Here is a 63144-nt window from a genome sequence, read left to right as displayed (position 1 = left end):
GGGAGAGGAGGAGGAGGAGGCGGTATCGTGTTCGGTGTCAGTCACATCCTGACACGGCCCAGCGACTCCAGCAGGTGTCGGAGGCGCCATCAGGGTGTCGGGTCCGTTGCCCATCGCCCCGCGCATCAGGAGCGGCTGACGTCACGTGCCGCCAAGCCGGAAGATGGCAGACGGTGCCCAAGGGCGGGTAATCTTACCGCCGAGGGTCAAAAAAGAGTTTGGAAGCTGGACCAGGGGAGGGGAGAGGATGGAGGGGAGGGGAGTGGAAGGAGAGAATGATGGAGATGGGTCGCGAAGGGGAAAGAAGCTTCGCACTTGGTTAAGCTCACTGTCACGTAAAGTTTATCGACAGCAAAGGGTCCTTTCTCTTTTTATTTTTTAATTTTATATATTTTTTCCCCACAAAAATATAGATCTTGCAAGTTGCAGCATAAAAAGATCAAGTTCGGAGGGCTGTCAGGACTCGAATTCGGAATAGTTAAGGGAGATCTGCGCATCTGTCGTGGGGCTAACAACTCGCAACGAGAACCAGTCATTAACGATCGATACGTCAACGACTTGTGTGACGCCCTGCGGGAGACGGCGGTGTCCCCCCTGCTTCCCTGCCCCTCCCATCACACCATCACACACACACCCTGGCTGCTGAACACGGCTCCTCCTCTACTACTGGCAGCTTCCTTTTTTATGTCTGTCCCCATTCCATCCCTCCCAACACTTCCATCATCGTTCTTCCGTCACGATCTACATTTTCCTTCCCTACTTCATCCATATTCGAGGTAATCAAGGGTCAACAGACATACCGCTGATGAAAAAATAAATGAAAACAAGAAAGAAAGAAAAAAATTAGTGATTGTTACATCTGGGGCTCGATATACTGCAGCTGCAAACGTGACCCCTTCCCCTTTAAAACCAAACAACAAACAAAAATCAGCAACACCCTATCCCCCTCAAAACAACAACAAAAGCTCAGAGAGATGTCTACACATGCTACACAGTCCTAACTGCAATGCAGGGGAGATAAAAGCGAGATTGTCTTTCCCTGGGAGCGGACACGACAAACATTTTCTACTTTCTGTCACTCGCAAATGTGAGAGTACACCACACAGCCTGCCCGAGCTGTTGAATTCTGTCAAACCTGAATTTTACAGATGATAATAATTATACATACATATGTTCTGTATTTACACATGTAAACAAGTACCCGGTATACCTAGTATGTGTCATTATATGTTTTATTTTTACGAGGCGATAACAGTCTATTAAATCTTTATTCTTTTTTTTTTTCAACAAGACCAGCCTGCAGTTTCCCGTAATCTTTAGATCACAGATACAATAACCTTTATTTCAGAAAAATGTCATTTCCTTAATGTTTCTAACCATCAGCAGCATAATCATCATTAAACTCAAAATATCTCCAAAGATACTACTGTCGAAGATTTCAACAGATATTCCTCACGCGAAGAAAATCAGCTTTAAAAATAATTTTTTGGTTCTCGGGACGCAGGTGAGGATGGTAGAATTGTAGCTGCTGAGGAAGATTTTTTTCCCCAAAAACAAAAAAACAAAACACAAACCCAATCCCAGATTCTCTTGAAATCGAAAGACGAGGCTGACATCAGTTGCTCGGTAAGAATCACAAGACTAATGTTTACAGAAACTGAGGCACAGGAAAGTAAGGGCCAGGGAAATCTAGGGCGTAGAAACAACAGCACTTAAGGAGGATTTCTTTTCGTTCTTTCTTTTTCTATGTCCTTTTAACAACAAGAAATAATACATTTTATTTTACCATATCTGTTTTCCTTGTACACCATTGCCACAAAGTACAAAATTCACAAAACCCACTTGACACAAGTTTGAAAAAAGTGATTAGCTTGCAGGACGAGTATGTAGTCATCAAGCCATTATTTTTATTTGAATTTTTGTCTTTTAAAACCAAAAGACTGATCATCACACCTAAATGAAATTACTTTTTCTTTTGAGACATTCCACCTTCATTCATACTGTCCTCCTGAGCAGTTTTACAGGAAAGCAATACAAGAAACACTTTAATGTTTAACACGCGTCTGAACATCATCTAGACTGATCGGTGGTAAAAGCCACGCTGCACAAAAAAGTTGTATTTCAGTTGCTTCATAATGCACCCGCCGACATCTTGACCTACATCAATAGCTACATGTCACCCCTGAGAACTGAGATCGAGGCTGTACTGGACACGTGACCAAGCTAAGTGTCATCAGTGACCTGGTGACACTGATTGCAGAGAAACACAATGCACAGCATCCTGTCGATCGAGAGAAAGTTCTGTCTGTGGGATGCTCGTGGTCAGCTGACTAACCGTGGTCCAGGCACAGATGTCAGAAAGTCAGTCATGCAGTTCGAGGACCAACGGTTGTACCATCAGAACCATAACTGCTCCACCACACACAGTGTCCGGAGCCTGTTGCCCACAAAGAGGTTGAGGTTGAGGTTGAGGTTGAGGGTGAGGCTGAGGTCGCTCGCGGCCCCGATGCTATCCACACAGCGATCGATCCCCAGCGAGTTTGTTTACTTTAGCTTGAGGACAGAAGAGGCGACAAATCACTGACAACAAAACATGGAGAAGAGAGGTTGGTGAAGAGTGGGATCAATAGCAGCTTGTTAAAGAACCCTCTAGTAAAGGACCCTTGTTACAACGGCGAAAGTCAAGGTGAAGAAAGAGGGTAAGGAACAGGGAGGGGAAGGGAAAAAATGATATTTTTGCAAACGGCAACGTTCAAAGGGAAGAGGGCGAAGGTCAATGTTGGCCGAGGACTGGGATGACAGAAAAACCTTCAGCCGTGAATACGATGAATGAATATGGGGGACCTTTGGTCTATTAAAACTATCTTCATCTCCTTCAAGACTCTCTTTCTCACACACACTGAACAGATTTTTGTACGTTTTGTTGTATATTATCTCTGCTACTAAATGCACCAAATACTGCTTGCTGAAAATCTCAGACACTCGACTCTCAAAGAGTGAATAGGATCTGCTATCTTTATTTGCTAGATACTCTAGGATATGTTGGGTTTGTTTTTTTTGTGAGGGTTCGGGGTACACCTGGTCGTCTCACTAACCTGACAACGAGAAACTGTTTCTTAAAAATTTTAGAGATAGACTGAGTAGATGATATCCTTTGTCAAGAATGGTGTGCAGGCCATCAGGATAGGTGTAGTATAATTTCAAGAGTTGTAAAGAAAGAGAAAAATATTGATATTTAAAAACATTAAGAATTAGAGATGCATGTTTAGAGTTGAGATATCGAAAATAAACAGTGTCACGGACCGTCTTCAGTAGTTCACCACTGTCCCTTTAGCTCTGATACAGTAGTGGGTATTATATATATGTGTGTGTGTCCTGTGCATACAGATTTCAGAGACAAATACTAAACAGTATTAAAGAAGGGACAGCATGTTCTTCATCAAATGAATGATAGCACTCACAGGCAACTTGGACATTTTAATTTCTTGATGCTGGAAAAGCTTCGTTTGACAATCAGTTGTTAGTTTTTGCCGACACTGGCCAAGAGAAAATGGTTTGGCCCATCGGGTGGGCGCGCATGTGAGAGAGAGAGAACAAACGAACGAACAAACATTTTTATTGATTTAGCCGTCGGCCCATGTCAACAGGATAAAATCACATGATTTGTGTGTCTGTGTGTGAGAGAGAGAGGGTGGGAAAGGGAAGAGCATTTGAACACGCAGGTATGAGTTATGTGCATGTACGTAAATATAGATGTTGACTAATATTTTGCAATGTGTTGTCCATGTGCTTCATGCTATAGGATATTGTGTCTACCCACTCGCTGGTAGACATGTAAACAAGCAAACAAAAGAGAATATGTCTTTCACACACACACGTGGATACCAAACATCAAAGCCTCATGATTAGATGAGTCGGATGGCTGAGTGAGGGATTGGTCCCTCCATCACTCATCTTCTGAAAGGTTTGTCCTCCTCCTCCCTGTGAGTGTCACGACTCCCTGCTGTGCACGTGTCTCAAATCCTGTGGCATCTATCAGAACTGCTTGATATATCGCCATAGTTGAGCGTGCTGCACTGAAGCTAAGTGCAAAAAAATGTGACATGGGGAGCCAGGGGGGGGAATGTTCCCCACTGACTGCCACCTCCAATCCTATGTCACCACTGGAGAGATTTGTAAGCTTCGTGTGGGTTGATGGGTAGCTGCAGCACCGGAGGGACTTGCTGCCGTCCACGTAAGTAAGATGGGCGACAGGGAGGGAAGTGGACCGCTGCGTCTTTTGTAATTTGCAAGCGTTTGTTAATTTACAGCTGGCTACATCCGGGCTCTGCGTCTTGCAGCGGTGGCCTTTAGGAAGCCGAGAGAATTGAAATAAATGCGATTGAAAAGTCTAAATTGTCCACACACATATATTAAAAGTTAAATCGTGGGTGATTGGAAAAAAACCCACCCAAAACTTAATGATGACAAGACTGATTCATAACAAGTCAGTCACGCTGCCTGACTCCATCAGAGTGAAGTCGAGAGATGCTCCATTTTCTTCTTCACACAGAAACCTTGGTAGTACTGTGATGTCCAATAGGTTTCTACACAAGTTTGTTTCTAAAATACACAGAACTTCGTATTTTGCGCTAAACAATACCAGTATGATCTTCAGACTTTCAGTTCCAGCCGCCAACATCCTCCGTGCCTTTGTTGTATCAAGACTTGACTCGTGTAATTCTCCCTTGTCCCGCCGTCTTCTGTATCTTCTCAACTAGCTCCAGCAGCTCCCAGCCTCCACAGCACGGCTCGTATTCCAGGCACGCAAACGAGATCATGCAAAACCACTTCATCGTTGCATCGACAACTGTTTCATTCACGAACATTTGTAATTATTTTACCTGACACCTGTCAGGTCTCATCTTGTCTGACTGATGTCCTCGTAAGCTCGGTGTACTGAGACACACTTCAGTTTTACTAAATGTTGCAACAGACAACTCTCAGTGTTGATGCTGACATCTGTGTGTGTGTGTGTGTGTTAGTGATACATTTGAGAGTTATTTTATGGTAGAAGGGAGTATTTTGAACAAGAGGAAGCCTTTTGTAGTGAATATAGTGAATGTAGGGAGAGAGAGCTGATATTACAAGAAAAGCAAGTTTATTTCTTCTCTCGTTCAGTAATACTTTCACTTTTTTCTACAAGATTCCATTTTGAGTACCTTAAGTAATGAGTATAAAAAAATTAAAAAATAAATTATTTTCATGGTAAATATTTACCAGCCAATTAATTCTTCTTGCGTTAAAAAGAAATAATGATCTGCTCTCCTCTCCACCCCCTGCATGATGCTGCATCTCAAAGGACAAACGCACAAAGTACATGAAAAGTAACAGAACTGTAATGTCAACAATTTTTTTTAAATCGACACCAGATTTCTTTGAATTGATAGGATGAACGGGAAATATGTGTAGTACAGAATATAAAAGAATAAGAAAAGTCGTCTTTGATTTGCACACTTCCTGGGAGGTTGTGACCCGAGGAAACCCTACCTGAAAGTACCTTTATTATTTGCAAGCAAGCAGTTGAAGCCCTCGGTGGTGAGTTTATAATTCATTTGTTATCGGCATTTAGATAACGCTAACAGATGTTTACTGATTTGCAACAGGTGTCGTGTATTGCACGAGCTACACACAGACTGTTGCTAGCCACCCAAAGGCTGTTAACACTGGAATTACTTGTGGTTAAAACATTATGTTGACAGGGACTTATTGTGTATCTTACATGTTGCACCCGTTATGCAGTATCGCAATACAGAGAGACCAACCCTCACACTCGAGAATATTCAAGATGCTCCAAAAAAGTTGAAATTTTATACAGGAATCGCAAACACAGGATGCTCTACGACACCGTTTGATAAACTTTAAAAAGATGAATTGCATTTTTTTCTCTCTCCATTCTCTAGTTCACTCTTTCTTGCCTTCTTTCTTTCCTCGCTTTTTCCATTCCCATTTCACCCTTTTTTCTCTTGCTTCTTTCTCAGTGTTGTCCATAGGAATGGGAATCCCATGGGAATCCCATGGGAAACGTCCCATGGGATGGGATGGGATGGGACAGCACACATTTGTATTTCCCATGGTAGTCGATACTTGATATTGCAAAATAAATTTACTGTTATTTCATTCATCAAGGATTTAAATCTTTCCTCTGAATCATCTATTGTATGTGAAGTAGCAGGAATTATAGAACAAAAGCCGAAAAGTGGTTTTCAGTGTTGTCCATAGGATTGTTAATACCATGGGAATCCCATGGGAAACGTCCCGTGGGATGGGACGGGATGGGACAGGCATAAATTGCCATGGGACGGGACGGGATGGGATAGAAAATATGTCCCATGGACAACCCTGTTCTTTCTTACTTCTCTCTCACTTTACTCTTGTGTGTGTCTCCCAAATTCTCTCTTTTCCCATTGTCTTTCCCACTCACACAGTTTCACTCTTACCCCCCTCTTTCTTCTTAAGTTTTCTCTCTCTTTCTCTCCCCTACTACTTACCATTCATTTCTACATTTCTGTCGCTCGTTTTTCTCTCCCCCTACATAAATACTATAACACAATTACAACGTTCAAGGGAAGCTACCGAAAAACGCGTAAAAATGACAGGACATACAGATTTGTTTCCCCTGTCTCCATGTCTTTTTGTAACACTAACTTATCTCTCAGAAAACAATTAGACTTACTGTTAGACATGATTTCAGACCACAGAGTTGTAAGAATTTTCCTTCTCTCTTTCTACCTTTTAAATCATTCATGTAAATGTGGCGACACAGGTTATATGCCTGACAAACCATTAACACATTGTTTTATTTGACGAATTTTTTTCCAGCCATTTAAAGAAATTCCACCAGAACAATAAGAACTCGAAAAAGACCCTCGAAACCCTTATAGCAAGTGCAAAAATATAGTTACTTCTAGAGTTTTAATGCCATTACTTTTATTTGACTATTATTGTAAAACTATCATAATCTTTAACAACTACTGCAAAATCTGCCATGTGCATGTGTAGATTAGGAACACCTATACCTTGTGTTCATATACTCCTACTAGAGTCATGTCTAAGTACTTCAACAGATATCACTATGATTCAACTATCTGTGACAAGCATGCTTATCTGATAAACTTTGATAATACATGCCAGAATATATTAAATGCAAGAAACATATTTTACAACTTTAAACATGAAAGTAATTGTAAAAATTAGTTACAAATTGAAGTGTGTTGGATCTTATACTCATTAAAACAAATGAAAGAAAAGACTGGGACACATAAACCTGCATTTATTAATCATTAGAACACATCTTGAACAATCTAAACTTTAAATTGAATATTTGCAGAGTTGAGCTACTATACTTGTGTGTATTGTCTTTTAGTCATACTTGTTTACAGAGCAAATCGTCGTAGAGAAGCGAGGATCGACAAGACCACACAGCAAATGTCTGTAGTTGTCGATCAAACAGTAAACCTGGGAACAAGAATGAGTTGGAGAAAGGTACAATGAAACCAGAATTTACAATAAAATCAGTCATAAAAGATGTCATTGCCCCCTCAGGATCTTTTTTGAATGGAAGGGGGTTGGCTGGTATAAAAAGACATTGCTGATTTACATGTGGCATGCGGTAAATTCCATCTTTTAAGACATTAATCAGAACACTTACTTAAGAGAGAGAAAAAAACCTATATAACTGTTTTTGGAAAACCAGTAGCAAATTAAAAAACAGAGTTAATTATACAGTTAAGGCATTATTTTTATTTGACTATTACAGTGACACCATCATGGATCTCTTAACAATGATGGCAAAATTCACCACATGCAAATGGAGGTTAGGAGAATCTGTTACTGTATTTGTGTATTCCTACTGGAGCTATGTAGAGAAACATAAAAATATTACGATTAACCACCATTTAACCAGTGGCAATCAGGCTTATCTGGTAACATTTTATAATAATGTCAGTATTATAATTTTAAAAGATATTAAATACCTTTGAACATGCAAATGAATGCGAAGATAACTTGGAGTTGAGTGTATTTGTGTGAACATTGATGCTATACAGTAAGACAAACTAGGTCATGGTCTTCTGCAATATCTCCACCAATCCTCAGGACAAGGTTTGATGCCCTAGGTCGTCATGGCAAACAAAATTCTGGATACACTGTAGTCTATAGTTAGATGATTTAAAGACAACAGCTGCAAGTATTTTCCTTTTCTACCATGACTTCATCTTCAAGCATCATCTGCATAAATAACTGAGGGGACAGTACCTCAGGGGTTATTTAGTTTATGCATGTGGTGACACGTCTGCATGAATAAGTCATGTTGTTAATAAAATTTGAACCAGAAGTCTGCACTTTGAGGTAAAATGTATTCATAAATGATGAAGCAAATGTTTCTCAAGGCAGTTTTCAGAAAGAAACATGAAGCCTGACAGATGCAACTTGTATAATTGCTGTTTATGCTTTCCAAACCTACCATCACATGAAAATAAATGTTAACAGTCTAATAAATATGTAGGCCTTCATTACCATGTCCCATAAATAACATGCATTTAATAAATAATTGTTTACCTTATCTGAATTCTCGCATAGCTGGTCAACTTTATTCGCATGTATTTTTATTCATTAAATTTAGGCTTACTGAACAAACCAGGCTTGCCATACACTCAATACATCTATTGAAAGCGTACGTGTGTCTTTGTCAACCCGACTTTTTAAGTTCAATGATTTTAAAGTTTTGTAATCACTTTCAAACAAAAGAAAGGAAAACCATATCATTATTTGTACAGAACGGCACACATCAGAGCCTGTGCAACTTGACCTTCTTTGTGAAGCTCTCAGGCATTCTTCTTCGTAACCATGATGCCCATGAGGCCTCGCTTTGGACGACCGGAAGAGCCGTGCGTGAATAATGGTCCACGTGATAGGTGCCAGGGGAGGTCGGCGCTATCTGCCCATGTTAGTGTCTCGCAGAATGACCATCTCAGCAGACTGTCCTGGAATTGGCTCACCAGTCTGTGACTAAGGTGGCCTAGATGCTAAACTGAGGATGGTTGCACTTGTAGACAGACGAGAAAAACACTGTCCAGAGACAACTTCTGGAAGTATTTTGGTCACATCGGTGTGCGATCGACACATTCAGCTCAGTTCATATCCAAACTGGTGTCCAGGTAATTATTTGTGCACCTGTCGTAGATGGACACCGGCTGCTCTATGACCGTTATGAGTGCTTTGGGTCCCGTTATTTTCACCTTCAGGTCACTTCTGGTGCATGTGTGAAACTCCTTTTGTGCTGGTATTTATTGAGAAAAGAACTCGATTTCTTTCGTATGTTTGGTTCGTTTGTCAATTTATTGAACAGAAAAGATGATTGATATGTTTGGTAGTATGTAAAAGTGAAACATTTGTATGGTCTTCAGTTGCTGGTTACACACTCACAAGTGCTATGTATCTGCAAATAACGAATTAATGACCACTTTAGGCTTAGCTATCTTTTCTGAAGTGAGATTAATTCAATTTAAACTTGATAGTGATTATTTTAAATCAAGTATTATGTAGGCTTACATAATAAAAGTGAGGGTTATAGCGGCTTAACTCGCAAACACAGTAGTGGGAGGACTCCCAAACCTAAAAACAATTGGCAAGGAGTTGTAATCTTCAATGTTCAATATAAATTATTACATACTGTATCACCGGCTACAGCGTCACTCAGACACTTCGGCCCTGTGCACAACAAACAGAAGATTACTTAAGGAAAAACCAGAAGAACGAAATACTTTTTTGATAGCTCAGTGAGTCCCAGGAAGATATTCATCATATTCCATACAATTGCTTTCACCACCCCCCATGTTTCACTACCTCCTGATGCTCAGGTTGTGCAGTGTTCCAGGCCCTGAGTCACCTCCCTGGGGCTCCATTCTACTGCTATGGTAACGACCTGTGCCGGGGGGTAGCTGTCAAGGGGTAGGGGATGCTGTCAGATCCTGGGGCATCTCTAACCCCGGGGTTACTGCATCGCTGGAGGAAGGGGCTGCGGTCTGCGTGTCAGGAGGGAGGGAAGAGGTAGCTGAGGAGGTCTTGTAGCCCGACACAAGTTGGTGATATACAGTTGGCTGCATCCGGGTGACTGACGATAAAACAGCATGGCGCTGTCTCTCTCACACCTACAGCTGCTAAGCTACTCGATCGCGCGATTGTTTATTCAATCGCAAAATCTCTCCTGCAAAATACAGGCGACTTTTACAACAAAGGGTGACAGTCAAGAATCCTTCACAAATAAATAACTATAGTCAAGGAAAGGTAACTGTTTGCAGGCGACAACTGCCTCACTCCCCAGTAAGCTCGATGAGGAGAAGGTGAAAAGTGATAACCGTCTCAAATCAAGAATGAGACTATTTCTGGATGTGACTATTTGCACGGCTGAGTACTGGGGGCTTTCTCTATGCTTATAGGACTACACAGTTTAATATACAACGAAGCACATAATTAAAAGCGTATGCAACAGGGTACAGGTCACAGTAGTGATAAACAACGATGGGAGGGAACCGGGGAGTGACACCATGTTGTTTCGTCAGGAAGAGCAATATTCAACGTCGATTGTGTCCCCTAGACACATTTAAGATAATCAACAAGAAAAAACAGCAGGCTAAACAAGAAGATCGATGTCTATTCTCTCCATAAACTACCCGCCATGCCATCAAACTCTCTGACCTAGATCAACGACTTCACGTCGCCATCGAGAAACGAGAGCGAGGTTCAAAAAATTAGTCCCGTGACAATAGTGTCTGTTGGGAAAAAGGTTTCAATGGTTAGTTGACAAAAGCTCCCAGCTAACCACAAAATATAAAAAGTTGTTTTCATAGAGAAGATGCTGTCGAGCCATAACCAGCTACACATTCTGTTCTCACAACTGTACAACAAACGGATTCCGTGTCATCACGTGTGTTCTGTAGGTAATTCTGTAACAGGTAATAATTATACTTTCACGCACTTTCACGGAAAAGAATGGTAAGACATAAAACACATGGTTACAGAATACATTCAATGTTTATTTGTTTCTTTCTGCTTAGTCTCGAAATTAGGTTCATAAAAAAAGGATCAGCAGTTCAACGTTGGTTGAGAACCATTGGGAATGGCTCCACTCCAAACATCAAAGGGATCCGAAGAATAAACAGGCGCAGACCTATTGTCCTTGACAAAATTAGAAACACATCCCGTTAATTGATGGTTAATGTTGCTGTGCTAGGCTTTGAATAGTATGAGCGATTTGAAAACTGCTCAGTCCATTAAAATAAAGAGCAGTGGCATTTACAGGATGTAAAAAGGAAAATTATTGGAACAGTGGGTATTATAGTAATAAAAATGTGTGTGTTTGGGGGATGGGGAATCCTTTCGTTCTTCATTCCTTTCTCATCCATCTCCTGCGCAGCAAAACCTGTCTTTTAATTGTCAGCTTGGAGCTTGGAGGACTAAAAACTGCTTTATGTTGCTTGCTGGTAGCCCTGTTGCTCGCGTTATAAGTTAAAACAAACGGATATTACATATTTTAACACACGAGGAGCAGAAGATAAGAATTTACGTGTTGTTGACAAAGTGAGGCTATGCTGGATGGCTAATTTATAATTTTTTTTTTTACAATGATTGCTTTAGTGTCACCAGACCCTGTTGTCGATGATGGAGTGTTTTAAATCCTGCGACAGCCCTCGAACTCTTACTGAAGTCTCTGAAGTGTGTCAGTTTAAAAGTGCAATAAAATCTTGCTTTCAAAGCATCAAGCAATTAAAGAAGATAGGAAAGGAGCAGTTTGAGAAAAGTGTGTGTGTGTGTGAACTATATTCTTAATGCACATAGAAATGTTTATTTGTTTTATTTTAAACAGAACATTGCGCTGCACACTGGTCAATTTAGCCAAGGGAAACAACCGCAAAAATGTTGCGAATGTGCATTGTAGCTCTCACTCATTACTTCCCTTGATCCACACCTAACAAATCAATCTTAATTATACAAGGCAAACAAAAAAAAAGTTCAAACTTGTCTTTGGCTGGCACAAGAACACTTACAAATGAACACAGCTTTTCACACGTTGATTATACATGTAAACACGCACACAACAAAGTGTAGAAAATATTACATGGTTTTTAAAGACTCCGAAAACGGCTGTAGCAAGGCCCTTCAAAAATTAAATGAAAATGTTACATGCATGTTAAGTAAAGCAATCAGTATCATGACTACACACAACAAACATTCCTGGTTTGCTTCCTGTCTTCGTGTCTTCCTTCAGTGTAGGGCGTCAGACATGTCTGAACAGCCAACCGCCTCTCGTGTCTTGAAGATATTTCCTTTCAGAGACTCTTAATTGAAAACCCATGTTCTCAGCCCTAGTTTCATCGACATCAAGAGGCTTCTTTCATCAGTCTATCTAAGAGATCCATCTTCACTTTTTTTTGGTTGTTGTGTCACGGACGGGTGACATGTCATGCAAGGGGAGTGTATGAGTCAGCACGATGTGGACAGGTCGAGCCGGACATGTTGAACGAGTAACACACGGCATGAGTAATCAGCCCCTCTACAAACAGTTTAGAATGTTCTGGAAGGGTATATTTAGTGAGTAATCAGCCCCTCTACAAATAGTTTAGAATGTTCTGGAAGGGTATATTTAGTGAGTAATCAGCCCCTCTACAAATAGTTTAGAATGTTCTGGAAGGGTATATTTAGTGAGTAATCAGCCCCTCTACAAACAGTTTAGAATGTTCTGGAAGGGTATAGTTAGTATAACTACCCGACACCGGCCACCCTACACTTCCCATCAGGACTCGGCGATGCCAAGACACTACATGCGAGAAGACGAGGTTGTGTTGTCCAAGCAGGGAGCAGTAACCACCTTCGGTTATTTATCATTTTTATATAATCCCTTCCTAATTTCTTTTACAATCTGTTAAAAGGTATAGTAGCTGAACCTAGGAAGATATGTAAGCCGTAAAAGTTTTGTCAGACGAGCGATCTTCGATGGCTTGGATACTGCAGGCCCGGAGTCGCCATGTCTGACAAACGAGAGGGTGGACGTCCCTCCCCCCAGAGGCTGGCCAGTTTTCTGAGACATTTGCTGGATATAATTATAACCTGTTCATTTCAGAGAACATCAGTCGTCAGCGACTGCGACTAAGGGAGGAGTGAGAACAGCTCGTGTGTGAGGGCTGACTGCGCCATGGCGGGGGGACAACTGTTACTGGCGCTGTATTCAGAACTGTGGCAATTAACCATTGTTACTAACAGCAGTAATTATAAATGTAACTCTTTGATGTAATTGAGTGTGGGCTATTGTTTCTTGTTAGTTATTGTAATGGTTTTAAAGCAGCGAGTGCTGTGACATTCTTTTTATAATTAAAAATCAACGGTTCTGCAAGAGAGACAAGTTCAGTTTGCCAGGAACAAAAGAACGCAAAAAATTCTTGACGAGTGTTGGGTGTGCATGCGAGTGTCCTTTACAATCCAATGCAATATTTTATTTCACACTCTTGCTGCATCTTTTTGGTTATTTCATCCACAAAAGTTAAAAAAGCGTTTTGAAGCCTTTTGTTCTCTTAGCTAAAGGTCAAAGACCTCTATCGCTGTCTGCCAGTCTTGATGTCAGTCTGACTTCTCAGATTATCCTGTTCCCCTAGATATTTCCACACACACAGACATGGAAACACGGATATTTGCTTGCCTAGTCACAGACGAACGCAAAGAGAGATGGTCAGTGAACTCTCCCCACGCATGCACGCGCGCGCGCACACACACACACACGTGCACACATTTCTGGAGACAAGAACAAAGACAAAAACCTGACGCCGTATGTGCAGACCCGATGGTAATTTAATCTCCTTTCTCTTTTTCATTGATTCATCAGTTGCTCATGTTACTTTTTTTTAGCCGATGAAGGGATGCTAGAAGTGCGCTGGACAGCAGACAACCACATGATTGTATCCCTTATCCATTTTTTTTACAATAATCAACAATAATCAACAACGCATTGTTTGGGAAGAAGACGTCAAATAACATTTTTTTACTTATTGTTTATTAAAGTAATACTTGATTTTCCACCTAAACTATTTTATTTTCATCGTAACAGTCGCAAATTGATTAATTCAGTTGCTGCTGCATTTTTATTTTACTTGGAAACTTACTACAGGTAAAAACAGAACCAGGTGTGTGTGTGAAAGAGAAAGAGAAAGAGAGAGAAAGAAAGAACGAGAAAAATGGAAAGAAGTCGAGAGGCAAAGAATGATTTTACTGTTGTAGCTGTGATTCTAAATGCAGGATCTGGGTGCGTGGTAGACAGTCACACCGACCATGGGGGAGAACTTGTCTCCAGTAACAACTGCTTCATCAATTTTGTTTGTCCACGTGGTCAGTGGCTTTAGGTAGGGGGCGCTTTATTGATGTTTTGTAAGCAGTCAGCGGTCTCTTCACACATGCTCTTGGCACGGTGGGCCACTTTTTCCCAAACCAGAAGCTTGTTCGGGTCTGCTCGGGGTGAGTCAAAGGTCAGTCATACTGACGATTGGCCAACAGTCGTCGAATTAAGGTCAGTAACTGTCCCCGTGACGGGTCATCCTCGTCCTTTTCGTCTTCCTGGTTGCTGTTGCAGATGGAATTGTAGGAGCAGGCATCTGTAAGACATCACAAGTGTTGTTACATTACTGCTCATTATGACAAGGGGCAGATTACTGTCACAACATTACTGCTTATTATGAATTAAGTCCCTTTAAGGGTGAAATTATGGTTATCTTTACGAAAATATTTTACTGAATTGTCGCTGTTACGACTTTCTAACAGATAAGGTTAATAAGGTCAATCTTACTGAAAGACAACCTGACAAACCTTACAGGTAAGAAGGTAGAAGATATTCACAAGGCCACGATGTTCTTTCCTTTCGTTTCACTCGTCTGTCTCTTTCTCTCATGCACACGCACACACGCACGCACGCACGCACGCAGGCACGCACACAACAAAAAAGTTGAAAATGTCAATGTGCTTCTGTATCAAAATAATTTTTATGATTAGACTTCGGATTTTGTTGCTGTTGTTGGGATTAGAAGAGAAACTTCTTTCACCTGAAGCAGATTTCACTCCTCTGGTGGGAGGGGTTAGAGGGAAGGAAGGATGAATGGTGTGAGGAGTGGACAAGTGTAAGTTGAGAGTGGGATAAGGTCACTGGTCTGTGACATCGCGTGTGTTCTTCTGCAGGTGCCTTCTTCCAGTTGTGGTCTCTAGCTCTTGGTGTCCAGGCGGCCTGCTATGTCTGCAGGGGGGTACTGTCCCCCCATATGGCTCTATTCCTATATTCTAGACTTTTCGGTACTATATTTATTTCTGCTATTCATTACTCTAAATAATTTTTAGTTTGCTATAGTTTTTTTCTTTAATAATAATAATATAGGCTACACATCTGGAAAGAAGAATTGGTTCTTTGTTTATGTGCAGCTGTTCCATTCAGTTGACCTAATGAGGACTATGTTGATTAATTATGCAGCCAAGAAAGGGTTTTGAATTTTTTCAACACCTTTTTTTTTCTATACAAGTCTGCGTCTTAATATACTGCATGGAGTGTGTGTGTGTGTGGGAGGGTAATTGGTGTTTTACACCGACTCAGCAACTAAGGATATATCACGACAAGGCAGCCAGCCCTGTAAACAGATGCCATGCAGAGAAAGAACAGCGTGCCCGAGACGAGAGCTGAACCCAGGACACCCAACCTTCACTGTATGAAGAAGGAAGGGAGGAAGGTTGTTGCAACCTGACGTCACAAAAGACTGAATCACGTGACTCATCACATCTTGTAAAAGCAGTGGACAGTGACGTCAAATGGCATTCAGACGCCAGTGACGTAAGAGACATTACATTGTTGCTATGCGACGTACAGTGATGACGGTCTGCTAACGTCTAAAGGACCATCGATCTCTACGCTCTCATGACGTCACTGGGCTCGCATCATCGATTTCATCGCCAACACCACTTGTGTCACAAACGCATGGGTTACGGCCATTTGCGTTGCTATGTAACTGATGAAACAAGATGGCGAAACACACAACTCTGACTATAACATACACCACTATGACTCTCTTCTACGTGGTTAAGATATCTGGTCACGTGGTTAAACTGATGAAGGCACGAGACTGTTGCCACTCACCTTGCACACAGCAAATGCCGTTGGCCACGCAGATGCCCATGTTGTTGATGCCACACGGAGATCCATTCACAACGCAAGGGACTGTACTCTCATTCTCCTTCACACATTCCAGCGCCTGTGACGTGCCCATCAAGCAACCGATTTCCTGTCCGCAGCAAATGGAGGGGCCCACGCACTGCCCTTTGCCCCCTGGACCACAGGCCATGCACTAACACAAAAAACATAGGTAATAATAATAACAACAACATTAAGAAAGAAGAAGCACATGTGAATGACAGATTGAGGGAATGAGGGATGGAGCTCTAGAAAGAAGAATGTTTCAAAGTCCTCCTTGACGAAAACTATAAAGACGATTGCTACTTATAAAAAAATAAAGCTCAGATAGAAATCTTGTGTAGTATAGAAAGACAAGTGCAGATACAACATAAATAAAGAGAATGGAAAGAAACATGGGATGCCGCTTGGAACTTTACATTAAAAACTTCGCCCGAAGAACGCCGCCATTAACAGTCTGAATGAAAACGGAACACAAAGCAGACAAAAGAAAAGAGAATGAAAGAAAATCGGAGGTAACTTGAGAAAGGGTAATGTTAAAGTTCGTTTAATCTTTTTTGTAGTCATATGAGCGCATGAACTGAACAGCGATTTTTGTGTTTGTTTGCTAAATCAAAGGTTTGTAGATACTGAGCCAAAAAAGACAATATTTGTGTAAACCGATCTCACAAATCTTTGCAAGCAAACACACAGACTGACAATAGAATCACCTGTTTAACCGATGACGTCACCTAGCAACCACCGTTCCCCCATCAACAGGTGTGGTGGTGGTAGTATGAAACTTTGATGATTGCTCATTTGTTCTGAAGTTTACTTTTATGATATATATAGTCCAGCCCCGAATATTAAGTGTGGCTAAAATACAAAAAAGTGTTTTTGTGTCTGTTGTCTCGTTGTCAGGTTTATTTCGCTGAGCAGCAGCTTCTTCTTTTATTTGTTCATCTTCATTCCAGGAGTCAGCTTCAGATGACAGAATTAGTTGAGCTAAAAACTGCTTTTATTTTCTTCTGTCGCACAGCGATCGTGATGTTAATCTGCTCATCCCCAAGTCTTTTTTCTGGTTCACCCGGGGTCAGTGTCTGCGTCATTCTACCCGTGGGTGGATTAGTCTGTGCTGTACGGAGAAAGGAAGGATTTGCCGGCGGGTTGCGAGTAAACACCGGGAGTGACGAAATGGTGACTAACGATGGCGAGGTTGGTAGTGAAGACAGAGAGACAGAGGGTGGGCCACCGGCAACAGTCAAGACAAGCACCCGGCATTGACGGTAGTGTGAGTGGTTTGTTAGTGTGTTTGTGAGTGTGTTTGTATGCAGATGAGAAAGCGTTGAGTCTCGTGTGTGTGTGTGTGTAAGGGGTGGCTATACATTTATACGTTTCCTGCATATAAATATAAATGTAAATGTGTAAAAGTGGGTGAAGGTTACAGTGTGTAACAAAATGTAACAGTATGTTACATCCTGGCCTTATCGGCAGGTGTGTAACAGCCTGATCTTAACAACATTACAGTTCTTGTAACAGCGTGCTGTTAACAGCAAATCTGCGAAGGTGTGGAAGGAGACAGAAAGAAAGTTTTCTACGAGCAACAAAACAAAGAAATGTTTCTACGACCAACAAAAGAGAGATCGAACTAAAAACCTTTCTTTGAGGCCTGAGCCCATTTGAAAAAAGAAGTGAAAGAGAAAGAGAAAGAGAGAAAAAGCCACACTTGACAAAGGTGTCCCCAAGCACTCACACACACACATAGATACAACCACTCGATGTAAAGCCCACAACCAACAGTTTTAGTTTGCGCTTAGCGACCCCAACCTATGTCCGAATCCCAATTTAAAAGAGAAATCTTGCATAGCACTGACTGTATTGGAACTGGTGGGACACAGCACACAAGGACCAGCCTGCAGGTGTGCAGGTAAGGTGGCGGAGCATCAAAGGCTTTACCTGCGGCCAGCGCCGCCGTGTGATTGATGTGTTAATGAGCAAAGAGCGGAGAACTATTGAGAACTGCGAGTCTACCTGCAGAACCATCCTGGCAACCACAGGTAGCTCGTTGCTCCACACGTGAAATTGAAGCTGGGGGTGGGGTGTGGGGTGCACTTCCTGTCCTCCAGCCGTCTGCTGCTGCCATGGATCTCTGAGATCACGTGACCCTTATCCCTGATTTATCCCTGGCCTTTTCTTCCTCCCCTAAGCAGCTTTCCCCACCTTTAACCTGCTGTGTGACCAAATAGTCCGTGAGGGTAACAAGTATTAATGAGGTTGAAGCCAGTGGTGACAGTTGACATTTGAGGTATTGCTGCAGATCATCATCATCACTGTCGTCGTCATCATGACTTTTACGCAAAAAAGAAGGGAAGCATGCAATGAATAGATCCTGGAATATTTCTCAAAATAAAGTTCAAGCCTAATTATACTTCGATAATGCTTTGCGATGACTTACGATAAGTGTGTCTATTGTCTATGAAAAATCTCACTAATGGAGTGCGTCTATAGTCCATGACAAGTCTGACGATGAAGGTATCTAGTGTCTATGACATGTACATGAGAAGTCTCTTGAAGAAATATTTATTGTCTGCGGTAACATTGATGATGAAGTGTGTCCTGCGAGACGTCTTATAAATATATATATAATAATATATATATAATCAAAAGACGAAAGACTGATGATAATCTGTGTATTGCTTTTGACAGGTCTCATCACACACGTATACACACACACACACACACGTACACACACGTACACACACACATACGCTTGTCTATTCAAATATCCAAGCCCTCAACAAACCAGCATCAGTCATAACAACATTCAGTAGACAGTTTATGAATCGTTCCTGCAAATCGACCAAACTGTTTGTTATTATTTCTTTAGCTCCATGAAGCTATTTATAGCGAGACAGTTAGCGACTTTTGTCAGAAGACAAACTCTTTTCACGCGGAGGCTGGTTAGGATGCCGTTACAAGATAACCGAGAGTGCAGCGCCGCCTGCGACAGGGTTTTTCCATGAAGGGTCCTGATCTGTATTCATCCGCAAACCTTGTAGTAATTCTAGACTGGCGATGGCCGTCCGCACGAACAGAAAGTCCCAGGGAATAAATGCGCCAACGATAGCGGCGGGCAAATAATCGCATCACAAGTCTGTAAATGGCGATAGTCTCCCTTGTTGCCGGCGTGGCGGCTTGTGGGGGAAGGGATTGGTGGGTAAGAGTGCGAGCACGCCTGGATGATAACGGATTTCAAGCCGGTGATCTGGATCATTTAGTGAAGAAGCTAAAGTTTCATGTTTGATTAGCGCCGATCTTTTTTGATATAACTCTCCCATGCTCTGCCTCCCTCTCTTTCCCCCCGTGTGCCTGATCTCGTGTCGGGCATGGTTCTTTCTCTTCATGTGGCATGTGCTTACAGGGCTATACACAGCTGCTGATTCGGTATAAAACAATAATTCTCTCTCTCTACCCCTACCCCAAACCGTACATACGTGTATGTGTGTGTGTGCACCCTCTTACACTGACAAGCTGTGTGTTCGAATCCAACACGATAATTCTGAGTGTGAACACGTCTCTGTCTCTCTGTTAAAGACTTAAACCCTCAAACGTGTCTCGCATAGTCATCTGATACCCGGTTAATGTTACAGATTGCCTCCTCTTCGATCCTCCAGCTGTTGTGTTTCGATTTCATTTTCCATCCGACAGCCCGCCTCCCCCTGTCTCCCCGTAACACAGACCCTCCCGTTCAGTCTGACAGGATGATGTCACGCGGCCGCCGTCATCACATCTCACGCGTCAACGGTCATCAGATGTCACAGCACGTGAACTGCATCCAACGCGCATGCGCGCACCAGCACGTGACTTCCACTTGCCAGACGCCCGAGCACGCCCGTCTCCGAAATTTACTTCGACGCCAAATGGCAGACGACTGGCGGCCCACCCGAGCCCTGCCTCAGCAAATATTATTTTTTCAGCCCTTGTGACGAGGCTCTGCGAGGACAGATTGGCTGTCTAACGGTGCCAGACCCGAGACCCTCCTCGCGTGTGACCAGAGCGCACGTGAAATCTACTTTCAGCACGTGCTTGTCGGAGCGTGAAGGACCTCAACAGTATAAATGCCAAGAACACAAAAGTCTGCTTGATGGTCTGTCCTATGCAATGTCTTTTTTTTTTTCTTTTTCCCCCTTTCTGTTCGTACCGAGGGGGGGGGGGAATTGGTGTTTTACGCCGTGTCAGCAGCTAAGGCTATATCACGGCAAGCAGCCAGCCCTGTAAACAGATGCCGTGCAGAGAAAGAACAACGTGCCCGAGACGAGAAATGAACTCAGGGCATAACAGCGCTAACCGTTTCTTCTGTTCGTAAAGGATGAAATAGCATCCTCCCGAAGTTTCCCTTTTTTACAACCCTTTTAACGAATATGGACGAACGTTTAAGAAATATGGCAAACTTTTGCATGACGGTTATTTACAGAACAAGTATTACTACATATTTTATTTTTTTTTTTAACTAAGAGAGAAATACAACGAATCTTGTGTTGGATGTGCTCTGGCAGATGAAGGATCCTCCAGTTACATATTTACAAAGGTCCAAATGTGTTTATTGACTTTACTCAGATTTAGGCCGCTGGTTATAGTTTTAGCTGAAAATATTAGTGTTCCTTTCACATTTATTTTAGTCTACACTGTATTTTGTGTGAATCACTGCTGAACTTTCTTTATGAAATAAAATTTTTATTTATAAATTTTCAATTGTCCTAGACAAAAGATAAAAGCCAAAATAAAAAAAATATACAAAGACAAGTTCTTCGCAGGGGAGGTAACCAGCTAAAGATGCAAGTAACACACACTTCGATAAAGTTTGATTCTAAACCCTACAAACGATTCTGTGGCCACATACAACAGATTAATGCCTCCTTAATGTGTGAAGATTTCTCCTCAGCTCTCGGTTGACTGTGGGTTTATTGCGAGTCACATGACTTTGGTCCTCTGTCCTGGACATTCCAAAGATGCTGAAGGCTGAGAAAGACTAGCGACGATGTTTAAACTAAATGTCCACCATAAAGAACTCCGTAAAGGAAGATCATTTTTCAGTGACCATCTGAAGAGGAAAGTCGAGTAATACATTTTGTTTATAGATTTTAACAATGCAACAGTCCAATTTAATTGATGTTCGCAAACATCAACAAAAAAAGCGAAATCTCAAGATGCAAGCGCAGGTGGTATCACAGTTTAAATGTACCATAAGCCGCCATCTGCTGGAGGTTGACGATCTTCCCACTTGCTTTATGACTTATAAAGAGCAAAAACTTTTTCTTTTACAGTGTAGATTTATATCACGGAAACTGCCAAAGAATTTTTTGACGGGTATCATTTGTGTACCCAATACTTTGAATTTAGTCTCTTTAATGTATCAGCAAATTAAAAATAAGACCAGCAGGACCATCCAGAGAGACTTTCAAGCATCAGGTGTTTGTTCTTAAAAAGCGACTTACGCTTCGTGTTTCAGGTTTATTGTGCCAAGTAAATAATTCAGTTTTAGCAGTTGGATAAACTGAAACTTATAGTGTTGTTTTTAATTTTTAGGGATTTTAATGTGGCATTTGTAGAATTGTTAGCACACTGCTGGATATTGTTTCTTTGCTGTTTGAATGATGCAATCTTAGCAAAGCCGTGTTTGTCTTCTAATTTTCCTATTTTTCTCTCTCTCTCTGTAAATGTTCTTCCTCACCTCCTAGTCTCGGCTCTTTTGGGTTTTATATTGCAGTAAACAAACCTGAAATTACTTAACTCACAACAGCTTATAAAAAAATATGTGACCAGAATAAAATCAGAATTTTGAAGTATGCTTAAAGTCATTTCATTAGACTGAGAAAAAAAATGACACGGGTAGAAAAGTATATTAAGTTTGAAACAATCAGCGCACATACCCAAGCAACAACAAAAATTGCGTGTGACCTATAAAGGTCGCAAGTAGTGAAAGAACGACCTCAACCTTTATCTAAGGGAGACAACCGCTTGGAAGATTGACTAATTGAAGGAAATGGGTGGAGTAGACAGTCATTATAAAAGCCCCTCGTCTGGACGTTCTGCTGACGAAAGAACGAGAGACAGCGAAGTGTCAGCAGCCTCACCCACTCGCGTGTCCCACCCCACCACGGTCACCACCCGTAGAAGTCTTGGCTACGTGCAGGACAGACCACGTAAAGACGTGACACGTTGTAAAGCCACCGTCGACTTCCGGTGCGACACTTAACTGCGTCGTGGCATCGTCCTCCTGTCAGGCCGCACCTGCCTCGAGGGTGGATAAGCGCGGAGGTGAAGTGTGTGGTAAAGCTCACTATCGTTGACCTTTGATCTCTTAAAAGGAAAAGGGGTTAAACTCGTTCTGCCTGTCGTGTTTGTACTGTTGTCCTACGTGTCTGCGGCAGACATGAAGTGTCAGTCTTTACTGTGGGTGTTCCTCGAACAACGAGGCAACTCCAACTTTGTTTGGATGGAATGCCATGGATATTCCGCATCCACAGACGCTAATTATCGCCCTTGCACCCAAAGAACTTGTCCTTCGTCTTTTGACTACCTTGACCACAATCAGTGAGCTGCCAAGACTTGCGTTAGCTCTAACCCTTTCGAGAGTCGTCATGGCAACAACATTTTAACAACAATTAGAACAATAAATAACATTTTGGAGCATGAACCTTTTCAGTTCAACAGGATTTGTAGGATTTATCATGGCCCAGGATTTTAGTGTTTCGTGTGGCTGACTCTGTGGGTTGGTTTAGCAGGTGAGCTTTTACTAGAGTGATTTATGGGGGAAGGGGGAAAATAGGATTAAAGGAGAAAAACCCACAACGGCCATACAGAGATTGTTCTGCTACAAAATCTCTACAAGGATCTTCTGAGTTCTGGTTGCAGTGGTGGTAAGTGAATATGTAACAACTCTGCCCCTCCCGTGTCACTGGATCATCAATCAGTTCATAATTAGTAGTAGAGAAGTTTCTGAGTGGTTCTATGTCAAAAATGGAAGCAGGAGTCCGAGCGTTCACACGTGGCAGAGTTTAGACTAACCCACAGAAGTTTATCAGAAATAAAGTTTTAAAAGTTAAAGGAACATTATCAGTTTGATTTTAAGTAGTAAAATTACTCCCTCCCACACACACCATCTAAAAACTTCACTGTAGGAGACATTAAAGTTTGGATGGATTGTCTGTATGCAGACGACAAGCGATGGACGGCGATGTTCCGCAAGAACAGACCACAGGACATCGTCTCGTCTGCTCTGATGTCGCGGACACCGAGATGTCAAAGGTTAGCAGTTTCTTCTGCCATGGGCGATGAACCAAGAGGCCCGTATAGGAAAAGTAACACCGCCCTGTTTTGACGAGAAACATCTTCCTTTTAGACATGGGTAATCTAAACCGCCGGCCGGAAGACTTGTTTTTATTTCTTTCAGGAGACTAAAAGCCTTTGTGGCATTTGACCTTTTTGGTGCGCGGCTTCGTTGCGAACACAAAGTGGAAGTCAAGATGGCGAGCGGATAGTTTGTCAGACTCTAGTCTTCAAACTGAGTTGGCAGACAGCCGGGTACACAGCAGGGAGGCAGACAGTCGGGTACACAGCAGTCAGGCAGACAGTCGGGTACACAGCAGTCAGGCAGCAGACGAGTGGAGGGGCTTACTAATGAAAAGGGGAGAAGATCCGTCATGCGATAACTGGTGCACAAGAGCTGCAGTTCTTACAGTCACTAATGTCTCGGTTCAGATGGAGCAGATGACGAGGTTTAAACAATTAAAAAAAAACCCTGGATAGGTAACAAGAGAAGAAAGTATACCACTCCTTGATATTGTCGACACTGGACCAGAGAGAGAGAACATCGAATCCAATTCCCGCTGGACCTAAGTGCCTTCAATCAAAGGAGCCTAATGTATGACGAGGAACAATAGCAACAATATTTTCCGACACCGCTTGTTTTTTTTTTTTGTTTTTTTGAGGTTGAAGTCCGGGAATAGAGAAAACGGGACAACGCCCGCTTCAGCGAATTAAACTGTTTTCCGTTGGGGAACGCGGCACTTTTTTGTCTCATGCCAGACTTTGGCCATTGTCCCGCTTCGTACATTAGACTCAAGGTGATGACACGAACAAGAACTTTTCTTCCCATTGAAAGCTTTCATTGTTTACTTTGACAAGGCAATTAAAAGCAGCTCTTTCGCGAACTTTCAGAGGACAGAAACGGTCGGAAGTCGGTTGTTTGGACGGTTTGATTGGCTAGTGGGGAAAACAGGAAGTGGTTCAACAGTAGGTGGCGTTGAAAGGGGAGGAGACCGAGGTGCGGGAGGGGAGTGAACTACAGACGTAACATCCAGAAATATGTTTGCACAAGGGGAGAAGTGAACTTGGGACCTCACAGTCCACAATGTAGGATAATAAGTTAGCAATCTGTCATTGAGCTTCTTGAAGGAAATGAAAATAAATACAAGTGTTTTCACTGAGTTACTTGAACAATTTATGACAGTGCATACACTTGTTTCACTATCTTACTATCACTCAAGTCCAAGCATGGCTCAAATGAACTGAGAGATTGAAAATGAACAGACGGAAGATTTAGCGACAGAAATGAAGACAAAGTCACTCAGCACGGGTAGTGGCTTGACAGACGAGATAAGGAAGGTGTGAGGAAACACCCAAGGAGATGAGTACGGTCGGTAAACACCTTTGTCATCAACAAGTGAAAGGCTTTCAATTATCTTTACCACCATCTTCCCCTTTAATCTCATTTTGCTATTTATTTAGCTTGTTGACATTGTGTCGAAGTCTCCTTCTCTCTTTCGTTTTTCTCTCATTCTCCACACTTTCATCTCTTTTTTTTCCCCACCCCTTGCTTTCAATATTTACTTATCTGGATCACCGATATATTTGACTATCTTTGATGTTATTCTTACTACACATTTTACAGGCGGTGCTACTTTTTGGACTTACTCGTAGTCGCGTAAATAAACTTTAAATTTTTTTTCTCTCACCAGCGCGCGCGAGGACAAACATGACCCCGCCCACGCCCACAGATATCAGGGAAGACTTTTTTAAAATTAATTGCGTCGTTCGGATATAAAGTCAATCGACTGAGGCGATTAGTCTACAAACAGAATGAGACCGCCCGATCCATTATACCAGACGACACCCAGCTACTTGCGCCATTAACTTCTGGGCTTGTCAGCCTTCAGACAGTCAACTAATAGTCTCGGTGGTCACTTGAGAGGGAAAGCCGGACCCAGTGAAGCGTGTCCCATCTTTGTCCTGTCCTGGGACACTCGGTCACCTGGCGGCTGGAGCTGAAGGTGAAGCCAGGCAGCGAGGAGTCTCCGGAGGTGGCGGTGCCCGGATGAAGATCACCGTTAATTTCCGGGATTAATCCGATCTTCGCAGCCCCGCGCCGCACGCTTGGCTGAGCACCAATAGGATTCTGGGAAGGTGCGTGGTGCTGCTGGTCACGCTTCAGTGAAGGTCTGCACGGCTGGGTGTCCACTCAGACATCAAACTCCCATCCCACACCGGCCAGCCGCTAGCCTCGCTTTGGAATTCAACTTCGTCGACGCGTTAGAGCGAGAAGACGATGGGGGAAATACAAACAAACAAACCTGAGCCCGATTTGGTGATTTGAAAGTAGACACAGTAACGATCGACTGAGCGACTACAGATAAGGGGGACAGTCGCTGTAACTGGATGCTAGTGCCAAGCAGCCAGCCAACATTTTGTGAAAAATCAACTTAGCAGTCTGCTAGTTAACATTCAGCTTAGCGTGACTGTGGCTAACCCGCCCGACCGCCCACCTGGAGATCGATGATATGATTTGGTGATGGATTAGTCCAGATAAATATCTGATGAGTGCTTTTACCGGGGAAGGTTTGTGTTCAGAAAAAACAGTGGAGTGTTAAATACAAAAGTCTTGACAGACGCATCATACTGTGTGTAAGTAACAAGAGTATGTAAGCACAAAACAAAAAACGAGTGAATGACTAAGTAGCACAAGAAGACAAAACTATTTCAGGAGCTAAAAAATAAAAAAGTATTAAGAGCTACAGAAGCAGGTGAAATGGATAATTCGACTTAGGAAAATGAAATATTCTAGTCCACAAGGAGACTTTTTGACAATGCAGGCCATTGCTGGGTATCGAACCTGACAGTCTGTCTTGGTGGACAAGAGGACACACCCAGGGTCTGCTGCGATGCCTATTCGGTGTTTCACGTGCTTTGGCTCACGAGACTTGCTCAGGTCAACTCTCCCCACCCTTGCCCTCCATTGAGAGCTTGAAAGCTTGCGGACCTGTGAAGTGGCAGACGGACGATGAAGAGCATTGGAGCGAATCCTACCCGTGGAGGCGTAACGATGCACCTGGTCAAGCGGCAAGGGTCAATCACCTGCTTTGCACTGTGTGTTAAAGACCTGCCTGACACCAACATATGCTTAAAGCAAGCCAATGGCTTATAAAGTTCTACACGTGTCTACAGAAACTCATTCTTTCCCGATATACAAACCTTGAAACACCAACATATACAGACAGAAAGTATCAAGTGACATGATGTTGACTATTTTGTCCTCAAGACCGATGACCAGCTGACCGAATGGGATGGTAGGACTACATAGTCACGAGAAACATTTCAGAATCGCGTGTCAAGTTTTGTTTTAGAAAACATTGCGGGAGTTTGATGTTTGGAGGAATGGGTTTCCCGAACCATTCACTGAGATAACAGGTGATATAACATCGTGTAAATAAATGTCGAAGATGATTGATTTAACGATTTCTTTTCGCTGTTTTCATCTGCGACAGAGTTTATAACGACAGTCACGCCATTTTTTATTATATAGACGATCCTCGCACATACTCTCAAAATGTCCTTTCTCTATTGTCTATTCTTGTGACTCATGGTTTCAAGACACCGGACAATTCCGTCATACTCCCACCCCACTACCCACACCCTCCCACTCCACCCTCCACGAAGATGTCGGTCTTCTTTCAAACTAGCTCCTCCAGGTCTCACGGACTGTCCAGGAACCTTCTGAAAAATGTGGAAAGCTCTTTGTTTGGAAATGCATGCAGCTTGAGCATGCTCTGGAAGCCTGCTTCTACTGTTTGCTGGTGGCAAGAAGTACTCTCACGAGGACACAGGTGAGAAGTTAGCGGGGGTGGTTCGTGTTCAAGTCCCGCTACACAAGTGGAATGAGGCAGCGGCAATGGAGGCGGCTGAGAGAGTCACCGACACTATTTTTATCTGCCTATTCATCTGCCAAGCTGGAAGGGAAAGCGATATATATTTTAATCGTTGCAAAAGAAAAGGGAGCTTGGTGAAATGTGGGGTAGGTAGGTCAGAGACCTAGACGAGGATAAAATAAATCATTTTCATCAAGCAAATCTTTTTCACTTTTTTGTGTTACTGTGAAGTACTTTAAAATATTTATAATTTTTTTGTTGAAAGTGAAGATCACGTCATCGTCGTTGTCCTTATCATCATAACAAAAATAACAAGAAAAAGACACGAAAATGTCAACGAAACCCTTTTTGTGTACATGATGCCCTTTATGTAGCTGTTGCGCCTGAAGTCTGTATAGTGTTGCTACATCCTAAAGTGGAACTGCTTTACACAGCCATGGTTTAACAGGATCTTCAAACAGCGGGTCCTCAAGCTCCAGACAGCTCACACGTCCATCTTCTACAACCTAACCCGCAATCAACGATCAAAAGCACATTAACACATGACCTCTAGCAACCCGAATATGCTCTTTGACATCAGAGTCTCCCAGGGGTGGCAGACAAAGCTTCCAAGTGGTGGTCATCGAGTATCCTCCTCTCGGCGGCCAAGTGACCTCTTCTTGTTTTCGCCTTCAACCTAAACTGAGCATCCTGATGGCCAAGGCGATGCTCGGGCTACTAAAGCTTCGGGTAGTCCAAAGATTTTGTGAGGATGGCTGTCTGAAAGTTAGTCTGCGTCAACATCTTCAGGTCTTTGATGTGTCGAGTGAAGTTCCAGCCTCGGGTTGCCGAAGTTTGTCGCTGTTTGTCTCACCCAAACACAAACCGTCCACACAATGATCTGGAACTGTAGTTCAACCAGTACAGATAGTGGCAGACGCCTACGTGAAGAGCCAACCTAAGGTACATACCCCTGTACACACAAGACAGGGTTACCAGCCAGGTGGAGGACGACAATGAGATGAGAGAGAGAAATAGGATGGCGTCGGTTAAAGCCCCCCAAACAAACCTCGAAGTTAACATTATCAGCAATCTTGAGGGCAACACTCCCACCCACCTTGAGGCTGACAGAAATCTGGGTGTTGGTAATGCACGCCTACCTTGGTCAAGGGCAGACCACCAAGCTCAATAAGTAACAATCTACTCAATTTCTCGATCTTTAAGGGGGAATAATAGCGACGATCAGTTTACAAATCAATCAATCAAGATAGGATAAGTAAGTAAGATAGGGCGAGTAAGTGTCTGTCCGTCTGTTGGTTAAGGTATGCATATCAGCGCCACTTAGGAAGCGACACACAAATGAAGGGAGATAACCACCCGGTACATCACACGACCGTGGGCGCAGCACGCAACGCCATCTGTGGAGAGCAGAGACAACGTTGGTGTGACGGCAGGAGGGAGCAACTAGATGAGTTGTGCACACACTGGCGCATGGCCCCCCTCCCGAGCGGAGGAAACGCCGGACCTTGTAGCATCCTCGTCCCTCCACTCTCGCGAGCTGGACCTTCTGCCGCCTCCCATCTGTGTCCTGGGGACAGCCTCGGCGGCTGAACACTCCTCCGTGAGTGACAAGCTTTAGAGAGACCCTCAGCTTTAATGCTGTTCTTGTCTCTGTGGTTACTGGCAAGGAATTTTCTCTTTATTAATTTTTTTGTTGGGTGCACTGTTCTCAAGACGAATGATGGAGGCTGTCATATGTGGTCTTAGCACGGGTACGTCGAGGGGAGAAAAATATAAAATATAAAAATATAAAAACTATGCTCGTGTTTTATTTTGCTCCATATTTTTCACGGTTGAGGAGTCTTCATGCACTCTGACATATCCTGCAACAATCAACTCCTGCATATCCTGCAATACTCTTTCTTACAGATCCTGCGACATCCAATTGAATCCCACAGCAACACTTAACATTTACTTTCGCGCCTGCGCAGTGGTCCTCATGAACGACGAAGCTTACGATATCACGTGATCTCTGATGCCTCAAAGACTATTGAGTAGTTGAGTTTAGTAGACATAGTAGGTAGGAATGCTTTAAGATAATTTACTTCACATAGGATGTGACCGACATATTCACGGACAGTACAAGTGTTTAGTTCCAACTTCCTTAAAAATTAATTTGCCGGAGACTTAGATGAAGCAGATGCAATTAAACGAATTTTTGTAGCACCTGCTGGCTTGAAACTATTATTAAATCCACCGTTTTTCCCACATCTGGTCCAAGGAAAATCAAGCAGGAGCAGCCAGGTGCAGGAGCAACTCTTTGTGTTAATAAAGACACTCGAGTAACACACACAATAATGCTGTGTATCGGGTTTGAATGGTGTATCACAATAAAGCCGGATTGAGTTAAACATTAAAAGCTTTTAGAACTGGATTATACATTTTGTAAAATCTCGGATTACTGGCGAGGTACATGCTCCAGACTCCATTGAACTCTGATAACAGTGATGCCTGTCTTGAGGAATCGGTCGACAAATGTGGGTTATAGCCTCTCAGAACAGACTTGCAAAATTTTAATTCATTCGCACGACAGCCTGGCAAGAGTTAAGATTTTTGTATCTGTAGAAATAAGTAAAAATCCTAAGGGGAAAAAAAATCAAATGTCAGTGGTTCATCGTGTCCAGGTATGGTATATGGAGGGATGAGCTAACATTCTTCAGTCTGAAGGATCGTTTCTGAACTTTTAGAAACTAGTTTGAGCTGACCTCAAGCAAGCTAACCCAAAATAAATCCCAGTAACCAAACACCTTTTAAGATTCTTAAAAAGTAACATTATCACTTTAAACTCAACTTGCGATAAAATAAAATGTCAGTACAAGTGACTCAGTGGGTGCAGTCAAAGACAGAAGGGACATTGTTTTCTGTCATTGTTTTCCCCAGAACGAAGTGCTGCTGCTACGCAAGCAAGAAGTGGAGGAACATGTCGGATCCTACAGTTCCTTCTGGAAGGGTACTGTGGCCAAAGATCGTGAGCAAGATTTCTGAGAAAAGATCGACTACAATTATCAAGAAAAACAGAATTTACAGATTTTAGTGAGATAAAAGGCAGAAATGACATGTAATCCACGGAGTGTGTCACCAAGGATCCAGAACAAGATTTGACATGGAAAATAAATTTATTAAAATTATTGAGCTGGTGTGGACAGCACTCGACCTTATGTTTGTCAAAGGGAGGCATTAGAGGAAGTGGTATGAGGAATAAAAGGTCGAAGAGGAGGAAGAGATGTTTGACTGATTTAGTAAACCTAATGGGTCTGTGATAGCCTTATGTCAACAGTCTCTAGTCACTTCATTTACTGTAAGATGTATGTAAAGTTGTAGGTAGCTTCAGTCAAAGACCAACAAATGAAAGAAAAGGTGAAATTCGTGAAACATAAACAAGTTTTCAACAATTCCAGCTCAGCTTTGGAGAAGGGTGGAGGCAGTAAACAGCTAAAATGTGTGTGTGAGAGAGAGAAAGAGAGAATTGTCTGGTCGTGGACATGACCGACAATCACAAATTCCTACTGAAACCTACGGTGACACCATCTCCGGATTCAATAAAATAAATCCATAAAAAGAAGAAAAAACACCATCAAACGCCCTTCCAGAATCTGGCAGGTGGAAAAGCTGCAAAAAGTTGTCGAAGGGCTTAATTATAGAAAAGGAAGAGCACTGGATGCAGTTTTAATAACTGGATGGCGGTTGGCGGGAACATCGTTAGTTCACATTTAGCAACACGCTCCTCACGCCATGTTTTTCTTTCACGGATTTAGCTGCTTTTGTTGGCCACAAATGTCTGGCACTTGGGAACATTCGGTTTGCAGTAGTTAGTGCAAAAATAACAACTGCCGTCTGTCTGATAGTCGCTATCAAGAAATCATCTGCTCCAAAAAAACGCGAGGATGAGTGTTAACTAGCGAGAGTTGAGCTCGGTTATCAACTATTTGCTTACTTAGTTATTATTTTTATACAAAAGTTTGATTAATATATCTGAAGTCTTTAAGCTGATATTTGACTGGAACTTTAACCAGGCATTATATCAGAAAAATAGATGCAGAAGACAAGAGAAGGGAATAATCGGCGTTTTAAAGGAAGGGAGAGAATGTCAAAGGTATTTAGAAATAAATTTCTCCCTCTGTAAGACGACATGATATTTCGATGGATCAGACAAAATCGTATAAAATGATTACATGGTATTGTACAAGGTAAAAAAAATTTACACAATGTGGTTATTGAAGATAAGAAAGAGCAACATGTGTGAAGCAGAGTTATGGAAGGAAGAATAAGAAGGAATAGGAACTGGTCTGACAGGAAGCCAACAGCAGTGGTTTCAGTTCGATGATCTGGTTGACTACCATGAGACCAAATTATCATTAATAACATCATCAATGTATCTTCCCTTTGCTGAAATGAAAGTGGGAAGCTTCGAAATTCTTTTAGGAAGCATTTTTAGGTAAGGGTATTTTGCAATCAATATCACACCTGTCGTTTGTAGATAACAGGTGAAGGTTTGACTTTTTATCTCACGCCTCGGTGTCTTTTGTATTCAAAGGAATTTTTTTTTTCAGATAGGAAAGGGGAGGTCAATCAGTCCTAGAAGATTTTTATTCGTCTGCTTCGTGTTGAACTTCATCTTAAGTGTGGACTTATGAGAGCTCTTATCTCTCAGCGTGAAACTCTTGTTTGACGATTGTTTTCGCTTTGTTTTCTGTATTTCTTTGTGTGTACCGTCTTTTTTTATTCTACTTGCTTTTTGTGTGTCCTTTTTATTTATTCTCTTTGTCTTTCGGTGTGCATGCGTGAGTGCTTAGAATAAACTTTTGTGTGATTTTCATGTATATGTGTGTGAGAGAGAGAGAGAGAGAACGAGTGAATGAATGAATGCTCTCATAAAGTTTTCAAGTGTACGAGCGATAAGAAGGTGGCCGCTGATTGGCTGTCGGGCAGCTGATGGCAGGAAACAGGTGATCTAACTATTAGTCTACCCTTAATGCACCTGTCTTGGGCGCAAGAGTTCAAGTACCTGCTACCCGCTCTCAGCCATGAGGGTAGAGGAGACGAAAAATAACATCTCAAAGATAAAATCTCTCAAAACATTCCGATATCACAGAACAACAACACATGATGTACACAAACATCATCACACCCTCTATGAACAAGTTAAAAGGTCAGCAGACTGAGGACATGATAATTAGATTGTGTAATTATTCGCAAAGTACTGGACATTAAATACAAAAATATCAAACAACAGGGAAGTAGTATTATTGTAAATAAAATTCAATACTGCGAGTCATCTTGAGAATTTCCTGTATCAGTGTGTGCTTCTGCATTCTCTAAATTCCTGTCCAATCAACCTCTCTCAATGTAACTCTGTCACCATGTATATAGGGTCTGGCTGTGAAAAAACGAGAGTAAAAGAAAAAACCATCGTACAAGTTTTCCCTCGCTCATTCATGGTCTGTGTTTACCTACAACTCAAACAAAGTTGTGCAAACAGGGTATGCACCCAACACGGGCACTATCTGTGTACTCACTCCCTTTTTTCCTCTCCAAATAAAAGCTACATGCTTTGTATCGCAAAACCTCAACACTACATCCTTCAGTAGCTGCTTCTTCCCATAAAAATCTTTCACTTTTGCAGCCAAGTTGACTTCAGTCCCTACAGGTGTTGTTCATCACCTTAGCAAATATTGCAGTGTCAGGGAGGGAAGTACCCGGATGAACGAGGCTGATCTGTGTACAATGTCTTGCCACTGTATATTTTCTCGGTAATAAAAGTCTGCTCCGACAGGGAGTCGAGTGTGGGTACAGCCATCGGCAAACAACAGACCAGCAAATGATCCCAGGAACACCTTCGCGAGCATCCAAAACTTTTCCACAATTTTTGTGGACAGAAAGAAGGTAGCAGCTACTCAAACTTCAGCAAAGTTGTTAACTCGGGGCTAACTTCCCTCGTGAGTTTAAGTTCAATGAATAAAAGTAAATAACCAGACAAGACGAACGACAGAAAACAACATTTAAAAAGTAGTTTTAAAGGAATAGTTGATGGAATGAGCTCGAGATGAATAAAGCTTTAAGCTTTGCTCCGAACTGAATAAACTTTGTCTTTAGTATTCATGTCGCCTCCAGTCACTGGAAACAAACTAAACTGGATTTATATTGAGGAAGAACGATGCACCAAGTCTACACCATGTTATGAAAAAAATATTAAAATATGTGAAATATGTATCCATACCTTTTTTTTCCTTATCGTAGTTTTTGATCAATGTTGATCTTCTCGAGTAAACGAGGTATAACCATAAGAAATTATTCTGCGATTAACTACCGATAGACAAGGCTTTTAAAAACAGAAAGCGAAAAAGAAAGTAGAAGTGAAAATGAAAAATAGAATCAGATGCAGGGATGACAAACTGAGAAACAGACAGACGGAAACCGAGAGTATTGACTAGAAGATGTATATCAGTAATGAATATGATTTTGTTACATAGCAAGCGGGAGAAACAAATGCCTTTATTTTTATCCTTGGCTTCCCTTTGTGGCAGACAGAAAGATAAATAGATAAATAATCAAACCTGTTTTCCTTCTTCCTCGCCTTCAAACGCGCGTTTCCCTCCTCGTGGACAATTGCGTATGAAGCAGGCTTCGGCGGCCGACCAGCAACACACCACCAACATCAGCACCACAAGCAACCTCCACGACAACGACATCTTCACACAGGCCATCTTTGTCCTCTCTTGTCTCTCCCGCCAAAACTCAACCGACGACGAATACAGACACACTCGACAACGCAGCAGGCGAGCTTCAAAACTGTTTCCTTTTTTTTCTTTGTCCTTTTTTTTCTTGCTTGTTTGTTCTGTTCTTCCTTGGGGTGAAGTGTCGGGGTTATCCCGCTCACCCAGTTCACGAAGTTTGGTGTGGAGTTATTTTGGGGATGTCGGCGTTTGTTGAAGAAAGGTCGGCGGTCCGGCCGGTATCTCGAATACTAACCGCCAACCCTGGCTTGACACCCGGCGTAGATAAGCGGGTGAGGGCGGAAAATGTTGTGTTATCCCCGAAGACGACAACAAGGAGAAGCGAGATGGCGGGTGGTACTGGGTCCGGTCGGTGTCCTCCGAGGGTTCTTGGTGTCGTCTGCTTGGCTCCTGCCTGCAAAGGGAGGAAGGAGGGGACGGCCACGTCACTCGGGGCAGTGCCTGGTGCCGGAGTCTGTCCAGTCGATATCCAGCCTGTGGAGCGCGTGTTCCTATATGTACCTGGCGGGCGATAGTAGGAGAGGTCACGTGACTCGTAGCCGCTGGAGAGGGCGGTGGCGGTGGGATGACGCGCTTGAATGTTTGTCACGTCGGTGTAGACGCGACAGCAGCTCGTCGTCTACTGGCTGCACCTGTGGGTGTCAGACAGGTGAGAGAGAGGCGGGGGAAGGTTTTGTACGCACCTACACAGGTATAGACCCACACACGCGCATGCGCGTGCTAATATGTTAATAGATTAGTTGTTTTTTTTAGACAAAAACTTGGCCTAATACGGCTTTATTGTTTCTTTCTTCGCCTCTCTTATCTCTCTCTCTCCTACACACAAACAACTGTGTGTTAAACTCGAAAACACTAAGAGTTCATCGAGTGCCCCGCCAGTGTAGGTACATATATGGAGAAGAAGGTGAAGGCCATCATCAAAGATGACTTCCTATTCCATGGAATATTCGATGTCAGTAAAGGTCTGCTTCGATAAGTAGCCAGAAATATTGTGTTTGTGTGGAAGCTTAGTCTTTGGCACAGTAAACTAATTTGACAGAGAGAAATATTGATACATTAACATAATAACTCTTGTTGGAGCATCACGTTAACAGTCATTGTCGGTTTGGCTTCCTGGAGATGCAGGATGCCAGACACACTAGGAACCTCGTGACACCTCGTGACCCTCAACACCGAAACATTCTGCACCAACTATAACAAATAATCTAAGAAATAGTAACTAGCGCAGATTTGGCAGAAGAAATAAGTCGAATAAGGAGAAATAAGTAAACCAGGTAAGTTTCACCAGCCAATAAGGTTATTTGTACCTACACCACGTGCTACACCACACATACACCCAGGATAAAACTACAACCAAGTAGTTCCTACCATACACAGTGGGTACATTAGGGTTACATATATAAATTATATCAACACCTGCATCCTGCGATTGTTACAGACAGGTATCAACAACACATTTTAAACCGATATTAAATGTTGTGACAGCTTCTACACATCGGTTCATCGATTCTCTTCATCGAATGACCTTCGCGAGATGTGTAGTTGACAGTCATCATGGAGTTATTCACACACTGACCAATCAGTCGATAGGTTTACAAGGGCAGACAACTGGTGAGTGTCTAAAAGTGAGTCAGCAGACGAGTGTGATGAATCTCTCACGTGGAGGAAACTTGGAGGAAGTCTGGTGATGAGATCCCCTAAAATGAGTTTCCTAGCAACAAAACCCTCGCTCCACTCTCCGTCACCTCTTCATCGTGGGGGTAAACTGTTCTAAGATTAAAAAAAAAATTAAATTAAATGAAACAGAATTGCTGCCATCTGATCCCGATCCGAGTTTTAGGTATCGAATCTCCATATCAGAAGACTTAGACTTGATATCGTGGAATATTGAGGGACTGACCACCGAGCTGTGATGTCTGACAAACTCTTTACAATCACTCGAGCAAAAGTCAGCAAGTTAAGGGTGTAGGTCACTAAGGCGCACACAACTCTAAAATAAAAATACAAATCACTGAAGACATGATACTCAGTGTTCTAGAGTATTTAGTAGGAAAGTGCTTCCACCTTGAGGTGATTTCACACTGTGAGGTGAGGGAGAGGGGAGAAAACCGAAGTACCCGAAGAAAACCCCCGACGCCCAGCTTTGAGGACAGGTGTCCCATAAAGAAAGTCCCGAGAAGAGATCTGAACCCTGAGCCAATGACTGCAATGTCATCATCATCATCATCATCATCATCATCATCATCATCATCATCATTCTGTCATCGCTATACCTGTCTTTGACCATGCTTTCTGATATTTCTCGCTCTAGTAACCTAAAAATAAACAACCTCTCCTTATTCTGTCGATTTCTTTGCAAGCCGATAACTTTAAATAATGGAGAACCCAAGACCAGGTAGTCTTGACAGTAATCCAACCGAGACGAAATCAGGTTTAGTCACGGCAAAGTGCGCTAACTGTCGCATCAACACCTTTTCTTCATTATCTTCCAGCTATTTGCGAGGAAAGCTGTGTGCCCTGCCCGTGTGCCGCCTGCGTCAGAGACCAGGGCAGTGAGAATGCAGTTCACACAACTGTGAAATCCTCCGTGTGTCTGTGGCGACAGGCCAAAACAAAGCCTCCAAGACGAAGCAACAAGAATGTTGCTAGAAAACAATGGAAGGTCTTACTCTAGCCTGGCGACAATCTGCTGATGGAAGGATCGCCACACTTCAAGCCTTTGTTGTTCGACGACCCCAGCTTCCTGTGTGGAAAGAGAACTTTAGTGATCTCCCCTGGTATCCTTGACGTCAGCGTCCCTCAGGGTGAGGACCTATCCTTACCTTGTTTTGCACATCATGCTTTTTTCTCAAAGTTTGGGTGATTTTTCCTCCTGCGCTGTCACCAGACTATCGCAAAACAGTCTTCAAACATTTTCTTCTCCAAATACGACATCGTACTTCTGTAAATATTTTGTAGACGTCTGGCATTTTTAAAATTTTTTCCTATACGTATCTTAAATTAAAAAAAATATTGTGATGGAAAATCCTCAAAAATGACTGAAGAACAAGGTTCAATTTGTGAAGGAAAATTAATCAGCTGTATTCTGTTTCAGGGAAAAATAATTGAAAGTCGTAGATACAAGAAGCAGACTTCACTGCACACGTGCGTCTAGTAATTCACTGGTCCTTTTTCTCTTTTTAAAGTACAGTGGACAGACAGACAGAGAAAAAGACAGAGAGACAGAGAGGAAAAGAGGTCAGTACAAATGATTGTATGTTCTGCCAATATTTTTATCTGATAAAATAAAAGTCGCCAAAGCAATAGAACTAAAGGCCACGTTAATGATTAAACTCTAGAAACTCAAAGCCAGAGAATCTGTTGCTGTTAGAATTAAAGGTTAATGTCCTCATGTACATGTCAAACCATCAGTGAATACACTTTTTGTAATATACAGACATTTTAACATTTAATCAAAAGCAAATATGGAATCCTTTAAAAACGCATATAATTTTCTAGAAAAATGTTCGTCTCTACGAAAGAAAAAAATGGAAATACAAGTAAACTCGAGTTATTGTGATAGCTTATATATTTGAATATTTCTTAATTTTGCGGAGATTTCGCAGTAAATTTGAAATCAATTGAAAAAAAGACACAGATGGTGTCAGAGATGGAGATGTGGCTGGAAAAAAATCTTGCAGTATCTGAGCAATTTATTGTGTTGAACAAGGCTGTCGACAAACAATTTTATTTTAATTTTTCCTACAAAATAAATTTGTCATCAGCCACGAATAAAATACAAATAACTAAAATACAGAGTACTAAAATAGTACTCCCGTCAAACTGTAGCTGCTGCTGAAATAAAGAAAGGAAAACAATCCATAGAAACTGATAAGAATGTTTTGTCCGAGGCATTCGGAAACTCGAAACAGCAAAAGACAAACTTAATGAAACTTCACCCCGAGCACCTAATCACACAAGGTGGAAAGACTCACTGTAAACACTCGCATGTCTCAAACATTTATCAGTTTCTTTTCTCTTGGAGAACAAATAACAATGATTACAAGCAGTTTGTTGAAAAAAGAGGCTAAAGACAGTAGGAGTCAACACTCTATCAAAAAAAGTTGTAATTATAATTAACGGTAGGAGGTTCTTTTGAGCTCAGGATCGTGTTCAGCAACATCGGACTTGCAAGAAGTAATGTTACAACTTAACCACTTATCTATTACCTTTACTTTTAAATTAAAGGACTTTTCAGTGTTCAGCTCAAGTATAATTTGACTTTCGATCGGTTCGAGAGCCCAGGTAGGTAAAAAGTAGACCAAAATATTTTTAAAAAATTGGATCTTGTTTCCTGCACTACTTAAGTGTTGAGTAGCACTCGATGAAAAAGATTTTACATCAAGAAGCAACTTCTGGTGATAAAAGTATGAACAACATAATTCACAAATTAATGTACTATAAATATAACAAACATGGGGCTTGATTGTGTGGGCGTAAGGTATAAATTGTGCTTTTTCTCTTAATTCTATCAGCGAATTATGTCTTGTGTTTTTGAAAATGAAAATAAAATCTAAAAAAAAAAAAGTTAAGTCGAAGAACGTGGGCTTTACGTTAAGTCCGACTTTAAGCCTCACATTCACTTCATGCAAACGTCCCGCGGCTCTTCCTGTCGGTGGTTACGTCACGAGCTTTCGGCACGTGCAGCTTTTTGTACTCACAGCCTCGGTCTGGCAGTTTTCTGATGCTACAACTCTCCTGCACTTAAAGTGATTCACTTGATGCTGTAGGCTTTGGTAGGCTCTCAATCGGTTGAAATCTCCTTCAGCCTCAGCCTGGGTCTGCCTACGGCCTTGTGCGCATGCGTGGAATCGCTTGGCTGACCAGGGCCAGTCACTCTCGTCTTCAGGAGTTCTCTTACAATGACGCCATTGACATTTACTGTTCTTCAGTCAGGCCCCGACTCATGCCATCTAGTGGCAAGAACCGTTCACCTAGTCACGAGAGAAAAAAAAAGTGCCCAATGTTTTCTTTCTCCGTGTTCTTCCGCTTCTTAACACCAAATATGGCCGCGGTTACTAGGGAAGCCGACATTATTCGCCGCCGGACCGTGATTTTCTCTTAATGAAGTATTAACAAAATATTCGTCGGCTATTGTGACACTGGCCCTTTATCTCCGACATTGAACAGTGATCACTCTTTCCAAATGAAGTGTGAGAAATAGAAAACGGTAAAAAAGGACTGTGTGTTTGTTTGTTTGTTTGTTTGTTTGTTTGTTTGTTTGTTTCTGTGTGTGTGTGTGTGGTCATATACGAACATCTGTTGCTCATCATATTTAGTTTCGAAGCTGTAGCGATGCCACGCGTGAGGTGACTAAATCAGACTGCGACCTCTGACCCTTCATCATTTTTCTCATCACCGATCATAGGATGTTCATCAAGCTGATCAAATTATATTGAGTGACGAGGTTCTCTCTCCCCAAACCGCACAGCAATATCAATCACCTCTTTTCCTGCACAGTCATAATAAAGTTTTTAGATTGTTTCCTGTCTCAAGTCATTATACAGTTTGGTTTTATCGAAACGGTTCTTTCCTTTTTTTGCCATTGTGACGGTTTGTAAATAGATGGCACTACATTAAAATGCAAGTTTCTTTTGATTGTTAGTTTAGGTCTCTGACATTATCTTAGGTACACTTTGCGAGAGACAGCAATCAAATCTTTATGGATGTGTGGATGGGTTGGCTGATGGAACATAAAGATATCTCGATGTCTCTCTTTCTCTCTCTGTGTGTGAGAGAGTGAAGGAGAGAGATGTGTCCTTAAATTGAAGTAACTGTCAAAAATAATAATACTTCGTTAAAGGCCATCCCACACTGTGTTTGTCAGACATAATCTTCTTGAAATTGTTTCTGAAACATCCTTGAATCCTGCGTTTACTTCGTGACAGACGCTGCAGCGTGTTTCACAAACATGTTTGAGAAACTTCCTTCGTATTTCGGGTTTCAGAATTTGCTGTTTTTGAGAACGGTTAGAACTCTCAACAAAATAGCCGCCAAAACCACGGGGCCACTTGAGAATTGAAACGAGTTTTACCGATATTTAACAGAAAAACTACAGAGCCACAAGGAGTTTTGATTCCCTCGAGGGGCCTCGATATAACAAAGCACTAAGCGTTAACAAAATATAAACAAAAACTTTGTACTCCACTAAACATTTAAGAATCAGCATGAAATATTAACAGTTAGAATGTACTGTGACTGCAAAACTGTAAAAGATTTGTACCTCCCGCTAGTGTTAACAACAACAAGACAGTCAATTGACAATAAAATATTAACACATAAAATCATCATAATCATCCTCATCATCTTACCATGCTGATTAGAGGAGCTTCAGTGCATATTCTTGTATTTTGTATTGTCTCTTAAAGTTAAAAACCCTCCTTAAATAACAGTTTCTTACAAAAAAGTGATGATATAAGCTATCCTTGAACTTTTCCTACTACGAAAATGACTGTGACAGGTCTGATGATTTGAAAATGTGATGTTTAGCATCCTGATGATTTGATAATGTGTTGTTAGTATCCTTATAATTTGATAATGTGATGCTAGTAACCCATTTCAAATCGATCAGGTGCAGTCCAAGCAAATTTGCATTAGCTTGTCAGAACAACTCCTACGTCAACTGTCTGGAAAAAAAGTAAAAACAATAGACAGGATTCATCTCTGTTGTCAACATCACTTTTTGTCCTCATGTACCCAGGGACTGACGAGGACTGGTATTTAGTGGCTGGGTTGTTTCTGTCTGTCAGCCCCAGCGCTCATTCCAATGGGGGAGTAACTCGTTCAGGGACAACCCCGGCTTTTTGTGCTCGTCATTAGCGCGGGTGTTTTAATGACCGAAAATCACCTGAGACTGCGGGTGGCACGAAGTCTGATTGAGATTTGACACCTCAGCTTGCTGGCAACTGACAACTGACAACTGATGTTTATTTATTTTTTATTGTCTTTTTCTTCCTCCGCATGGAAACAAGTGTGAGAGAAGCGTATGGGATTTTGATGAGGAACACTGAATCCCGTAAATGATAATCTGAAATATATTTTGTTTGAAAGTAGCGCTCATATTTAGGAAATGCTCATACCTACAAGATACTAAAGAACTCATGAACACCTTTTACCATCAGAAAGTAAATACTAAAAGAAGTAGGACTGGCTTGGCATGGGCACAGAGATACTGAGTTAGTGGCCCAAAGGTTGGCAGAAGTAGAATAGATACTGGAGGCTAAAACATTGACAAGAGAAGCAACATAGATACTGAACTTGTGGGTCAGACACTGATATGAATAGTTATTAAATTAATGGACAGGCGAAGTAACATAGATACTGAGTTTGACGGTCGAAAAAACTATTTGTTTACAGTCGATGATGTGTTATTTGCGATAGGCACGCGCACAATCCGGCAATAATTATTTTTCTCCGTTTCTTCTCTTCAAAAAGGGCTTTGGCCCCTGATTAAACTACTTATAACTTATGACTTATCCCTCGGACTGGAAATACACAAACTTTGCGAGCTGATCCTCAGAATAGTCGGACAAGACGAGCTAAAGGTTGTGAACATCACGAGCCAAACACATTGATGAGGCGATGCACGTCACAGCCGCAAGCCAATCAAAGTGAAGCGATGTGAATTTCGAGTTTTCATGTAAGGAGAGCAGCAAGACCATTCACTCGTGTTCAATGTCCATTGTGGCGATCTCAATACTTCGGGCTCGGCGGCTCCACACAAGGGGACGACGGAGCTTTTATTAAATGCCTCGAAAACTATTTTTTACAAGTTAAAAAAAAAATTAACTAACTACACGTGGATGTGTTCAAATCATGTGTACGAGGTGAAGTGGAAAGTCGAGTGCATGCTCATGAATCGAAAGACGCTCGGGTTCGATACCCGTGTAGCGCAGTAAACTGATGCAAAATATACCCCTTTGGAAAGTGTAAACTTTCTCAGTCTGCGTATAAAAATACACAAGTCCCATTATAACCAGTGATATCATCTTGTTTAGATCTTTGAGAGTTAAGCGAGCAATAAGCGAACAGGTTAAACATCATTCGTAACCACACTGCTTCAAGAATTATTATAAAAAAATAATCAGAAAGAGAAGAAAAGGTGACATTTTATTTCTCTACCCCAAAATGCTGCAGTCCGATCTGGACTTCAAGAAGTCGTATTCCCCTGTCGCTTATCTTTAAAGCCAGTACTCCCTTAGCTGACCTTTCTTGATTAGGTGCATCGGAAAGTTCACTTGGTCACCAAATTCGTGTCCTTACAGGGGAAAAAAAAGACACCGGAGTAAAACCTGGAGATTACTTTTTGTGGGCGCACAACTTGGCAAGATCAGTGCCTTGATTTCTAATTGACTTGCGGCCCCTGCGCGGCGGTGTGCAGCGGAATGCAGGGGCGGGAATTAGTCCGCATGTTGTGAGCGTAATGTCATACGTGTGTCTTAATGGTTTGCGCGTGTTTGTGAAAAACCGCCGCGGCCGCCTCACCCCTCAAGAGCTGCTTGACAGAATCCCAGTCAGTGAAAAGTAGCTGAGAATATGTGGAGGTCGATGATTAGTTTAGTTTAGTCCTTGTTACTCCTCCAGGAGCATAGGCAGGGTTGTCCATGGGACATATTTTTCTATCCCGTCCCATCCCGTCCCATGGCAATTTATGCCTGTCCCATCCCGTCCCATCCCACGGGATGTTTCCCATGGGATTCCCATGGTATTAACAATCCTATGGACAACACTGAAAACCACTTTTCGGCTTTTGTTCTATAATTCCTGCTACTTCACATACAATAAATGATTCAGAGGAAAGATTTAAATCCTTGATGAATGAAATAACAGTAAATTTATTTTGCAATATCAAGTATCGACTACCATGGGAAATACAAATGTGTGCTGTCCCATCCCATCCCGTCCCATGGGACGTTTCCCATGGGATTCCCATGGGATTCCCATTCCTATGGACAACACTGAGCATAGGGCCGCAACAAGGTCGATGATTGGTCCTACGGTTATTCTTTCAAAGTAGAAAATGTCTAAATGGGTAAATGTTTTCTTTGTGTAAGGTTGGCGTGCATGCGTGTGTGTGTGTCTTCTACTGCTGGTCTTTATATATTCGATATGACTCAAAGGCAAATATTTGTTTCTGATTCTAAAAGTGAGATAGAACAAAAAGCAGAGCATCAAAACGAATACAGGTCATAATGATAAGAAGAAAAAGACAACAATGTAATTGCACTTGATTTAAAACGATTTGTTCCTAATAAAGAAATGGAAATACAAACTCAAGAAAACATTAGAGTGGCTACAGTTTAGTGTCATTTTATTCCTTCGCCAGCTGTCACAAACATCTGACGGCGGGGAAGCTGATCTTGTCCAAGCAATAAACAACAAATGTCCTTATTACTCTGAATCAGAAGATCTGAGAACTTAAGAGAATGGCCAAAAAAAAAAAATCAATCATTAATGAATCATACCAGCAGAAAAGAAACACTAGCCATTGCCCAGAGTGATAACCTTCAGCCAAATTATCCACCAAAGCAAAGTAAGGCTCAAAGTAATCCCAAACCGCTTCAAGAGGACTGCTGAGGGGCTTTTAAGAGAAGAACAGGCTGGCTTTAGACCAGGCAGGCTCAACTGAACAGATCTTTAACTGTAGTTCTCTTTCTTTCTCTCTCTCTCTCAAAAAAAATAAACAAAAACAAAACAAAAGCAAAAAAAAAACCCCCAACAAAACCTGAAGTATTAGCTTGATCATAACTTCATCGATTTCAAGAAGGCATTTGACTGAGTCTTGCGCAAAGAGTTGTGGATTGTCCTCATAAAATTCAACATATAAGAGAGCCTTGCTCAAGTAATCAGGTCATAGAATCGATGTACAAAAACAATACATCTCAACAGCCATCTGGAATACATATTAGACAACAGTGGGCGTGCGTAAAGAGTGACAGCTATCTTCTCTATTGTTTAACAGTTTCTTCAAGAACACAGTGTGACTAAACCGTGATAATCATCATACTTCTCTTTCGATGGGTAAGATATAAATAAGGATGTAGTTTTCACTTTTGCAGACGCCGCAGGTCTGAACTCGGGCAACACCATCGACATGCCAGACATGAGCAACAGACTGACAGACTCATGGTCACGTGAGCTGGACACGGGCACTGATAAGAGCAAATCAAAGCAACAGTGACAGCAAAGCAGAGGACATGAACGGTGAGCAGGCTTGCATACAGACAAACAGGCATACAGACTGTATGCACTTGTCTAAGCTTGAATAAAACTGTACAAGTCCCTCACAGTTCTCATCTTGCCTTAAGGATGCAAGACAAGGGTTTTTCTTGCTGATGCAGTAAAATAAGAATCCAGGCATTCTTGAGAGCAACTGCTTAAGGAAATCGCCTGGAATTTCCTGCCTTGAAATATGGAGTAGGGTCACCTTGCTTGTGTGCTCCTTGTTTCAAGTTTGTATCAAGAAGTGATAACCTCACCTTGTGAATGTTTTATTGTTATTTGTTTTGTTCTCAGCTGTGTAAATGATTTCCTTTACAACACCAACTGACATGAAAAAAATCCAATACAAAAGAACACTTTAACAACGCAAAAATTAAAAATTGCCCTCTTAGAGTAGTCTTTTCCACTCACATAACAATTTATCTTCCTTTAGGTCATGCGTACAAGGACGATAATCTTATCACGCGTTTCTTCCTCTTATCAGAAACCGGAAAGAGAGTTGCATCAGTCCACAAAATAGTTCATTCACAAACCCAGGATTTCGCAACATCGCGCAACAAGTGAATGGAAGGTTTTGAAACTGTTGTAGTATCTCTCTTGACCCGCTGGAGGCCATGATGCTCTAGATGACGTCATCGCAGTACTTGTCGCCCTTCCTTTTTGCCCTTTGACCTCTCACACATTTAAGCACAGCCATGGCAAGTAACTTTCTTTCGCTCCCATTCGTCTCTCTGTCGCAGCGCCGTCCTGATCTTGAAACAAGGAGAAATGTGCGCGTGTGTGTGTGTGTCTGCGTGTGTGCGTGCGGTTTACCGTGTTTGTGCGTGTATATGCGTGTACGTGCGTGCGTGTCCGAGTGTCTGCGCACTTTGGCGCGAGTGATCGAGTGACAGAGGGAGAAAATAGTGTGGGCCAAGGTACTTTTGTTGAATGGGACACAGGAGCACGCTTCTCTTTCCGGTAGAGGAACTTCGGCAAATTGCTGACCATCCCACCCACTGGAGCAGAAAGACTGTAGTGCTCGCCCCCAGGAACGAACGTTCGTCTATTGGAACATAATGACAGTATTTCTAAAAATAGCCAGCTGCCAAGTGCACTCTGCCCTTTTTGCCATGTGACCCTGAAATGATGGCTGCAACTCTGGTGGGCAGTGAGAGAAATAAGTGCAGACTACTACTGTCCGTACTACAAAGAAGTTTTATTTTGAAAATATATATATTTATATTTAAAACAATCTCCTTAACCATCAAGTTTCTGTCGTACAGTATGGCTTGCATCTCATCGAATTATCCTCATTTGCTATCAAAAGAATTAATTTCTTCTATATTGTAGAATAAATTAATCTCTGTATTGGATAGTGCTTGTCTATCATCATGTGTTGAAGTGCTTATAAATGTATAATATGTAATAACCTTTTTAAAAATATCCTTTCAGAGAGCATATTTATATCTATGCAATCAAACCTTTCCACTGATTTGTCTAAAATTAAAGTCAAGAAAGAAATTTGTAATACACGCACGTGGCACGCAAGAACTTCTCCCGACAAAATCCTTTTGATCCTCCGCTGTCTTTGAAGCTGTGTGCTTCCTAACCTCTTCCTCCCTCCCCTCATCCCACTTGCCATCTCTTTTCTCACAATCAGCTGTGATTTGCAGTGCTCCGGAACTACTGACATCGTTGATACTGCTGATGGTGTCACGCAGCCTTCCTCCCAACTTCTCTCTCTCCTCTCTTCTTGGCGATAAATCGACTCCTTTGTCTTCGGGACACTTCGCTCATTTATCCTGTGAGTAATATTTTCACGTATTTTCGGCACAAAGGTCAGGTTTTTAATTAGCATTTTGCCTTTCATTTTGACTGGGTCCTCCTCCCCCTTTCGTCTCTACCAGGTCAACGTTTGCATCGACTTTCCTCTTCTGAAAAAGGTTTAGCAAACTTTTTGCTAATCAAGTCCAGAATCGTATCCTGGGACACGTACGTGGGCCATGTCATTGGTATAAGCCTTAGCATCAAGTCACGATGACCTCCTGAGTAGAATTCCTCCTAATCTGGACTTCACTCAATCACAAGATCCGAGTTTTAAAGGAGCAGGGTTAGTTGGAGTTTATTTTAGGGACTGAGGTCGCTATTTTGGGCGGCTACACGATAGCAGACTAATAAGGCGAGGATATTGTTTTTGGTGGTTGCGAAGGGTAGATTGCATGACTGTGTTTGAGATAAATTTTAGTCATCGAGGACCACTACTAACGGCTCACATCTTGCCATCAGCGTTGGTCTGATAAGGTTTTGTGGACACGGCTGATGCAAGCATGATGTTTGCCCATCAAAGGCCGCTGGTGACCACAAGGTTACAAAAACAGTTTGGTGGAGAGGGGTTCGTAGGTGGCAGATAAGCCCAGTTAGAAATTGCAAGAATATTCCACATGAGGAACATGCATGCGATGGTGGACACTCTGACATTGAGCGTTTCGTGTTTCTGCTGCCATGATGCGACTGACGTCAGGTGCACGTGCTTTCTCCCCCCTTGACTGTTGCAGTGGTTCCTGGTGTCCTGTGTGCGTTGCGATCATACTGAGTACAAAATTATTGGTCTTGTGTCTCATGAACGAAATCCGGAGAAGCCACGTCAGACGCTTGTTTTAAAATGCTGGAATCCTATCCGTAATGCAGGATCGGTACTACGAGGGACTTGTACAGTATATACTTCGTTGTAGACCTGATGGTATGATGGAATGATGGAATGATAATATGAGGAGTCTGAACCTCATGTTATTTTCCACCAAAGCCAAACTTGCCCATCGTTCCTGCCCATAGATGGTAGGCGTCCATGCTTCTAGTCGTGGGCACTGGGTCCTGCCAGGTACTTTCATCGCGGATTTTGATTTTGTAGGAGGTAGCCTAAGTTAGCCCCTAGCCTTTATCTTTCCCAAAATTCTCTCAAGACAGTGGGACTATTTTCTCGTGTCTAGGATGCAGTACAACGGAGAATGATGACGCCCAAATAATTTATCAAATTGTGATAAATAAGGAGCCTATAAAAGATTCTCCTACCTTTTTCTAAAAACCATAAGACAGAAATATATGAGACAAGTCTGCTGCGCGATGTCGAGGTAAATGTTATAAAGTCCTACATCAAGTGGTGAAACATTTTTTTTTTTTTGGTGTGAAAAGAAGAAGCGACAACTACCTGGCTTCTCAAACTAACGAAAACAAACACACGCCCACAAACGTACAAGCACAATATCCACACAAGTGCGCGCGCACACACACAGGGGGACAAGCATGCAGGTACAGACAGGTTTATCCGAAAGGAAATCGCAAAAAATGTTCTTTGATTTCACAGTCTACCCGACCCTAAACAGTGGCGATACCCTTTCCACTTGAGTTCAGCCTAAGTAAACAGCACCTTGATAAAGTACTTTACCCTCTGCCCCCCTCTCTCCATCCAAACTGTGGGTGGGAGGGCTTGTTCACAAGCTCACAGCATGTGACTCATTCTCTCTGGCGCACGTGCGAGCTGAACTGTGGGCGTAAAGTCGCGAACTTTTAGCGTTGACTTGATACAAATCCTCTTCCAGCTAAAATTTTGAAAGCCTCGTTATGGGCTGGAGTGGCAGGTCCTGATAACGCCCTATTTTGTGAATCGGAACCGGAAGTAGAACCGGAAAGGTAGCTACCCGAAAACCTGTCCATGTTCATGAGAACAATTTAAATCGTCATTTCTCTCTTAGCTTTTTCTTTATTTCCCTTCATCCACCTCTCTTTCTCTCCAGTCTCTTGTCTTCTTTCTACTTCGGACAACAAATCAACCAAAATATCTGCAAGTGATAAACAATTTAAATTGTAGATTTATTTGAACACACACAGAGGGTAAAGAACGTACAGATATACAAGTCATCTGTATCATGTTTCCCCCCTAAAATAAATCGTATAATTTCTACTAAAAGAGGGTGAAACTGTGAAAGCTACATCCACCTTTTACAAAATATGTTTTTTTTTCCTTCTCAGAAACGGTTTTCATATTCTGTATTCTTGTCACACACGTAGCCAACTGGCGCTGCATCCTTGTGATGTAGGTGACACGTGCGAGGCTGTGGCGACTCATGTATCATTGACAGGGGACTGCATTTGCGGCCTGCGCGCAATCTGTGGACTCCATGATTTACAAGGACCAATCAGATAAACGCAGTGACCCGACGTTTGGTGTTGACGCAGTGTTTGTCGCCGGAAATGTCGCTTGAGAGACTAAGGGGAGCGAATTAGAAACGCAGATTGATACGTAAGCTGCGAGCGTGTTGGGCGTCACAAGGGGGGATAATTATTACGGGTTTCCCTGATAAGACCAGCCTTTCATGTCTCCATGCTTTCAGCTACACCGTACAGATGGCCCCGACATTAATTACACCGCCATTGAAATGTTGCAGTTTACTAAGAGGTATAAATTCCATTTGCAGATTAGGAAATTTACAGTTAAAATCTCGCTCTTTCTCGTGCGCGCGCGCTTGTGTGTGTGTACGTGTAGAGTGTGAGAAAGTGTGTGTGTGTGTGAAAGAGTGAATCAGAGGATAGGCAGGACAAAAGCTGAATCACTAAGGCACTCCCTTTTACTTCTTTCCCACGTAGCGTCGTCATGAGTCGGTTGACGAGAATAGTTGACTGACAAAGTCCTACAGCGAATGACAATGAGTGTGACAAGGTATGAGTAAACACAAAGTATGACGAAGTATCAGGGTTGTCCATGGGACATATTTTTCTATCCCGTCCCATCCCGTCCCATCCCGTCCCATGGCAATTTATGCCTGTCCCATCCCGTCCCATCCCACGGGATGTTTCCCATGGGATTCCCATGGTATTAACAATCCTATGGACAACACTGAAAACCACTTTTCGGCTTTTGTTCTATAATTCCTGCTACTTCACATACAATAGATGATTCAGAGGAAAGATTTAAATCCTTGATGAATGAAATAACAGTAAATTTATTTTGCAATATCAAGTATCGACTACCATGGGAAATACAAATGTGTGCTGTCCCATCCCATCCCGTCCCATGGGACGTTTCCCATGGGATTCCCATTCCTATGGACAACACTGCGAAGTATGAGTTGATACAAATGTAATTTGTCAACCTCGTGACGCCAGAAATTTTATAAATGTGACGTCAGAGCTAGTGACGCCAGAAAGTTTACCTTCTGTGATGTCAGACTTTAATAATGACGTCAGAAATTATATATATATAACTGTGACGTCAGACCTAGTGACGTCAGAAAGTTTACCTTTCATGATGTCAGACTTTAATAATGACGCCAGAAATGCTACTTTGACATAAGAGTGAACAATGGCGCTAGAAGTCTGTCAGAGAGTCTTTGTTAAATAGACGCATAGTGTCACATTCCCACATAAGTGACGAACACAAATAGTGGTTTCTGTATTACCCTTACATAATTATTTGCCAAAATTAGTCACATTTTCGCCAAAATGTGCTAGTGTTCGGAAGGCCGTTAAACGTTGAGGGGAGCGCAATCATACTGCCCAAACTCACACAGTTCCAATCATACTTTGGCCAGTTTATGGGTTCAAAGGTCTGATTATAGCTCCGCATGTTGACCAAAGTTCTAACATCCCGCACGTTCGCCATAAAAACCTTGAATTCTTGCGATCTTCACACACAACTTTGCCAAGCCTGGTCAAACTTTCTACATTCGTCCGGTTTAGAGGCACTTTCAGGAAGAACCTAAAAGCTTCTGCCGACTTTATTCCGTAGCAAAATGTGTGAGAAACCGTACAGATGAAATTAGGAAATCATGGGACTGTGAGACTTGGGAGGCTGAGGAGCTGGCAGCATGTTAAGGCCTTTCGTCAAAGGTAAGCAAGTTCTGCAGACAGCAGCAGGAGTGGAGAAGCCAGGTTGGCTTTGTGCTTACTTACCTTCGCCAAGTTCCACGTTCTGTTGGAAGTCAACGGGAAATGTGCCCGACACCTCCCCGGATGTCTGTCCACGCCCACTGGGAGCCTCATCACCAATCACAGCAGATGTGTAGGACGCAGACAGCCGCAGACTCCAGCTTGTGATGGACACGGACACTGACCACTTGGCGGCTGGGGGGAAGCTGGTTTTGCTTGGATGGGGTGACTGGAGGGCAGGAGGGATTCTTCATAGGGTCGGTCGTAGGATTGCCTCCCCATCCTTCCTCCAGGCACGATCAGGTTTGATTTCAGTTCTCCTTGTTTTGTCTTCTTCCCAGCATTCGTGAACGGTAGTCGCCGTTGATGCGTGGGAAGGGGGTGAAGGCTGGGTTATCTGATCTGTCTGTCTGAACTGATCGATGGATGGACAGAGAGGTGGATAAATATGATGGTAAGGAATATGTAGAAAAAGAGAGTACAGTTATGTAAATATCGTGAAAGACTTTAAATAGCTCATGGGGTGTATGTCTCCCCTGCTCTCTTCTCTCAGAGACACAATTTAATGTCTTTAAGGATCTTTTGACTTAGATATTTTAGGATTACATGTAAATCTTGCTCACTCTGTTTCTCTGAGATATACTTTAAGAGTGTATTTATGCGTTGACGATGTATTTCAGGATTAGATCTTTATTTTGCATTTTCTTCTCTCTCTCTTTCTTTGGGGAGAGCCAATGCAAGGCTCATGCGCTAGTTACTAGTAAAGGTCGGCGTCCTGGGTTCATATCTCATTTCGCGCACTCTGTTCCTTCCTTGTAAGATACAGGACCAACTTCTTTGCCTTGATATAGCCTTAGTTCCACGTAAAACACAAATTTACTCCTCTCTCTCTCACACACACACACACACGGAGAGAAGATGAAGGTAAGGGACTTGAGACATGTATTTCTTTGTTTTCTTGTTTGCATATTTATTTATTTTCTAACTATGAACGATCGAGTTGGACTAAAAGAATTATAGGGAAACAAATTTCTCATCGCAATTACTGCACTGGCGAAACAGATGTTAAATCCTCTCTGTGTGGATTCTACCCGAGCGACCAGCTGCGCGGCTTATACACACTCAAACATGAAATCCTCAGCACCGGTCACTTTTAAACACCTCTGACGCTAAGCCAGCATTTATTTAAGATCCCTGTTATTTTATGTGTGAAAGCTGGAGGTCAACAGAACCCTTCACAAACTGTGTGATACTTGATTAAAAGATCTCTTATCGGTTTGGAGCGAGAAAGCGTCAACACCATGAGAGGGTTATCCCCCCCTTCACAGCTGGACTCTTCAGCACCGGGAGTGCAGTTTGTTTTGTCCCCACGCTGGAACCTGCAATATTTCTTAAGACGATAAACTGCTGGGACTTGTTTATCCCCCGATAAACCTACACCAATTCTCGTTTGTTCAACACGTGACATAATTATCTGCCTCAGGACCAAGCTACGTGGCAAGACTATTAGCTTGCAAACTGGAATTTCTTTTTTTGGTTAGATATATTCCAACACTGATTTCCTGACATTTAAAAAGAATAACTGACAAGAAGGACTTGATTACCTGTGCCTGCTCAAGTTTCAAGTGGTTGTCTGACCCACCACTCAAAAGAAAGCCATCAAAATAGTTTTGTGAAAACTTTGGACATTGGCTCCTCGCCTTCTCATGTGCTTTTTCGTTTGAAAGTGTCTTTGGCTGACAGTTTATAGGTCTGCTGGCAGACTGTTTTCTTGCCCTGTGTGCGCGATATCCCTCCGAGTTGTAATTTTTGTGACGTTGGTTTAATTTAGCACCCACTGCGCAGCCGCGTTTCTTCTGAGAGCCTGGAGAGTTATGGACCTTTTGACAACGGCGATTCGTTAGAGAAGGTAGGCGATAACTGCATGACTCGTCCTCTCGACAATCTCGTCTTCACAACCAGGGGAAAAAGGAGCCAGCAGCTATGAAGATGAAAACCTCTGAAAAAGATTGAAGTAGAGGAAAAAAAAAATAAAAGAATGAAAGCAAAATGAACACGAAGACAGATGATGAAAGAAAACAAAGAATGAATTGAAGAAGGAAAAAAGAAAAATAACTCCAGTCACAAAGGACGGGAGGCTAAAAATCTAAGGTGCTGATAGTCGCGGAGATGTCTGAACTTGTCTGATGCTCCCGAAAGTCAGCTCGCTGCCACACACTTCCTCCCAGCCCCTCATCTTCCAGCTTTCGGCATCTCCCGACCTCAGCCTTTCGTTATATCGCTGGAGGCTGGGCGATGAAAATTTCTCATTAAACCCTCATCCCGCCCATCATCGCCTCATCACGCACGTACGCGGGGCCAAGCTGTTGACAAACACAATCACATCACAAGCCATGGCTGCCATGAGCGGAAGAGGCCGCGTGTCGCGCATGCGCCATGCGCACGTCTGTGAGAAAGGAAAGTGGCGATAAAGTCGTGTTCGGAGAGAAATCCAGCAGGAAGAATTGACATCACAGAGAGAATGACACTCACCCAGGGAAAACAGGAAGGGCGAGAGTTGCTGGAAAGGAATTTTGAGGGAGCAGCGACAGTTTCTAAAAAGAAACTCACTGAGGGAGCAACGACGGTTACCGAAAAACACCGAGGTACTAACCATCTTGATTGACCAACACTCTAGGAACAATGAATGGACGAATCACCTGTCATACCCCTTCCAGAAGAAGGAAACAGAAGACAGCTGTAACTTGTCTATCATCTTTTTTTTCCATCTAAATCTTACTCTTCAACGTTTATAAGAGCGGAGCCTCTTAATGACTCTTTTAAAACAAAGAAAAAGTGACCATCGTGAGACAGTCACATCCACGTTCGCGCCCACGCACACAGACACGAAAAATACTCATCAGATCTCGCCTGAAGTTAAAAATGTATATGCAACAGGTTTGTAACATGTTTTCAGCCCACGCCCCAAGCATAGTTCAACGGATCGCATCATGTCAGAAAAACATCTACGACACCAGCGAGATCTCTTCCACAACTTTATCGACTTTAAAAATGCATTTGGCAGAGTCTGGCCCGAGGAATTCTTGCGTGTGATGCAAAAGTTCAGAACCTCGTTCAAGTAACTGAAACCCTGTACAAGAGCTAAACGAGTGCAATACTACTTAATGACCAATTGGAAACGTTTTTCACACAGCCGTGGGTATCAGTGACAAGTACAGGAAAAATAAAGAGGTATCAATCACAGGTACTGAGGGATACTATATCCACTACTGAGACAAAACGGGCCTGCTGCTTCTCCAAGTTTTTGCCATGGTGTAAAAAAAATGTGACACTTTACCTTGCAATAAATATGTATCTATTTGTCTTGCCATAAAATAAGGCCGTACTTATTTTTGAAAAACAGTTTGTCATGTCCTTAAATGGAGACATCTTTTTCTGGCCTAGAAATCCAAGTATACTGCTTTGTAAAGATTTGCAAAGGTCATTGCTCTGATAAAAGCTTTTGGCTTTTCAAAAAATCGAAGTATGTTAGTAGTTATATCTATATATACACCTGTATGTATACATTTATATAAATGCACAGCTACCTACCTAGGGAAAGCGAAAGAGAAAAGAGGAGTGAGGTCTGAGAGGTCACAAGTCATGACCTCGGCCTCCACTTTGCCCTCATTCATTAGCATGCGTGTTTGCCCATCGTGTTCATTCATGATGGAAGTCTCACGCACTGGGTCCTAGAGGAGCTGAGTATGGGAGGCGAAGAGGGAAGCTATAATTTACTCTGTCTGTAGAATGCATTTTATATCTATACAATTCCTTCTATACTTACAGACTGCATTTTATGCTTCATTCAATTCTGTATTTACAGAATAAGTTCTGTAGCTGGAGATAGAAAAACTTTCATTTATATTTTACTCACAAGTTGCCGGCCAATTCATTCTATATATGCGATTCTATTCTGTAGCTCAAATACATTCTAACTAATGAATTCAATTCTGTACGTACGGAATGATTTCTGTAAGTACAAATTGAATTGTCTGCAGAACGAGGCTGACTCATTTGCATTCTATTTTTGTTGCCTGCGGCAAGAAGGCCAAAGATCAACCAATCAATGCCCTCGAAACATGGCCTTACGTCTTGTGTGTATTTACACGTTAGATAAAGTTCAGACATCTTGTCGGAGAGTCGTCTGCTAAAATCTTAGAACAATTGAAAAAAAAAATTCAACCAATGTGACTGCTAAGACCGTTTCTAGCTTCCCGGAAGCAGTCAGAGACGTACTGGATGAGGAAGATTTTCTTCCACAATAGATGAGTTTATTTACTTGTTTTCATGTATGTTCAAGGGAGGTAGCCAGGCGTTTTGGTCGCAGAACGTGTTTTACTATAGATGTGTAACGAATGCAGTGACCATGCGTAATGCAATATTAACAGAATGTAAACAAGTAACAACTACAGACTATGGCGGCCCTTACCAGATGCGGCGTCTATCCATGTGCCTCCTCCAAAGACAATTACCACTGACTGATTATTAGTCTCAATCATCACCATGATCACTAAACACATCTACCATTTGTGTAACAATCGAAAAGGCGCGAAGTAAGAGTAAGGGACTGTACTCAGTTTAGTAGTTAGTCAGGGGCGACCACTCCTGCAATGTCCATGCTAACAGCTGTTCGTCGTCCGCTAGTGTTGTTGCCTGGGACTCAACTCACCCTTACACAAAAAAAGCCGAGCAGTTGACTGTTATTATTATTATTTTTATTCACGCAATGCTGACAAGGAAGCAGATTTTACACCTCGATGTCTGCTGCCGGCAAGGTAAAGAATGGAAAGAAAGTTCAGGAACGACAAGGATATTGGACAGATAAAAACAGTTGGACAGATGGTGCATTAGCCTCATACACAGGTAAAAGACTTTGCTTAGAAGAATCCTAGCATTCGTTTATCACTGTAAAGGTGTAAATAGATGAACATTTAAAGCAAAAATACAGTAACAATACAAAATTTAGAAAAAGTTAAGGCTTTTTGTGGATTCTATTAAAAAGCCTGCATCGCCATCTTCAACTTTCATTTTTTACTGTCGTGTAAATGGTTCAGTGTGATAGGGCTTGCGAAACACAGATTGCAAAGCTTCTTCTTGCAGAAATGTGTGTGTATGTGTGCATATTTACATATAAATATATGCATGTGTGTGTGTGTGTGTGTGTGTGTGCATATTTACATATAAATATATGCATGTGTGTGTGTGTGTGGGCTTTTGTATATGTGTGTGTCTGTGTCTTCTTGTTCCTAATCACATCCAGTGGAGTATAGTGCCGCAACTGTTTGCGCTCGCGATAGTGTTAGATGTACTGCATAACCGATTTGTTTGTTCATGTGTACGTTTATGTACTTTGTGTATGTTCTTTTAAGTATGCCAAGCGCATTGAGCCCGCACTCGATGGTGGGGAAAGGAATTGTAAAAATAACCAGTATTTATTTATTTATTTTTTATTTCTCAATCTCACCTTGTCCTGCTTTCCTATCTGACCCTTTCTCTTTTTTTCCCTCCATCCATCACCTTCTGAAAGAGAGAAAAAGAAAAAAAAGGGGTTTGGGAATGGTAGAGAGAGAAGAAAGGTAGTTTCACAACAGTATTGACAAAAACCTTCCTTTCTAAGCAACCTGATAGGTCTAATTTGGTTAGGTTTTTCTTGAGTGAGAAATCGCTCAGTTTTAAGGCAGATGCTTCTTGCTAGTCTTAATCAGAAACAAAATCCCAAAATAATTTGTCGGTTGTAACTTCTATTTCTTGCTGCTCACAAGAGATCAGCTTCAGGCACCGTAAATTGGAAAGACTTCTTTTGCCGCCTACCTCAGGTGAGAAGAGACGCAGCTCCTTAAAAACCCACCTGTCACATTTATTTTATTTTCCCACTGTTTCTCCTCTCTAGTTATCCACTTATTCTTATGATCCAGGAAGTAAAGGAGTACACTGTCCTAGATTCTTGCTTCTTTGGGGTATGAGGTAGTCTGTAGGTATGGGAGTGAGTGAGGAACGTGTGTATGGTGTGTTGTAGGTGTGAGTAGATGTGGGCACGGATGTGTACAGGTGGACTGCTGTCTGTCTGCCGAGACCACGTTTAGCCTCTTGCCAAGTTCTCCACTGTTAGTCTCGGCGAGCCTAAACAATGAAAGCGACTAAACCGGAAGCTTTGTACAAACCTGCCTCGTTTTAGTAGTTAACCATAAAAAAAAAAAATTTCTGTCAGCAGTCCAGTAATACAAGCTGGTGATGTGGGTGTGTATCTGCGAGCGCTCCCGCACTAAAAACGCATTAGACGAAGCATTTCTTGTAACTGAAATAAATCTTGAGTGTTTATAAAGTTGAGGTACTGTGTAGCCAAGGCAAGCTACTGTTTAACCAAGGGGACCTACTGTGTAACCAAGAGAAGCTACTGTATAGCCAGGGGGAACCTACTCTGTAGCCAAGAGAAGCTACTGTGTAGACAGGGGGAACCTACTCTGCAGGAGGTAAAGGAGGTAAAAAGGTGAAAAGTGAGTCTTTCATTTGTGTAAATCAAGTTGTTTACTTGGTAATGATCCGACATTTCTATGTAACATATTCTACATAACATTCGAACATTCTATATATTCGTAGCGCTTTCATCCTGTAATACAATCGGAAGGTAGCAGAAGACAAGATAGGTGTAAAGATCACATTAACAACCTGTAGACATGCTTCTTTTAGCGACTTAATTTACATAACGATAACGGGGATGTCAGGCTGTAAGGTATATGGTCAGTGAAGTTATTGTTCTAAGGTACTTGACTACTTTATTACAAAACCGAATGATAGTATTTCGCTTACATCGGTGTCCTATGGCAACATCCAATCAGCATTTATCATTTTTCTTAGTGCTTTGCACAAAAAGGGAGAAAAGGGTCCAACGCATGTGTGGCTTAGCTTCTAGCTTTCTCTGTGAGCGTCTTCCACAAGGTACACCATTCAGCTTCATTGACATGGAATCAAAGAGAAGTTTTGAGTCGGACAAAGTCACTTTCACGGTTGCCTGCTCTTGTCAAAGTACAAATTTGAGAAGTAGGTAGCAGAAACAAAACAAAACGACCAAAAGCACGATTTGGTCTGAGTAATGAAGAAAAGAGTCCCACACGGTCTGCTATCGTCAACATTCTTCCTGAGCTAGGAGAGCTGGACAGGAAGTGTGGAGCAGTTGGATAAACTGGGACGAAGTTTGGTGCGCTTCAAGGGTATCGAACCTCTTAGCTCAGACGCCAACGCTCTAACAACTCGGCTATCCACTCTCCCGGTTCACAAACCTACCTGAAAAATTCATCTTTTTACTTACCACACAAAGCTACTCTTACATTTTTGTTTTATTTTCCATTCAACGCTGCCACAGCAGACGTCATTGTTCCATGTTTCAATATCTCATCAACAAACTATTCTGGCAAATTTTAAAGTAAATTTAATTGTTTGGTAATATCTTTCAACTCTTATTTTTAATCAATTTAGCTTGCAGATACATTTGTTTTCTAAAAACACGGGTTGATGATGATGATGATGATGATTATTATTATTATTGATGATGATTGATGATGGATGATGGATGATGATGATGATGATGATGATTATTGATGATTGATGATTGATGATGGATGATGATGATGATGATGTCTATTTGTAATGCGCAGGTATCCCTTCAGAAGAATGCTCTTTGCGCAGCAAAAAAAATCAAAAAAATAAAAAAGAAGAAAAAGATAAAGTGAACAAATATATAAAACACCAGAAAAGTAAAAATAAAGACAAGTGTTGCTTAGTTGTTTAACTCTGTCTTAAAGTTTTAAAGGGTTTAAAGGGGTTTCCCAAACTTCAGCCTCCATGTATCTAATGTCAGGGAACCAATCATTGGCAGAAGTTAAATTTCCTTCAAGTAAAGAAAATAAAACTAATAAGTACTAAGGATTATTTGCAATTTAGCAGTGTTCTAGGCAACTCGATTTGAAAATGAAATATTGTTTGACAACTTTTAAGCCATCTTAGTTCATCATAGTTCCGTTTCCTTTATAAAAAAAACTCTTATCTTTTTCAAATGCCTTTTATGATATATTCTTTGTCCTCCCTTAGAAATAAATACATTCTTATTTTCATAAAATATTTTTTCTGTGCATTAAAAAAACCAGAGATATTAAAAGTTTTAATATTGCAGGTCTTTCAGAGAACACTAAGATCTTCTTTCTCTCAGATAAATTTATTTTGTATTATAGTTTGAATTCTGGTGTTAGTTTTCGAGTTCATCTGGGTATTGATTACTAAATAATTTTTTTATCTATACAAAGAACATGGGCCATTCGATCTTCTGCATTTTATCCTTATTGCCTCTGATTTAGACTGATATATGATTAATCTCGATTCAACACAAAACTCTTCTAGGATTCCAAGCATAATTCTGATATCAGCCTTATCTTTAGACATTGTATAGCATCGTCTGAAGAGGAAGGACTCATTTTATTTCTCCAAACTGTCGTCTATTGTCCTGTGTGCAATATCTGTGTGTTGATCAAACAATTGTTTAATTTAAATGCCAAAAGAAGTACACGTGCTTATAGCATTATTGTCGTGCTCTCCATTGGTCTTCAAAGTCTTCTGTTCATTGTAATACACACAAGCTTTTCTCTTCTTTGCCAATAAACCTTCGCTTTTATAGGAATTCGTTACGCAAATCGAATAATTTAATGTAGGTTCGCCCAGCCGATATTCTGAATCAATAGTGAGCAAACAAGAAAAACATATTTATTTTTTATCCTGATTTCAATAACAAGTTTTTTTTTTATAGCTCTCAAATAGTTTTATAGTTATAAAATATTTTAATTTTCTAGTAATGTTATGCCAAATTTAAATAGATTTAGATTTTTTATTTTAAATTATTTCTTTCCTTTCAGTAGTTAAAAAGGTGTTTCCCCTTTTCCTCATTTTTAATTATCGCGTGTAGACAATGAAACCGAGGAACTGAATATTACAGCTGTCAACTGTAAACTGTCCCACAGCACCCTCCAAGGCAACTGCCAACGACCCTACAGAGCTCCTTCCTACAGGGAGATCAAGATGGCCGTGTGTAGTGGGAAGGAAGTCACCTCTGGGTTGGCAACGTCCCAGCTGACCTGCTCGTGCACGACGACGACGACGACGACGACGACGACGACGACGAGGACGACGACGAGGAGGAGGAGGAGGACGACGACGACGACGACGATGATGATGATGATGATGATTAACAATTAAAAAAAATGAAAGAGTATTTGTAATGCTCAGCACCACAACCGAGATACATCGCACTCGCTGCGCACTATACCAGATTTGTCTCGATTCTTCTGCAGAGAAGCTGCTGGCAGAAAGGCAAGCTGGCTTCAGAGCAGACAGGAGCACAGTGTAACAGATCTTCAACAGTCGCATCCTAATAGAAAAAGACAAACACTACTTTGCCTTAATTTCATTGACCTTAAAAACTCATTTGATAGAGTTTGGCAAGATGGGCAGTGGTATGTTATGCGAAAAGGGGGCTCTACTTAAATCATCGAAGCGCTTTACAAGGGCTCAAAGAGTGCAGAAGTACTCCACAACCAGGTAGGGTACTTTTTTTTCTAAACAACAGTGCGTTTGCGCCAGGGGCGACCCTGTCACCTTTGCTGTTCAACATCTGCAAAGCCACCACAACTCCGTTTCCATTGACAGGTCGCATTCGAAAGTGACTTGTTTGAAGATCCACATTGAGTTACAGAACCTCACAAACAAGACCAATGCATTTTGGATGAAGATGAGCGCTGACATGAGCAACTTCATAGTCAACACCGCCAGACACGACAAAGCAGACCTCAACATGAACAGAGTTCAGCTAACGGAGGTAAACAGCTTCAAGTAACTGATCCAAATTCTTTCCGAAGACGGCAGCGACAGCAGCAACGGCAGAATCTGGCAAAGCAACAGCATGAGATGTACCACCAAACAAGTGTTTTTTTTTTTTGTAGTTCTAACAGGTGGTGTGACTCTCTAATCTTTTAGTAATAGCTCGTAGTTTCCACTAGTAAAGGAAGTTACTTTTTTATTGTTTTCTATTGAAATATTTTCTTTGAAATTATTAATGATTTTTAAACAGTCACTTGTCATTTCAATGATGTTGTATTGCTAAGTATAAAGAGTTTAATTTTGACTTGTCAGAAGCTTCTTACTCCGAATATATTTGTCATTCTGCTTTGCTGGTATCATACAAATATAAACTATATCTAAATTAGAAGATTGCAGAAATTTGTTGAAGTTGTTTAGAACCTCTCCTTGATAATATCTGTTATTTAGTCACTCTAGTTATTGAAAGATATAAAATGTATCATGGTAAAATGAATCAGTTCAGAATTCAGCTGGAAACACTGAACACTTTCATCACTACTAAAGAACAAATGTTGGGATGGTATGACTAAAAGCCACATGAAAGCCATGAGGATTTCTTCAAGCGAAAAAAAGCATGTATGTTCTGGAAGGCAAGTAAGTTGTTGATGATCTAACTTGTCACAAATGTAGTATATATAAATATACACACTTCTGTTATTTACTTATTCTGATGTATGAAATAATTCCCATTGCATAAATCACATAAGGAAAATTCGCCTAAATGGAAATGAAACCTAAATCATTTGGCTTTAGGGATTTGGGTCAAAATGGTCTTCTGCAGGTCTTGTCATGACCTGATGGATTGTAGACAGTTGCATGTCTGTGTGTGTGAGGGAGAGGGGGATAGAGAGAAGTCATACCTAGCCAGGCTGTCGTCAACACCTCATCAGGACAAATTCAATTTGCCCCCTCCACCTCCTCACCAACCCCCCCCCCCAAGTTCATCGATTCTGTTTTTCCTTTCCAATCTCCTCTACATCATGGTCTGCATTTCTCAACACCTGCCGTTTCCTGTTCACAGATTTGCTGCAGCAAACTTTTTGTTCACCTTAAAAACAGATTATTTGTCTTGGTAGGTGTGGTGTTGGTGTCACGTGGGCGTGTTTTTAAAAGTTATTATAGATGCAAGAATGCGTTTTTATATATATCTTTGTTTTGCTTGTTGCGATGCTTAAGTTTGTCTTATCGTGTTATATTTGGGCATTTGTTATACTCTTTATTTCGTGATGGGGGAGATCAGAAAAGTGTTTTGTAGAAAAGGTCATTTTAACAGGAACATCATGCTGTTTGTGGCTCTCAAAACATGGATGTATATACCTGATCTACAGAAGGGGAAGTGACCAAGGCAAGTTCTACCCAGTTATTAGGAAAAAACATTTTGCTACCCACTAGTCCTTTAATATTTGATGTTTGTGACATCTTGAGATGTACAAGATCAGATGTGAAAATTTTATGAATGTTTTAGTTCAGAGATTTTCCAGTTTCCAAGCTTAGTGAATCCCTGGTCTCTCGGAAATCGAGAACTTTTTGTATAATCCTTCCCACCTAAAGCAGCATATACCATGTCAAGTTTGGGCCCGACAGAGACTGGTCCGTTCACATAAAAACTGAATATTTTAGGCTTTAATTCACTTGCGAATATTCAGATTGGCAGGCAATTTTTCATTCCCCTCACCTATAAAGTATTTTACCTTTGGCAACTACAGCCTATCAAGTCATGCTTCTAGGAGATATGTTCGTCTGCTGAATGTCAACCAGACAACCATGACCCTTTTAAAAGTTTATGTCTGGGATTATTTGAAGAGATTCCAAGAAGCAGACAATAGTTATCATACAAACATAAGATATTCGCAAAGTTTCTGTCAACTCTTTGCTTAGTGAAACTACTAATCACATTTTAATATCTTTTACTGACGTCAAGCAAGAGGTCGAATGACAAGATCCTTAAAGGAAGTTGGAGCTCTTTGGTGGTGGAATGAGAACTAACTCGAAGGAAGGTGGTTAACGAAATCTCGTACAATCATTTTTTTAACTAGAATTTTGTAACCTGATATTTTATTTTATTTTTTTAATCTTCAACCCTATTTTTTGTACCATACTTTGAAGACGACGTCTGAAATTTTAATAGTGTGCACTGTTAATCACTAGAACAAAGTCAGTTTAGAATCGTCTGAAAACTCACTGGTTCCAGACTGAAGTGCACTGACCTGACGTGGCGATTGCTGCTTTCTGTGCACACAGAATCTCAGTCTTAGTATACTTAATTTACTTTTGATAACTTTTCGTGCATGTCTAGTATTTCACTTCATTTAGTGTATTCTTTAACTGACCCACTTTTTCCAAATTTCGGTTATTAAAGGTAAAAAAGGTTAATTAGTATCGTTTACATCAACTGTCTTTCCACCCACGTCTTAAGTCATGGTTTTAAATGCAAGGGAAAAGGTTGGTTAGTAATAAGTTTTATGATCCTTAATTGTATATTTTTTGTATTTCGTTTTGTCTTTTTCTATACGCGTTTTAATGAGGATTGAGACATCATGAGAAGAGAACAAAAATATTTTGTGGCTGTGTCACTCGTTCACTCATCCTCCCTTCAGATGTGCACAAGAAAGACAGAGAAAGGCATATGGCAAGTAGGAGAGGAAAATAAAGGGGAAATACCCAACAAAGAGTAAAATGTAGAAATGACTTAGTTTCCTCCCCTTTATTCTCCTACACATTGTCGCGCAGCGCTTTGACCGCCTTGAGTAGCATACCATGGTCATCACACCTCTTGCAATGAAGAAGCAGGTTGCTGCTGTTCATACTTATGTCTGCATGGATGGAGATG

The 63144-nt window shown here is 41.6% G+C and overlaps 1 protein-coding gene across 1 annotated transcript; it reads right to left on the bottom strand.

Moving 5' to 3' along the window:
• Positions 1 to 13863: 13863 nt before the first annotated feature.
• On the bottom strand, positions 13864 to 34771 carry LOC112565076 (terepressin/terephysin-like). Its single transcript, XM_025240330.1, has 3 exons — positions 34029 to 34771; positions 16199 to 16406; positions 13864 to 14678 (listed from the first exon to the last, which is right to left on the bottom strand). Exons 1-3 carry the CDS (start codon positions 34176 to 34178, stop codon positions 14554 to 14556), a joined length of 483 nt encoding a protein of 160 aa, XP_025096115.1. The 5' UTR covers positions 34179 to 34771; the 3' UTR covers positions 13864 to 14553.
• Positions 34772 to 63144: the final 28373 nt, after the last annotated feature.

Source organism: Pomacea canaliculata, linkage group LG5 (genome assembly GCF_003073045.1).
Source record: "Pomacea canaliculata isolate SZHN2017 linkage group LG5, ASM307304v1, whole genome shotgun sequence".
In the NCBI taxonomy this organism is placed as follows: Eukaryota; Metazoa; Mollusca; class Gastropoda; order Architaenioglossa; family Ampullariidae; genus Pomacea; species Pomacea canaliculata.
The sequence above is the reverse complement of the archived record's forward strand: the minus strand, read 5'-3'. Positions and strand labels throughout refer to the sequence as shown.

Coding starts and splice junctions, on each gene's coding strand:
- LOC112565076 (XM_025240330.1), bottom strand. CDS start 34,178: ATGGCCTGTGTGAAGATGTCGTTGTCGTGGAGGTTGCTTGTGGTGCTG. Junction 16,407..34,028: donor GCGAGGAAGAAGGAAAACAG/GTTTGATTATTT, acceptor TTTTTGTGTTAG/TGCATGGCCTGTGGTCCAGG. Junction 14,679..16,198: donor CGGCATTTGCTGTGTGCAAG/GTGAGTGGCAAC, acceptor GATGTCTTACAG/ATGCCTGCTCCTACAATTCC.